The sequence below is a fragment of the Quercus suber genome, unplaced genomic scaffold, assembly GCF_002906115.3.
Source record: "Quercus suber isolate HL8 unplaced genomic scaffold, Cork oak 2.0 scaffold_751, whole genome shotgun sequence".
In the NCBI taxonomy this organism is placed as follows: Eukaryota; Viridiplantae; Streptophyta; class Magnoliopsida; order Fagales; family Fagaceae; genus Quercus; species Quercus suber.
The window spans coordinates 859-72,947 of NW_027070187.1; the positions used below are offsets into that span (position 1 = coordinate 859).

Sequence of the window (72,089 nt, forward strand, 5' to 3'; positions counted from 1 at the left end):
CTCTCTCGAATCGTTTCAAAGGAAAGATTGCAGCCAGTGCCACCACCACCGAGCTTTCCAAGGCCAGATTCAGTGTTATTTGGGGTAGCATTCTCGTCTGCCTTTGCAGTCACATTACATTTGTAAAGCTCTTGAAATGAGATGTTCTGAGAGGAGTGTGCAGAGTTGGGTTGAATGGTGGAAGGTGGCAGAGAGGATCGAGTGTGGAACTCAGATAGGTTCTTGCGGATTTCTTCAAGGAAAGTGGCTTTGGAAGGCCTAGAAAAAGATGAGCTTAAAGGGTTTGAAGGTTTGGATGGGTTTGTGGGGTTCCTTGAAGAAAATGGGGAAAGACTTTGTTGTTGTTTGAGACTAGCTTTGACATCAGAGAAATGGGAAGAAAATTAGGATTGGGATTGGGATGAAGTGGATGGGTATTGATCAGTGGTGGGGTCAGGAGGAGTGGTGGACGAGGTGGAGAAGAGGTAGATGAGAGAAGGGTTGTGGAGGGTTCTGTGTTTGGGTCTGAGTTGGAGAAGAGCAGCAGCAGCCATGGGAGCAGCTGAGGAGGACAGGGACTGAGGTGTGTTGGAGATTTATTAGGGTTTGGGAGGTGAAGAAGAAGATTGGAGTGAGGGTTTAGAGTGCGACTGACAAAGTGGGTTTGGTATGTTTAAAGTTAAAGCTTCCACCGTTGATAAAAACCCAAGCTGGTACCTGCACCCAACCAAAACAAGAACTGATAATAAATTTCAAAATTAAAGTGACAACAGCTCAGAGAAAATGCAGCATTAAAGGATTGTAAAACCCAAGGAAAAAAACACTACACAGGGACTTCTACAAAATTTCAAGCGAAACCAATATGCTTACACATATAGTTTAAATTGATCATATACCACACTGAACATCACTTGATGGTGACCTCTTTCAGCTGGTGTAGAACAATGCAGATTCATTTTACTGCTGACAGAAACTGACCAGCTGGCTTTGAAATTGTTATAAGTCTGTATAACACTTGAAACTTTCAGGGAAGGAACTGAACACATGGAACTAGCATTCTGTAAAACTTGATGTGATTCCAAGATCATTTGTAGCATTTAAGAATTTAACTTAGTGGTTAGAACTAGAGGGTGTGGCATAACTAAGCAATAAACTTTGAGTGAGTTGAAACATCAGATAGGAATGAGCCTTTGTGATGAAATTTGGTATGATAGCATCTCTGATGCTGAACTTAAAACATCTAGAAACAGCTTTTTTTTTTCTGCCAAAAATAGAACTTTATCAATCTACAGAAACCAGTAACTGTCACATAAACACCAATGAACCACTATATTGAATAAATCCCTCTAGAATTACAAAACAGCTGACTTCACCATCTGTTGCAAATGCAATTCACAGAGTTCCATCTTTGGGATAGCCCAAGACAACAAAGCCCCACATTCTAATACTGGTTATAACGTATCACACCACTTAATTCCAAGATACATCTTTCAATTTATGATTCAGAAAAGAAAATAAAGCTCAATACAGCAAATTTTATCAATATATACTCAAAAACATTTTGCAAAAAATAGTCAATTGACCCAAAACCACCTACTCAAATCGATAATGCATTAACAAAAGAAAATTCCCAAGCATATGCATAATTACAACAATGATTTCAAACTGTACTCATTTATAAGCCCAAAAATATACCCAAAGTTCTTTTTCTTCTTTTTTTTTAACTATTTTTTCGTCATAATTATCAAACCCTCGACCATTTCATATACACAAAACCAATATAAAACAAAATTATATCAGAAAAATCCGGAGACTACCAATTGTATTGAACCACAAATTCCAATACAAAAATACCAATATGCTACTTCCATTTCATTAAACTGCAAAACCGATAACGGCCTTGTTTATAAATACTTATGAGCTATTTTTTGCACAATGGACTTGTTTGTAATGAGTGTGGAATACCTTAGTTTCTAAGAGAACTTTTCACAAACACCTTTCATAGCCTTTTCACACTGGCCGCAAATCAGTCTACACACACAAACAATATAAGCCCTTCAAATACTCACATCCAAAAACGAGTTTAAAATCCATATTTAGGCATATTAAGCAACAGATACAAGAAATTTTCCAGTTTTCACACAGTTTCTCGGCAACCAAACAGTGTCAAATCAAGAGAAATTAAGAGAGAGAGAGAGAGAGATTTTTCTGGCCTTTGGCTTCGATGGCAGTGTTGTAAGCTTCGGTGGCTGACTACGGAGCTGAGACAAGCAGAGGACTGTGGCTATGGCGGTTTGAAGGTGTGGAGTGAGAGAGAAAGGCCGTCGGAGATTTGTTTTTTTTTTTAAATAATAATAATAATAGTTTTTTTTCTGACAATAAATTTCTGATGATATGGGCTAAGAAATAGTGGCCCAAAGTCACCAATTCTAAGGTGGGCCTAGCTCATATGTTATAGGAGCTCTTATAAAGCCCTATGGGCTGTGATAATCATGTCCCTGCATCATGATCCATCCCAGAACAACAAACTTTGAAGCCTAACCAAATATAGAAAGGAAAATGGTTTCTTTTACATGTCATTTTTAATACAATAAATTTAACCAATTCATGTTAGTAGTTGAACTAGCTTAAAGCGATGTTACTCAATCACAATAAATCATATCAACAATGGTTTAAAAAAAAAATTTATTTTCTTAGCATTATTTTCTTTAATATGACAAGTATGTTATTATACACTCTTATGAAATATTAGGACAATTAAGGGTTTTGCTTTTCTCTTTACAAGTGAGGGATTCAAATGAGATTCTTCTCATGGAAAGAATTGGTTAGTGTCACTGTGATGTACTCACAAAATTTTTGGCTAAATAAATTTGATATATAATATAAAAGAAGATTCTACTTAGTTTAACTAGTAAAAAAATTTTATGTCAAGTAAGAGATTCGGGTTAAATTTTACCTAAAAGACACAAACATGCACACTTTAGTATTTTGACTTGATGGTAAAGAATAATTATATTAAAACGAACACCATAAATTTAAATTTTATCCTAACTACCAAAAAACTGAATTGCATAATAAACTAACAATGTAAGGTCAATATATATATATATATAAATCTATATAATATTCTGTAATAAAAGACAAGATGGATTTAATTGTTTGATTCATGCATTATAATTGGAGATTTGAACGGTCAACTTTTTTATTTACACTTTTACAATAATATTTTTGTTTGGTTTATGATCTCTTTGACTCGAATAATTATTCAATGTAGAGATGGCAATGGGGTAAGGTTAGGCTGGATCATGCATGGGTGCTTCACCTTCACCTTCACCTCTACCCCACATTGTTGTTGTCCTACCCTATCTTTGCTCTACCCTCACAAATTAGGGCAGGAAAGCCTAAATCCATCCCTACCCCATCATTCATGGTGAACCCATTATTCATATGAGAAGAAAGAGTAAATATTTATTGTATTCTTGGACTACTAAATAATTACACCTTTGATCATGGTTCATGACCAAACATTTAAAAGCTAAGTTGTTTCACTTCTAGTTTGAAAATTCTAAAGTAAGATTAAGAGCATTATGTCTTGAAAATATTATTGTTACCATTTTAGGGGTTTTTTTTTTAATGAAAAATTTCATCATGGTAAGATCGCCTTCATTTATCTACTATCTAGAGCTGAATATTTTATCCATTATATATCTTCAAAAATGAAGCTCTTGTTTGGACCCATGTTCAGTAAAAATCATTTGCGAGTCCCTCATCAATTCTTCTGGTCCAGAATCAGACTGAATTTATACTTAATTGCATGTATAGTACAGGAAAAAAAATAAATTATTATAGCATGAAAAGCTGTTAAAAAGTTTTTTAATCCCATTGCTGACATTTCTAATTCAGAAGAATTTGTCAACCCACATCAAATAATTTTATATGTTCTTCAATTTTGCATAGTCATGTTAATCTGCAGGTTCTTTTAAAGTCAGTGTGTAGAGTTTTCCACATTTTTTTGTATTAAGGTGCCAAGTTTAATATTTGCCAAGAGGGATTTCTTGTGATTTTATTTTCCCTATTGAATAATGTAAGTAAGACACTTCCACGAAATATTCCCCACAATTACATCCATTTTTCTCTTGCTCACTCTCTTATCGAGATTCGGGTGCAAACATGTGCCAGGGACAAGGAGAGTGAAATGCCTAGACATTGGTCAACTGGGTGAGTTCTTATTGTAATTTGTAATGTATAAAGAAATTTGTTTATCATAAATTGAACTTGAGTTTTTCATTCTTTATAGGATTAACTGTGGTATGACCTAGTTACATTTAATTTAGAGCATGTTTGATCATTTCAGTTAGAGTTAGAGAGAAAATAAATGATAAATAAGAGAAGCATGTTTGTAGTATTTCATAAATTTAACTAAATCATTTTATTATACACTATGTTTGTTTTGAAGGAAAATGTTAAATCTTTTAATAACTCAATTTTTATAATAATTATCTAAAATCCTAAATAAATAAAAATTAATGTTATTTTTTGAGCCATTTGTAAGCCTCAAATTAGAAAACAAACCCAATATATATCTAAACTTGAGAAGTGATTTTTCTTCCTCCACTTACTTTCTTTCCTTTTATCTATCCACTCAAGATATTAAGGTTTATATTAATAAGAGTGTGCAAATGACCATAAGGAGAATGTGAGTAAGAAATTCATGATGAACCTTTGTTCTGGTAGGTGACTTTATTGGAAGACACGTTTTGGAACTTCAATTAAAAAGAAATAAAAAATAGAAACTAGTTTTATTTTGGAGTCATATTAAACTCAATATTGTAGAAGGTGCTTTATCATCAATTTACTGGTTTAGACTGAAATATCGTGTATTTAAATCCCTAATAAAGTGGCTTCATAAAAAAAATTCCAATCCTACTCTTAATGTCTACATTAGCAATCAATTCTTCTCCACATTCGTTAACTTATAATTATATCAGTGATTCAGTGGATCGTAAATGCAAGTAAATATCAATTTTGCCGACAGCTTCAAGAAGGAGAAAAGAAAAGATTCCTGACCAGGATGGATGGTGAAATTACATGACAATTTGAAACTTAAATTGACACGCCGATTGCGAGGTTTTCTTCATTGTCACTAACTTTATATATTGTACTTTCTTTGTTTTTATTTTTTATTTTTAATGAGCACTAACTTTAATACTTAGTTTCTTAATCAATGAATTAAACAAAAGAATTGCCTAATCCTAATTTCATATTCTAGGCATAATCCATTTTTAGTGATGCTAACACCAATACAAATTTTACTCTATAAACTTTACAAATTAATTTATCATCAAAAAACTTTTTTTCTTTTTTAGTAAAATTAATAATAGCTTTAGCATTATTTATCTATTTTTTCTTACAGTAAAAGTTGTCTATTAGGTCATTAATCATTTTTGGTAATTAAATAAATTGATTAATATAGAGGTTTACTAGAGTTATGTGTGTGTGTTTCTTATTAATATTGTTGGTGGTTATTAACTCGGATGTTTGCAAGAATTTGAGTAATCTAAACATGCATGCTTGCTGAATAGGGAAGATCTTGGAAATCTTCCCTTCACATGCAACGACAAGATCGAGACTCGAAATAAATGAAGTTTGTGTTAATGATATAAACAAACTTAACACAGTGTCAGCTTGGCTTAATTTCACTAATTAACTAAGCCAGCCTCCAAGTACATATTAAAATAATTTGTTTGCATTTATCAATCATGAACATAAATTTTAAATGTTAATCACCTTTATTTTAGAATAATTAACAATCTCTTGTTGAATTAACATAAAGAAGGCCACATGATCTTTAGGTAACAAAGAGAAGGAAGATCAAAATTCTATGAATGATTTTAAAAAAGAGGGAAAACAAGTGGAGTTGTACAAAGACTAGGAGAGATGCCACTATATTAAGCAACCATGACACAAGACCAAATTCCATCACATCTATGGTTTCTAGAGACTAGAATGACAGGGAGATAGATTTAATTAAAAAAATAAGTATACAAATAAAATAAGAAGATGTATATTAGTGAAGGCAATGAAGGTCCCCATAGCTTTCTTCCTTAATTAATTATATATAATTTAGATTTCCTCTTTCCTCCTTCCCACTCAGGTCGAAATCTACACGCCAAGGAAACCCAACATTGAGAAAACAATCTATAGCTGGCAAGACCATTGACTATCCAACAAATACATACATCTACTTCATAAAATGCTGTAGCTAGCTTCAATAAGTAGGAAGATATATATACATTATACTTACGAAAACTCCCCTTACTTAAGGGAAACACTAATCCAATGACCATTGTTACTTGTCAAAATTTTCTTATATCATCCCAAATATAGTCAATATTTTCATCATACTAAGAAACAATTCATCCGGATATGGATTCTAATCTTTTGATAGGTTTACATAAAGTGCCAAATTATATTTAACATTCTTAAATATTTGAACTAATTCCTAAACAAGCAAGTGGTCCTTTCTTCTAGTGCCTTAACAATGTCAAAGATCTACTGCATTATATTTGATAACTATTTTAAATTAATAACTGTAGATGACTTCTTGGAGTTTCGAGATTTTGAGTTGAAATTTACACGCAAGGAACAAATCTTGGATATTGCTACAAGAGTTTAAAATATAAGAAAAGGGAATAAAACCTTCTTCTTTTTTTGAGAATCAAAAAAAACCTTTAGTTAAGAAGGTTAATTAACAAGGATTATATCAAAAGTTGTTACTTGTTAGTTTGTTACAATTGAACTGAAAAAAAATATATAATGTTGATAGAATAAGCATAGAAAGTATTTAATTAATCGAACTAATCCTTTTTCAGGCCTATAAACTCATTGACAGCACTCCATAAACGAATGAGATCTAGTTTTAGATTGATATGATATCAACCTTTTTTTTCTTTAGTCTTCTTTCCATTTAAATTTTCGTGTCTCAACAAAATTTTTATTTATATTTTTCTTGCTCTCACCACGTACGTGTTAAAACACATGCCTAAAGAAAATTTTTCTTTCTTTATTATTATTATTTTTTTATATTTATTGTTTTCCCCCTTCAAGAATCAAACTTTTTTTTCCTCGCAGAAAGGCTGAGTTTCACCACATATGGTACTAGAGGGTTTTTTGTTTTCTTTTGTTTTAAGTTTGGGGTCCTTTTAGCGGTATCAATTAAACTCCTTACACTTTATCATCTTCGCGATCAAATTGAACAAAATGTCATTACATTTAAAAGTACAATGAACTATATAGCAATAAGGTAAATGAAGTGAAAGGTCAAGAGTGCATACAATTTTTCAGGTTCGAAATTAATAAGAAGTGTTGGGCCATTGTTATTACTATTTTTGGTGTTGTTATGTAGCTGTATATGAGAGATGACCATACTTAATCAGTAAAAATGAGTCTGTGATCATAATGGATTAGTTGCCATTTGGAATGGATAATTATGGTAATTGTTGTTAGCTTGAGTTGGCAAGGATTGATATTGCAAAGTTGTAAATGACATACAGGTGTAGAAATTACGTGATAATACCTCACAAGGCTATATATATGTGTGTGTGTGTATATATATATATATATTCCTTATCATTAGTTTAAATACTAAATTTAGGAAGGAAAAAAAAAACAATAATGAAAAACGTGGTTTTGTGAAGACTTTTTGTCAGCTATTGGCAAGAACAATTACAGTACTTTACAGACAAACCATCAATTAAAATTATATAACTAAGTGTGACAAAAAAGAATCTGTACATATATACTAGCTAGTAGGGGTGCTAAATAGTTGAACTAGGGTTTGAAAAAGGTTAAATGGAAAAAGTTAGAAATAAAGGTCTAAAAACAGAAAATTTATTAGTATTAAACTATAGGGTATATTCCATTCATTCCTCCTAAGATTTGGGCTAATGTTATCTAGGTCACTCCAACAATTTCACTATCAAAATCTGAAAGTTTTGGTTCATATATTCTTTACCTTTCTAAGGGTTTCAAGAAGGGCGTGACATTAACACAAAATTGAGTAATCCAAGGCACTACTTTCTTATTCTTTCTCCAATTTTCTAAAGAACGAATCAGAGAACTATAATATTTCAACACCAACCAACCAAAACAATTTTCCATTATTTTTTATACTCAATTCCAAATGCCAACAAAATTTTCCTAAATTTCTTAGCAACTAAAACAGAAAGTACATAATCCAATCATCTGCCATCCAAATTAACAAAACATGCTTTAAGAAAACTAGCAATTCAAAAAATATCACTTTGAAACCATGATACTTAACCCGAATTTTTCTCCCCTTCTCAAGTTCCAGCTGCCTCATCCAATCCAAGCTCTCCCTCAAGTCCTTAAATGAAATTCCGCCAATCCTTGACTCGGTATCCTTCTCCTCCATCTCCCTCAACTTCATAAGCCTCTCATTCAACTCTGAGAGAGAACACCACAAAGTCTCCCCTTCCTTCTTCCCCTCCTCCACAGAAGGCCTAAGCTTCCTCAGCTTTTCCCCCAACTCCCCATAGCTATAGATCTTCACAAAATCTGTCTTCATCGCCATTGTCTCCCTCTCCCCTTCCTTTCTCTCCCTCCCCTTCCCGGACACCGAAAGTGGCAGTGTATCAGTCCCACCAATCACTGGGCCCGAATTTGATGTTGGCTTCAATTTCAAACTATTCTTAAATGCTGATAAGGTCATGGGGTCCCCACTCCTCCTCTGATTTTGGGGCAGCTCAGTTTTCAAATGAATCTGCCTCAAGCTCTCTCGAATCGTTTCAAAGGAAAGATTGCAGCCAGTGCCACCACCACCGAGCTTTCCAAGGCCAGATTCAGTGTTATTTGGGGTAGCATTCTCGTCTGCCTTTGCAGTCACATTACATTTGTAAAGCTCTTGAAATGAGATGTTCTGAGAGGAGTGTGCAGAGTTGGGTTGAATGGTGGAAGGTGGCAGAGAGGATCGAGTGTGGAACTCAGATAGGTTCTTGCGGATTTCTTCAAGGAAAGTGGCTTTGGAAGGCCTAGAAAAAGATGAGCTTAAAGGGTTTGAAGGTTTGGATGGGTTTGTGGGGTTCCTTGAAGAAAATGGGGAAAGACTTTGTTGTTGTTTGAGACTAGCTTTGACATCAGAGAAATGGGAAGAAAATTAGGATTGGGATTGGGATGAAGTGGATGGGTATTGATCAGTGGTGGGGTCAGGAGGAGTGGTGGACGAGGTGGAGAAGAGGTAGATGAGAGAAGGGTTGTGGAGGGTTCTGTGTTTGGGTCTGAGTTGGAGAAGAGCAGCAGCAGCCATGGGAGCAGCTGAGGAGGACAGGGACTGAGGTGTGTTGGAGATTTATTAGGGTTTGGGAGGTGAAGAAGAAGATTGGAGTGAGGGTTTAGAGTGCGACTGACAAAGTGGGTTTGGTATGTTTAAAGTTAAAGCTTCCACCGTTGATAAAAACCCAAGCTGGTACCTGCACCCAACCAAAACAAGAACTGATAATAAATTTCAAAATTAAAGTGACAACAGCTCAGAGAAAATGCAGCATTAAAGGATTGTAAAACCCAAGGAAAAAAACACTACACAGGGACTTCTACAAAATTTCAAGCGAAACCAATATGCTTACACATATAGTTTAAATTGATCATATACCACACTGAACATCACTTGATGGTGACCTCTTTCAGCTGGTGTAGAACAATGCAGATTCATTTTACTGCTGACAGAAACTGACCAGCTGGCTTTGAAATTGTTATAAGTCTGTATAACACTTGAAACTTTCAGGGAAGGAACTGAACACATGGAACTAGCATTCTGTAAAACTTGATGTGATTCCAAGATCATTTGTAGCATTTAAGAATTTAACTTAGTGGTTAGAACTAGAGGGTGTGGCATAACTAAGCAATAAACTTTGAGTGAGTTGAAACATCAGATAGGAATGAGCCTTTGTGATGAAATTTGGTATGATAGCATCTCTGATGCTGAACTTAAAACATCTAGAAACAGCTTTTTTTTTTCTGCCAAAAATAGAACTTTATCAATCTACAGAAACCAGTAACTGTCACATAAACACCAATGAACCACTATATTGAATAAATCCCTCTAGAATTACAAAACAGCTGACTTCACCATCTGTTGCAAATGCAATTCACAGAGTTCCATCTTTGGGATAGCCCAAGACAACAAAGCCCCACATTCTAATACTGGTTATAACGTATCACACCACTTAATTCCAAGATACATCTTTCAATTTATGATTCAGAAAAGAAAATAAAGCTCAATACAGCAAATTTTATCAATATATACTCAAAAACATTTTGCAAAAAATAGTCAATTGACCCAAAACCACCTACTCAAATCGATAATGCATTAACAAAAGAAAATTCCCAAGCATATGCATAATTACAACAATGATTTCAAACTGTACTCATTTATAAGCCCAAAAATATACCCAAAGTTCTTTTTCTTCTTTTTTTTTAACTATTTTTTCGTCATAATTATCAAACCCTCGACCATTTCATATACACAAAACCAATATAAAACAAAATTATATCAGAAAAATCCGGAGACTACCAATTGTATTGAACCACAAATTCCAATACAAAAATACCAATATGCTACTTCCATTTCATTAAACTGCAAAACCGATAACGGCCTTGTTTATAAATACTTATGAGCTATTTTTTGCACAATGGACTTGTTTGTAATGAGTGTGGAATACCTTAGTTTCTAAGAGAACTTTTCACAAACACCTTTCATAGCCTTTTCACACTGGCCGCAAATCAGTCTACACACACAAACAATATAAGCCCTTCAAATACTCACATCCAAAAACGAGTTTAAAATCCATATTTAGGCATATTAAGCAACAGATACAAGAAATTTTCCAGTTTTCACACAGTTTCTCGGCAACCAAACAGTGTCAAATCAAGAGAAATTAAGAGAGAGAGAGAGAGAGATTTTTCTGGCCTTTGGCTTCGATGGCAGTGTTGTAAGCTTCGGTGGCTGACTACGGAGCTGAGACAAGCAGAGGACTGTGGCTATGGCGGTTTGAAGGTGTGGAGTGAGAGAGAAAGGCCGTCGGAGATTTGTTTTTTTTTTTAAATAATAATAATAATAGTTTTTTTTCTGACAATAAATTTCTGATGATATGGGCTAAGAAATAGTGGCCCAAAGTCACCAATTCTAAGGTGGGCCTAGCTCATATGTTATAGGAGCTCTTATAAAGCCCTATGGGCTGTGATAATCATGTCCCTGCATCATGATCCATCCCAGAACAACAAACTTTGAAGCCTAACCAAATATAGAAAGGAAAATGGTTTCTTTTACATGTCATTTTTAATACAATAAATTTAACCAATTCATGTTAGTAGTTGAACTAGCTTAAAGCGATGTTACTCAATCACAATAAATCATATCAACAATGGTTTAAAAAAAAAATTTATTTTCTTAGCATTATTTTCTTTAATATGACAAGTATGTTATTATACACTCTTATGAAATATTAGGACAATTAAGGGTTTTGCTTTTCTCTTTACAAGTGAGGGATTCAAATGAGATTCTTCTCATGGAAAGAATTGGTTAGTGTCACTGTGATGTACTCACAAAATTTTTGGCTAAATAAATTTGATATATAATATAAAAGAAGATTCTACTTAGTTTAACTAGTAAAAAAATTTTATGTCAAGTAAGAGATTCGGGTTAAATTTTACCTAAAAGACACAAACATGCACACTTTAGTATTTTGACTTGATGGTAAAGAATAATTATATTAAAACGAACACCATAAATTTAAATTTTATCCTAACTACCAAAAAACTGAATTGCATAATAAACTAACAATGTAAGGTCAATATATATATATATATAAATCTATATAATATTCTGTAATAAAAGACAAGATGGATTTAATTGTTTGATTCATGCATTATAATTGGAGATTTGAACGGTCAACTTTTTTATTTACACTTTTACAATAATATTTTTGTTTGGTTTATGATCTCTTTGACTCGAATAATTATTCAATGTAGAGATGGCAATGGGGTAAGGTTAGGCTGGATCATGCATGGGTGCTTCACCTTCACCTTCACCTCTACCCCCACATTGTTGTTGTCCTACCCTATCTTTGCTCTACCCTCACAAATTAGGGCAGGAAAGCCTAAATCCATCCCTACCCCATCATTCATGGTGAACCCATTATTCATATGAGAAGAAAGAGTAAATATTTATTGTATTCTTGGACTACTAAATAATTACACCTTTGATCATGGTTCATGACCAAACATTTAAAAGCTAAGTTGTTTCACTTCTAGTTTGAAAATTCTAAAGTAAGATTAAGAGCATTATGTCTTGAAAATATTATTGTTACCATTTTAGGGGTTTTTTTTTTAATGAAAAATTTCATCATGGTAAGATCGCCTTCATTTATCTACTATCTAGAGCTGAATATTTTATCCATTATATATCTTCAAAAATGAAGCTCTTGTTTGGACCCATGTTCAGTAAAAATCATTTGCGAGTCCCTCATCAATTCTTCTGGTCCAGAATCAGACTGAATTTATACTTAATTGCATGTATAGTACAGGAAAAAAAATAAATTATTATAGCATGAAAAGCTGTTAAAAAGTTTTTTAATCCCATTGCTGACATTTCTAATTCAGAAGAATTTGTCAACCCACATCAAATAATTTTATATGTTCTTCAATTTTGCATAGTCATGTTAATCTGCAGGTTCTTTTAAAGTCAGTGTGTAGAGTTTTCCACATTTTTTTGTATTAAGGTGCCAAGTTTAATATTTGCCAAGAGGGATTTCTTGTGATTTTATTTTCCCTATTGAATAATGTAAGTAAGACACTTCCACGAAATATTCCCCACAATTACATCCATTTTTCTCTTGCTCACTCTCTTATCGAGATTCGGGTGCAAACATGTGCCAGGGACAAGGAGAGTGAAATGCCTAGACATTGGTCAACTGGGTGAGTTCTTATTGTAATTTGTAATGTATAAAGAAATTTGTTTATCATAAATTGAACTTGAGTTTTTCATTCTTTATAGGATTAACTGTGGTATGACCTAGTTACATTTAATTTAGAGCATGTTTGATCATTTCAGTTAGAGTTAGAGAGAAAATAAATGATAAATAAGAGAAGCATGTTTGTAGTATTTCATAAATTTAACTAAATCATTTTATTATACACTATGTTTGTTTTGAAGGAAAATGTTAAATCTTTTAATAACTCAATTTTTATAATAATTATCTAAAATCCTAAATAAATAAAAATTAATGTTATTTTTTGAGCCATTTGTAAGCCTCAAATTAGAAAACAAACCCAATATATATCTAAACTTGAGAAGTGATTTTTCTTCCTCCACTTACTTTCTTTCCTTTTATCTATCCACTCAAGATATTAAGGTTTATATTAATAAGAGTGTGCAAATGACCATAAGGAGAATGTGAGTAAGAAATTCATGATGAACCTTTGTTCTGGTAGGTGACTTTATTGGAAGACACGTTTTGGAACTTCAATTAAAAAGAAATAAAAAATAGAAACTAGTTTTATTTTGGAGTCATATTAAACTCAATATTGTAGAAGGTGCTTTATCATCAATTTACTGGTTTAGACTGAAATATCGTGTATTTAAATCCCTAATAAAGTGGCTTCATAAAAAAAATTCCAATCCTACTCTTAATGTCTACATTAGCAATCAATTCTTCTCCACATTCGTTAACTTATAATTATATCAGTGATTCAGTGGATCGTAAATGCAAGTAAATATCAATTTTGCCGACAGCTTCAAGAAGGAGAAAAGAAAAGATTCCTGACCAGGATGGATGGTGAAATTACATGACAATTTGAAACTTAAATTGACACGCCGATTGCGAGGTTTTCTTCATTGTCACTAACTTTATATATTGTACTTTCTTTGTTTTTATTTTTTATTTTTAATGAGCACTAACTTTAATACTTAGTTTCTTAATCAATGAATTAAACAAAAGAATTGCCTAATCCTAATTTCATATTCTAGGCATAATCCATTTTTAGTGATGCTAACACCAATACAAATTTTACTCTATAAACTTTACAAATTAATTTATCATCAAAAAACTTTTTTTCTTTTTTAGTAAAATTAATAATAGCTTTAGCATTATTTATCTATTTTTTCTTACAGTAAAAGTTGTCTATTAGGTCATTAATCATTTTTGGTAATTAAATAAATTGATTAATATAGAGGTTTACTAGAGTTATGTGTGTGTGTTTCTTATTAATATTGTTGGTGGTTATTAACTCGGATGTTTGCAAGAATTTGAGTAATCTAAACATGCATGCTTGCTGAATAGGGAAGATCTTGGAAATCTTCCCTTCACATGCAACGACAAGATCGAGACTCGAAATAAATGAAGTTTGTGTTAATGATATAAACAAACTTAACACAGTGTCAGCTTGGCTTAATTTCACTAATTAACTAAGCCAGCCTCCAAGTACATATTAAAATAATTTGTTTGCATTTATCAATCATGAACATAAATTTTAAATGTTAATCACCTTTATTTTAGAATAATTAACAATCTCTTGTTGAATTAACATAAAGAAGGCCACATGATCTTTAGGGAACAAAGAGAAGGAAGATCAAAATTCTATGAATGATTTTAAAAAAGAGGGAAAACAAGTGGAGTTGTACAAAGACTAGGAGAGATGCCACTATATTAAGCAACCATGACACAAGACCAAATTCCATCACATCTATGGTTTCTAGAGACTAGAATGACAGTGAGATAGATTTAATTAAAAAAATAAGTATACAAATAAAATAAGAAGATGTATATTAGTGAAGGCAATGAAGGTCCCCATAGCTTTCTTCCTTAATTAATTATATATAATTTAGATTTCCTCTTTCCTCCTTCCCACTCAGGTCGAAATCTACACGCCAAGGAAACCCAACATTGAGAAAACAATCTATAGCTGGCAAGACCATTGACTATCCAACAAATACATACATCTACTTCATAAAATGCTGTAGCTAGCTTCAATAAGTAGGAAGATATATATACATTATACTTACGAAAACTCCCCTTACTTAAGGGAAACACTAATCCAATGACCATTGTTACTTGTCAAAATTTTCTTATATCATCCCAAATATAGTCAATATTTTCATCATACTAAGAAACAATTCATCCGGATATGGATTCTAATCTTTTGATAGGTTTACATAAAGTGCCAAATTATATTTAACATTCTTAAATATTTGAACTAATTCCTAAACAAGCAAGTGGTCCTTTCTTCTAGTGCCTTAACAATGTCAAAGATCTACTGCATTATATTTGATAACTATTTTAAATTAATAACTGTAGATGACTTCTTGGAGTTTCGAGATTTTGAGTTGAAATTTACACGCAAGGAACAAATCTTGGATATTGCTACAAGAGTTTAAAATATAAGAAAAGGGAATAAAACCTTCTTCTTTTTTTGAGAATCAAAAAAAACCTTTAGTTAAGAAGGTTAATTAACAAGGATTATATCAAAAGTTGTTACTTGTTAGTTTGTTACAATTGAACTGAAAAAAAATATATAATGTTGATAGAATAAGCATAGAAAGTATTTAATTAATCGAACTAATCCTTTTTCAGGCCTATAAACTCATTGACAGCACTCCATAAACGAATGAGATCTAGTTTTAGATTGATATGATATCAACCTTTTTTTTCTTTAGTCTTCTTTCCATTTAAATTTTCGTGTCTCAACAAAATTTTTATTTATATTTTTCTTGCTCTCACCACGTACGTGTTAAAACACATGCCTAAAGAAAATTTTTCTTTCTTTATTATTATTATTTTTTTATATTTATTGTTTTCCCCCTTCAAGAATCAAACTTTTTTTTCCTCGCAGAAAGGCTGAGTTTCACCACATATGGTACTAGAGGGTTTTTTGTTTTCTTTTGTTTTAAGTTTGGGGTCCTTTTAGCGGTATCAATTAAACTCCTTACACTTTATCATCTTTGCGATCAAATTGAACAAAATGTCATTACATTTAAAAGTACAATGAACTATATAGCAATAAGGTAAATGAAGTGAAAGGTCAAGAGTGCATACAATTTTTCAGGTTCGAAATTAATAAGAAGTGTTGGGCGATTGTTATTACTATTTTTGGTGTTGTTATGTAGCTGTATATGAGAGATGACCATACTTAATCAGTAAAAATGAGTCTGTGATCATAATGGATTAGTTGCCATTTGGAATGGATAATTATGGTAATTGTTGTTAGCTTGAGTTGGCAAGGATTGATATTGCAAAGTTGTAAATGACATACAGGTGTAGAAATTACGTGATAATACCTCACAAGGCTATATATATGTGTGTGTGTGTATATATATATATATATTCCTTATCATTAGTTTAAATACTAAATTTAGGAAGGAAAAAAAAAACAATAATGAAAAACGTGGTTTTGTGAAGACTTTTTGTCAGCTATTGGCAAGAACAATTACAGTACTTTACAGACAAACCATCAATTAAAATTATATAACTAAGTGTGACAAAAAAGAATCTGTACATATATACTAGCTAGTAGGGGTGCTAAATAGTTGAACTAGGGTTTGAAAAAGGTTAAATGGAAAAAGTTAGAAATAAAGGTCTAAAAACAGAAAATTTATTAGTATTAAACTATAGGGTATATTCCATTCATTCCTCCTAAGATTTGGGCTAATGTTATCTAGGTCCAAGACTTTTCAAAACTAACCAATTTGATCCCTAAAGTTAATTTAATCTCTAAAACAATTAAGAAAAAATAACTAACTGTTTAGGGACTAAGTAGAATTTAAGAATCAAATTAACTAATTTTAAAAAGTCTTAGACCTAATTGGCATTAATCAAAACTTCAAGATATGTTAGTGGAATTTACCCTAAACTATGTAACATACTTTAACAAGAAAAGAATGTCAAAATAATTTTAGACACAACAAAATAGAAGAATGAAAATGTCTAACCTAAGAGTTACAAATACCAACAAACCATTATCATCTAAGCCCCCAAATATGGTTTTCAATTAGTAAAGATGACTATGATCACACCTATGTAAAATGTTCATAACTAACTATAATATTTTCTATTAAATGATATTACGTTATCCGAACCATTTAAAAACAAAAAAACAAAAGAATTCTAACAAACCATTATTAATTATACAGTGTAGTTAAATCGTGAAGAGTGGAACAATTGGCATAATATATTTGTTGCATTTATGATTTTCAAGCATGAAACAGAAGTTTCTAACCTACATTGGGAAGATCACAACCATGCCTTCTGTCTCCCCCAACATCAAAACAACAGCTCAGATCCTTCAATGTCACGCACTAACATGTGCATACTATTTATGTAGTCAACTTGTCCTGCATGTGCGATTACTCTACATTTTAATCCATTCCCAACACAATACAGAACTCACCAGAGCTACGTACGTCGTCGTCCAGCCCACAATTTTTTCCCCGATCCAATAAAGCCATATAAGAGAGAGAGAGAGAGAGAGAGATTTTTCTATGCCTTTCTTCAGCTTCTATTTATAAAAATTATAATAAATTTTTTTTAATTAAATAATTTGATAATTATAATGGAAGAATAAATTTAAATTCTAAATATCTTAAAAACAAAAATAAATGCCAACCAATTAAGTTACAAAAATATATAGCTATATGGTGCAATAGGTAACCAATGCTCCTAAATATTCCCATGTAGTTGTGGCTTTAATGATAGGGATATGAAAAATGAAAGGGATATGGGAAGAAAGAAACACATTAACCAACAATACCTATGGAACCATTTGGATTTATATCATAGATTAGGACAATAATAAACTACTAAGTAAGAAACCCATTAAGAACCATGCATTCAATATTAAAATTCTCTTACTCATTTATTCAAGTTGATTGATCATAGTAAGGAAAAATAAATGGGATTCTTTTCTTTTCAGTCTAGAAATTAAATTAACCAAAATAGGAAACATTATCACTTGATGAAATGGTGCTATAATCGGCAGCACTAGTAATGGTTTGGTTGTACATAGAAGAAGAAGAGGAATTAGGAGGAAAAGGAGGAGGAGGTGGTGGTGTTGTTGGTGGCGGTGTTGGTGGAGGTGCAGCAATCGAAACGCCCCCAGAAGAAGTAAGCAAAGCCAAATGATGATGAGAGGAGGGTATGATATTTGCTTCCCTATATTTGTACTTAAGTATCTCAGTTCTTACTGCATTGAGTTCAGCTTGTAATGATTGAACTTGTTGTTGCAAAGCCGAGATTGCACCCATGCATCCATACACCGGGTCTCTTAGCCTCACATTGGCCTCATAAACAAGACTATTTGCAGCATCAGCTCGTTGACTCTCTGGTACCTCCTGAGTTACCATTACAAAAAACAAAAACAAAAAAATTGTCAACAACCATTACCTAATGATTTTACTAAGGAAGAAGATCATTGGAAATATAATAAATAAAAATTATTTGTCCCACTTTGAGATCAAAACACATTATATACTACAGTACACTAATTGATGGAGTATAAATTAAAGTAAAATACAAGGATGAGACACAGTGCTTTGATTCGGCATATAGTGAGGTTGTTACCATTAGCATCTTTGAGACGTTGCTGGCACCAAAGACTTTGTGAACAGAAGCAAACTTCTGGGGTTCATGAGGAGAGAAATATGGAGAAAATGGACATTCTTGTGCACACCTTCGTCTCAATAGCTTACAAGCAGCGCATGGTGTAATGGTGTTTAGGGTTCCAGGAGGACCTAACATGTGTCTTCTTCCCATTTGAGAAGAAGCATCGGTTTCTCTCTTGATCCTCTTGCCTACCTCATCATCAAATCTTTCCCTAGTAAGAAAAATTAAGCAAAAACACAAATCATAGTTACAAAAATATCAAAAACTTGGGGGGTGTAATAGCATGTTAACAACTGCCTACTAATCATCTCTCTGAGATTTTGCAGAAGAGGAAATTTGTGTACTAAGACGACCTTTTAGTTTTTATTATCTACTATTTAGATAGAGAGTGACACATGTACTTTCTTACCTTTCTCTGGACATTCAGGCATGCTCTCTGGGAATGGAGGTGGACTTGCTCAGAGAGAGAGAGAGAGAGAGAGAAAGGGTATGAAGGGAAGAAGAGAGGAAAATGAGGAAAGAATTGAGTGTGCTTAAAAGGCAAGGTATGGAGAGAAAGTGGTACGGTGTTGTTTGCAAAAGAAATAGACAAAAGGGGTATAATTAAGTATGAGGTTGAAATAAATAAGAAGGTAAAATTTTTTGTTTTTGTTTATTGGTGATGTTATAGTTATGGAGCTCTCTCCTATATATGTACGAGGATTTCAGAAATTATGGTTTATCAGAACACACTGAGATAGAGATCATCAAACATCAATGGAGAGAGAGAGAGTTGTATAAATGCCAGCTCAATGTATACTTGCTCACGTGTGAGTCCTTAAATGTGCTTTGACTTTTTTGAATCAACCATCTGAATCCATTGCTACATGTGGGTCTTGCTTCTTTCTCAGGGGAGACCTTTAGTAGTCTTTTATATTATCATATAGGAGTAATAGATAAACTGGTGTGAACATGTTTATGTTAACACCTTAAACAAACCATTAATGGTGTGAAGGAGAAAAAAGATTTTATGTTCATAATTAACTGTACTTTACTTGGCATGTTAGTTTCTTGTCAAAATCAAGACCCACCTTGATTAAAAAGACCATATCTGGATCACAGTCACGAAAATGAAATTTAATATCAGCATCATTTCGCCGTGTAGAAACGGCAATCTGTTCTTTGAATTAGGTTAAGACTAAATGCAGACTCAGTGTGGTGACTATGAGCACTCAAGCATGCACCATCTTAAAGATAATGGATTTCCTTTTTCAATTAGTACTTATTGAAATGTTCTATTGTGGTTTTTGTCTTTTGTTTTCAATTGGGAGGCATTACTGTGGCAAGAAAAGCAAAACTGAATTTATCAGAACTATGTTTTTGTCTATTTTTTAGTATAGTATCAGAGTTTTGTTTTTATATTTTGTAATATGAGTAATAATAATTGAGACTAGTCATATTCTTAAATCCGAAGTTAATTCTCATTATTTTGTTTTGTTCATATTTTTTAATAATTGAATATTGTTCCTGACTGATACTTACTGTCAATAACTCCATCAAATAGATTGAAAGTTAACTAGCGCCACTTGAAAGAGCTTACTCTATAAATTACACTACATTTTCACGTGACGTTTAGAGAAAAAGATTGAACACCCTTCAAGATAAATTGATTATCTTTTGTGAAAGTGAGTTTTATGAGGGATAATCTGATAGATACAGCTGCTGATTTTTAAGACACATCTCACCCATATTATCATGTAAGGAAAGCGTTGTGGTTATTACAAAATCTTGATTGGTTGTTTGATTTCAACAAAGTAAAAATTTCCCACTTCTATATCTATAGTGCTGTTGCCTTTTTTTGGGAAATCTTTTGGTGTTGTCAATGCCTAAGTGTGTTTGCTTTTCATTTACTAATCAAGTTTTGCTTTTGTTACTTTAATAAGTTTAGTCACGCAACATTTTTTTTATATAACGGCCGATATAATCTCTTATAATTGGTATATAATAAAATTAATGTTAATGACAGATTTAAGTGAAAGTAATATTCCAATAATAACAAGTTATATCAACAATTATAAATATATATATATATATAATATCATCTTGAGTCACTTAATTACTAACATGTATGTTAAATTACTAATTGTTTTAAAAGTTTATACTACACGTGAGAATTTAAATAGAGAGTATAGTGGAAGAAACAATGATCGAACATAAAACTTTTTATTCTAATACCATGTTAAATTAAGAATTGTCTCAAAAACTTAAATTATTGGAATATGATAAATTTAATTATTAAATCACATAATTCTAACACTAAATAAGTTCTTTAATTAATGCACTATCCTACAAAAGATGCATGGATTAGCAACAATATATTGTAACCTTCTTCATTAAAAGAAAATTCCAATACATAAGCTAAGTTGCAATGAAAAATTGCACATTAACATTACAATAAATTATCAGTCGATCAAGAAATTATAAATTTTAGTATCATTTAACTACTAACAAGCAAGGCAGAAAGAATCTAGTGCTTGATGGGATTTTTCCTTTTTTTTTCATGGATAATAAAGGTCATTGCTTGGCTGTGATTTTGAGGAGTGTTATATCAAAGTTGGTGGTGAAAAGGAGGGAAAAGGAGGAGAAGGGTATATTTGGAGGTGATTAAATAATGCGATAAATTTGCTTAGATTGTAAGGAAATGGCACCATCCATTCTTGTTTGACCCGTAATTTAAGGCTAACAAGTCGCCTCTTTGTTATTTCGACCTCAACCTAACTTTCTCACCTCTCTGCCATTTTGCACCAAAACCAAAACCACCACCCACCCACTTCCACTGCTACTGCTAGTACATGCAGTCAATTCCTTGACCTTCTTTTAAACCCTAAATAAACCCTCCAAAAAAAAAAAAAAAAAAAAAAAACCCATGAACCAAACCTCTCTCTCTCTCTCTCTCTCTCTCTCTCTCTCTCTTCATTTGGGGAAGCGGGGTTTAGGACAAATTAGGACTATTACGGCTCCATTTAATTATTGGTACAATAATTCTATTTGATTGTTCTTTATATCCAGGTTTAGTAGTAGTGTTTTTTCAAAGTGTAGCATATATTTAGTAACACTAATGTATTCTGTTGGGTTTTCTAAAGAATTGTTTTCTAGCTAGGGACCACGAAGCCACCAACAATATTTGTCTCTGTGATACTTCTTAAGTTCGTATAGTACCAAGTCTACTTGAGTCTAATTAAGAATTACCCCAACCTGTATTTGTGATTAATTATGAGTCCACATTTTAAGTAAATCGCCCCCATACCTCTACAATGAGTGAAATATTCTCGTAATCATCTCATAGTAAAAGCCTTCAAACCTCTCAAAAGAGTGAATTATTACGGACCAAGTATCATAGCATTTAAGCATTTGGAACGTTTACTTCTTTTTTCAAGCAACTCACTCTTTCTTTCAATGTTCGTAGTTCTCTCATTTTACACGTATTAGATAATTACAAGAAAAAATTCTTTAGGAATGGGCTCAAGATGAATGCTAGTTAATTAGAAGTTTCATGAAGCCTTGGAAAACACTACTTGATAGTACTATCAAGTATCAAGCCATGGATTTAGATCAGGTGCAATACCTATCAGGTGCAATACCCTAGGTATTGCACCTAATATAATTGCAATAAATAGTTGAGATTGAAAGTTGTATTTTTCAAATTTCAATCTCAACTATTGAAATAAAAAAGTTTAAAATTTTTTGAAAAAAATTAAAAAGTTAAAGTTTAAAAATGAGAATGGTAAAAATTGATGTGTGTGAAAATTGGGTAATTGCACCCGGTGCAATACCCTAAGTATTGCACCGGATCCAAATCCATCAACCCATTAGGTTAGATAATTAATCACTCATTTTGTAATCAGTGAAAGGAAATTGATAGCTTATGTAATAGTGAAGAGTTGTTTCGAAGATGATGCATATTCTTCTACAATTATAGGAAATATATTGCATTTTTGTGAGGTACTATTTTAAGTATTAAAACCTACCTAACTTAGACCCCATGCTATCAAGCTAATATGCCAAATTGTTGACTCTTTCACCATTAAAGTGAGCTTTTTCTCCTTTTGGCTAGACATCACTAAAGTGAGCTGTAAACATGAGCATTCATATTAATTCACAAAGTGTTTAGTACGTTCTATCGTTCTCTTTTAAGGATTGAATGTTACAAGATTAGTTGTAACAGTGACAAACCCAGATTAGAGGAACATGCACATTTCTTTTTTCTTTTCTTTTCTTTTCTTTTTTTCTTTTTTTTGGTTCTATTTTCCTTTTCAATTTATTTTAGAGGATTGTGCAAGAAGTGATCAATTTTTGATAAAATATTTAATAAAAAAATACATTTTTTATAGAAAAAATGCATATTATATATACGTGCTTAGAATGGGCAATATGAGTTCCTCAAAAAACGAAAAAGAAAAAAAAGAATAGGCAATATGAATGAGTACTTGAATTGAGCTATAGTTTAGATGTAATAGAATATGATCCAACCAAATTTATCTTGAGAAACATCTTCTTCTTTTTTTCTTTTTTTGAAACATATTTAATTTTTTATCCTAATCATGAGAAGCATCATGATAAAGAGTTCCAAGTTAAGTGATAGAATTTTTCTTTAAATCGGTTTGGGAGAAAATTCATTCAATCCTCTCCATAACTATTAAAATGACCATCTACGTATATTTATAATTACATAATGTACTTGATAGTTATATAACCAATTTAATTACTTTACTGATTCATGTGATAAAAATCACATGTAAATAAAAATTTTAACATATGAAGCAGTTTTTATATTTTTTTTTTTTAAGCATGAATGGTTTATTAATAACCACATAGTGAGTTGAAGGACCAAATCAATAGGGGACAACCTTGACCAACAATGACAGACCCTAGATTTTATAATCAAATGGGCCTGCACACATTTACCGGTGTCCCAGTTGTGCACTTGTTTGACCAGAAAGCACGCATAAAAAAATTATTAAAAAAATAAATAAATAATGGGCCTATTTTAGTCCAAAATATGATGGGCCTAGTTTCAGCGTAAGCTCTTATGTGGGGTATGGTTCTTTATAACATAATCATTAGGCAGTTGGGCTCGAATCAGGTCATGCGAGGCAGAGAGCTCAGATCAGGTAAGAAGAGATGTCATATAACTCAAAATGCATTTTTTCTTTTTTACAATAAGTTAGGGAGGGGGCTTCCAACACCGATTATCTTCATAAAAGAGACTAAATAATGTCACTACACTACGAGCTCATAAATTTTTTTTTTTTTTTTTTGTTAGTTACTATCGAAGATTCAAAGTAATACAACTACTACTTAGAATCACACTTCTCTCTCTTTTCTTTTGCATAATTCAATAGTTATACTAATGATGATGGTGGATTTGAACCCAATTCTCCAAATAAAGAAAAGTAATTTATATTACTAAGTTACAAGACTCTCGAATAAAATCACATTTCTATAAAAGCAATAAAAGTGATAGTTGTATTTTTTTTTTTTTTACTCTCCATGGGTGTTTTAATCATTTTACAGTCACAGATTTGTGAGTTCAAATCTTATATCAAAAGCTTTGTAGCTCAGTCAGGTTTTCTTAGTATTTCCGATAAAGATGTCTAATGTTCAAATCTCTTTCTCATTGTAATTATTGAATTATTTATTTAAAAATATCCTATGCTCTAGATAGGAGAGGTTTTTTTAAAAAAAAAATTTATTAAGTGAATGATAGAAAATTGTATTAGATAAGAGCTCTAGCATTACGGGTGTAAACACCCCCATGGCCAGTTGCTTTTTTTGCAACCAATAAGCCAAAACCCACCCACGTACATCCAGGGGTGGGTTTTTACTTCTTCTTTTTTTTACCAACTGTTCACAAGGATGTAAATAAAAAAATTTATTTTAATGAGGAAAGAGAGATGAGAGAGAAATAGAATTTTTTATATTATTTGTTGGTATAGTTTATACTAATATTTTAATGGGTTGTATGTAAATAAAAATCGAAATGTTGAGTGAGTTGTAAAATAGTATTGTAAAATAGATAAAGCAAGTTTTGAGGATGTAAAATAGAAACTTTTTTGCATTCTTGGATGCTAGTGCTCTAAGTAACTGAAAATTACAACATATCACCAATCATGGGGAGTATTTCATCCCTCCATGTTCGGGCAAGGTTACAAAAGGCATATATTGAGCTAGGAGCTTTGCTTGAGCATTAATATTATTCTTTGCAGATATTGTGTATGTGTGTTATTTTCATTTCAATACTCCTTATATGTTCATCTGCTATAAAAAAATTCCTTATATGTTCATCTGCTATAAAAACTCAATACACATTGTTAGACATATTATGGCTCAAAAGACCCAAACAAAAAGTTAACATTCATATGTAGCATCAAAGACTTTTCAAAATGGACACAATTTGTCAGGTTGAACTACGTAAACTTTTGTGTTTACACTTTCTTTCATCCTTCTACTCATTATTTAATCACTTACAATTACACAACTTTAACGCACACGTAGATGTCCCCTTTAGAGTTTAGACTATTTCAACTTTTCTGAACCCTCCGGGCAGTATCGAATTTATTGGTTTGAATTTGTTTAAATAAACTTTAAAAACACTGCATATGAACAAATGAGTTATAAAAAAAAAAATGTAAATGCACATTTAATTCCCAACTCTGTCATTTGACTATGGACTAATCAAAGCTGACTGATCCAAGCTGACATTAATCTGAAATTGGTCTATCTCGATCCATAAATTTCTTGGCTTTGATAGTTGTTATTGGATTATATAGCAATTGAGTATGAATTCTGGAAATCATGTACAGAATGAAACGCAGAATTATTAGACATGTACTTTGAGCTAGCTACCCTGAAATGGTTAGGTGGTAACAAACATGAATGGCATATAAATAGCACGTACGCCAAAAAATAAATTTCATTCCATAATCGCTCAGGCAACTCCCAGTAGATCAAATTCAAATTTGGATCAGTTTTATTCCTTAAAAAAAACACATTATTGGATCAGTTTCAGAGCCCCACGCTTGAGTCTCGACCGTAGTAATGGTCCTAATGGACAGTGAAAATTAATGGCAACACATGGTCATTAAATGAAAAAGGATATGTATAATAAATGAATCTGGGTATTATTAATTTCCTTGTGATTTACAACCCTAACTTGAATGTCAACGAAATCAAAGTCTTTACGCCACCACCATAAACGAATGCTAGTTTTTCCCCTACAAACATTATTAATAAATGCTGTGGGAAAAGTCCATCTTTAAAGCATGAGTACTTGGTAGTTGGTACTGGTAGGTTAGAGATACATGGGATTCTGAACAATGTTCAAATTATTGTTAATTTTACTACAAAATGGTTATGATTCAATTTGAAAAATGATAAGCTTAATGACCTTAAAGAATATGCCGTAAATTTGAAAGTCTTAAATTCCATTTACCATACTATATATTTGGTCTACAATGTTTTCAAAGTATCTTATGGGTATAGAATAGAATATGGCAAATTACAATTTACCCATTTATGGTTTGACTGAAATTTAAGTTGTTTACATATAATTTAAAATTTGACGTTTTACCCATCTGAGGATCGATTGAAATTTGTCTGCTTGTAGTTTGAAATCTCATGATGCAAGTGTCCTGCTGGATTCTTTTTGATCTTATTTAATCTTGTATTTTTATGTTTTTAGTGTTTTTGGAGGAGATGAATACAAAAGTGGAGCAAAATTACATAGTTAACCCTATTTTTAATAGAGTTGGGTTAAGAAAATTTAACCGAGCTAACATCAAGTAGGTAAAGTGTTAAATTTCAAACCACATGTGCTTAAATTTCGGCCAAACCACAGGTGAATAAATTGTAATTTTTCCAATAGAATAATTTAACCAAAGTTAGGACATCGTTTTCTTTCATATATATAGTATTATTAGAGATATTTCAAATTTTACTGCTCTCTTCTCTCACAAACTTACGTATCAATTTTTAAACATAACACAAAAAAATAATTAATAGATTTATTCGGTATGATATGGTATATATCAATTATCAAACTTATGTATCAATTTTTAAACACAACACAAATAATAATTAGGTGAAAACATCATTTTGGTCCCTACATTTTGAGGTTACGGTCAATTTGGTCCCTACATTTTGGTAGCAGTCAATATGGTCCTTGTTATTTTCAACTTCCAGTCAATTTGGTCCTTACCGTTAACTCACTAACGAAAAATGCTTATGTGGCAAACAGTTTATATGATTGGGGCCCTTGTTGCTAACATAATAATATAAAATTAAATAATTCAACATCAAAAATCCGCATAAGCATTTTATTGAAAAAAAAAAAAAAAAAAAGGCCATGTCAGATAAACAAAATCTAAAAAATAATAATAATAATTGAAAGAAAAAAAAGAATTCAAAACAAAATTTCTCAGTTTTTTTTTTTTTTTTAAATTTTCTTTTGTACTCTTCAAGTTTCTTAGCTACCAAACGCTTACCCAGAAACACAACAATCTAGAAAAACAATAATATTAGGCTGCACAAATTTGCCCCGACCCCTTACCATTCACCCAAATTCTTAATTACAGCCTAACAAAACAAAATCCACATCCCTTGCACAAACCCTCACCCTAAAGTCAAAGAGAGAAAGGGCAACTTTAGATTGCTGCGGCCACAAACGACGTCAAGAAAACCCAATAGTTGAATGACGCTAAACTGCAGCAGGCGACATGCTTGGGCTGAGGACAAAGGCAAATCAGCCTCCACTCCATAGTGGATTTTGTTGATGCAAAGTATTTGAAGAAAAAAGCCGTTTGAATTTGATTTGGGTTGTCTGTTGGTGTGAATTGACTAATCGAAGTGCAAGGCATTGGGAATCTCAAGAAAAGCCTTTTGGCCTTTGATTCTGTGACTTTTGTTATTCGGAGAGAGACCAATCACGTTACAAAAATTGAGACTTTTCTCCAATTGTTTCAATATGATGCTTTAGGATTTGGGTCACTTCAGAATGTTCAATAATGTACTATTCAATAATGTACTATATAGTTTGCATTGAATCTTTTTAGTGCTTGGGTTTTCAGAGATGAGTCTTTTCTTGGCTTGGACAATTTTATTGAATTATTTCTTGTCCAAGTTTTTTGCAGTTTCTTTATGTTTTATGTGTTTGGTATTTGTTTAAGATATAGAGGAACTTTTTTTTATTGTTGTGTTGCTGGGTACTTATGTTTGGTACCTAAGAAAGTGCAAGAATACATAAGAAAATAAAAGAAATTGAGGATTTACAACCAAAAAAAAAAAATCTTTTTCTTTAATTTTTTTTTTTTTAGATTTTGTTTATCTGACATGGCCTTTTTTTTCTTCATTAAAATGCTTATGTGAATTTTTGATGTTTAATTATTTAATTTTATATTATTATGTTAGTCACATGGGCGCCAATCATACAAACCGTTTGCCACCTAAGCATTTTTCTTTAATGAGTTAATGGTAAGGACCAAATTGACTGGAAGTTAAAAATAACAAGGATCATATTGACTACTACCAAAATGTAGGGATCAAATGAACCGTGACCTCAAAATGTATGGACCAAAATAGTGTTTTCGTCTAATAATGAATAGATTTGTTCATTATAATATGGTATATATCAATTATCAACAACATTCACTGTTATGCAATATGTAAATTTTTAATAGTAAAATTTATAATTCAATTCGCATAAAAGTAAGACTTGTAACAACATCTGCTTCCTAGGTTTATATCTGTCCGGTTGTCACAGCTGGACGCATGCAACCAAAATAGGCCACTGGGATGCATGCACTCTTCTTATTTACAGTTCCAAGCCGATCAATGACAACTTAATTTGTCGATAATTCATGCATAAAATAAATAGTTATGTGGGTCACTCATATATACTCATATCGCATTGTATATATGAGAGAGAAAGAGAGAAGATAAAGTTCTTAATAAAATTAGGCAGACTATATTCTATATCTTTGTGAGCCTCACCTTATCTTCACAAACTCACAGGACTCTTATCACTTTAGCAAGAGTGGAGCGTGCCTCTTAATTTCTAGGCTATATGATATATCTACTTGAGCCTCACTTCTTATCGTCTTTTCACTTTAGCAAGAATTGAAGTATTGAATTAACCCTCTTAATTTCTCATCCTAAGCAATAATTCTGCAACCATTTGGCTAAGTAATCTTGAAGTTATATTTGCTAAACAATTGAAAGTTTCTTTGTTTTGGTGTTTTTGCAATCAGCTCGACATTTTCTATATCTTTTGTAACTCTTCCCATAAAAATCAAGGATCAATGGTGATAACAAAGATTCGTCTCCCTTTGGGATGAGACTATTTTTATTAATTTATTAAACTTAAAAAATAAGCTGGAAAACATACAGTTGTACATCAAAAAAGAAATAATAAAGCTCTAAAAAATTGTACATAAGCTAAATAAGCTAAAAAAAACTCAAACAAACGAGCTTAGAAAATTTGGAAAAATGAAATATCAAGGAGACATCGTTCGCAAGATCATGAGAGATGACATTGAACACGACGAAGCTAAACATGTAACACTAAGACCCCTATACTATAGATCAAAGTTTCTACATGATGCCAAACAAGATTAACATCCAACATGCGTATTCTAAGCAGTACCTTGGCCTGATCCATGGCCTACAATGGACACGAACGCGTTCTTCATGTTCCAAATTGGATAGCACCCTCGAAACACCTTTGATCTTTTATGCTTTTTTGCACTAAACCACAATGTTGAAGTAGGTGATGATGAAGAATAAGTTGATGATGACCATGATGATAGCGATGATGATGACACAGATGACAATGATGATGAAGGTGACACAAGGGCTTTCCTTGGAGTTACCTTAGGGAAAAGGGTGTACAAAAGGTTTGGCTTTGGGTTCTTTTTCATTGTTTTCGATGTGGGAGAGGAATAATAAGAAGGTGGTGGTGTTAGTGGAGGAATAGAGGCCTCAGAAAAGGTGTGCTTTGGAGTACCTGGTTGTGACTCCCACATGAATGGAATTGCACCTGAATTTCCTCCATAGTAAACCCTGAAAGAAGGGTTGGCCACAGAGTTTTCCTTGGACAAAAGCCTAGAGAAGAGCTTGCTGCCATTGTCCTTGATGTGGAGCTGGTGGGACTGTTCAGCAAGGTCATGGCTGTGATCACTCAGCATTTTGGACTGAGGGAGTAGTTTCTTGGGTCAGTGTGTATGCCTCACTTCTTGCAGATCTGAAAGGTTCAAGATCCGAAGATGAAGCTGCGAAAGAATAGAATATTATAACTAGTAAGTAGGTCTTCGGTAGTAGTTGTCTACTTTTCCAAGAACTAGTGGTTCCACACCACGAAATTTCATTAAAATATAAGAATGTGGCATACACAATATTAAATGGCAGTAAAGGGTATCAATTTAATTAAGATTAAAGTTAATGAAGTAGGGCTTCCTCAATTAGTATCTTTCGATGGTACTTTGACACTGTCAATATATTAATTGTGATGAGATTATTAGATTTGCACTAAATTTTGTGATATTAAACTTTACTTAATTTCTTTGTATTTTTTCTATTAAAAAAATAATAATAATGTGAAGTTGTTGCAAACCAATAAATTATTTACAAGTATTTTTTTTTTTAAATGGTCATGCTAATGAGTGCCTTTAGAGCATTTATTAATAATTTATTTTAAGAAAGTTTTGACATTCTTTTATGGGAAATGAAAAAAAACTATTAAAATATTAATTTTTTTTCTTTCCTCATAAAAATTTTCTTTAAATGAATTACTATTGACTAATAGTACCTTAAAGAGCATTTATTAACATTTCCATTTTTTTAAGTGTTTTACAGTTCAAAATTGAATATTTATTGGTATTCTTAAACTTATGCCCTTGAGTGTATATAAGAATAAAGCATGCACAATATTCGATAGCAAAGAGGATTTGAATTTAATTAAGCTTAAAATGAATTTAAGTAAGGCTTCTTCAATTAAAATCTAGGAATTATTTTGATCTTATATCATTTAATTGTGATGAAATTATTAGCCATGCATGCGCTACATTTTGCGATAATTTTACACTAATCTTTAAAGAGAAATGTTAACAAGTGTCGTTGGAGCATTGGTTAAAAATCTATTTTAAAAAATTTTTGATATCACTTTTATAGGAAATGGAAAAAGCTGTTAAAAAATTAATTGTTTTTTTTCCCATAAAAACTTTCTTTAATTGAGTTGTTAACCAATACGTTACGGTACTCGTTAACATGACCCATCTTTAAATATGGTAGATGCATATAATAAATAATATTGGGAAGAATGTGGGACCCTGATGAGTGTGGATTTGATTTGGACCGTGAATGATAACAGCAATGACGACGAGAAACAGTAGAGAGCGTTGAGGGGATTTGGTTAGGGGAAGAGGCAATGTTTAATAAATGAGAACTTGTCGTACGTGCGGTCCATGACTAAGTGTAAAAGCAGTATTAATTGGTGGGGTTGTGGGGAAGTTGGATTGATATCCTAGTCCCTAGATCTTGCATATGCTTTGTTAAATATATTATTAGTTCTGATACCATGTTGAATAACATTATTATTAGCAAACGTGATGTGTTATACCATATTGTAATAGGCTAATATATCTAATATATATCTCTAACACGCTTTCTCAAATTCTTGTCTCGTTGCACCTCCATGAGTCCCTTTTTTTGGTCTCGCTTGTATGAGCAATTCGGACCCCATTATTGCCTTTTGGATTATCTTATTAGGGTAGTACAAACATAGTTTATATGCTGAGAGTCTTATAATTCAATTGCTCTTCAATCAACTTGATTTTGATGCTATATCTCTCACAAATGATGTGATTAGTCATAGCTAACAATTTGAGCTCATTAAAAGCCTAGACAAATACAAAACAAATCTTTATGTCAACAATTAATTAATCGAGTGTCGCCATAAGCTGGTAAGTGTAACAAGCTCATTAAGAGATATAGCAAAACTTAGGTATATAATAATTCCTTTGATGTTGTGACCTTAAATCTTTAATCAAATTTAAATACATAACTATATTAGAGGCGATCAGAGAACTAAGATGTTTCCGTTAGAAATATCAAAAAGTATCAACCAGTTGAGTTACAAAGCTTTTAGTATATATCAACATATTAATTAAAAATAATTAAATTCAACTATGTAATTTATTGGCTAATGTAATTGCATGCAATGCACAAATATAGGCATGTATCACATTTCAAAAATCACAATCAAATAAAAGTGTGTGTAAAGAGTAAGAGCATCTTATGGTCGACCCCAACACCATAAAATTTGTCACTAAAAATCTGCAACCACCTCTACGAGTTACTGTGTACTAAATGAGTAAAAGCTAATGGACCACGCCTTTAAAAGAGCCAGCGTCACTAAAACTTTGCCATTTGCCTAATTGCCAGGGCACAACGACGTATATTTAATGCGTGAATTCTTTGTTCTTTAATGCTGTATATATAGGATGGCGTGCACAATTATTCTCAGTTTCTACATATTACTATTAAACTGAAGCAATATTTATTAATTAATTAAAACAATATTCCAAAGTAGTTTTTGATAATCAAGTTCAAGTGTGAGTGAGCATTTGAGTGTGGATTAATCCAGTGACCGTGTCTTAGTGCGGATTCCACGGGAGCAGAGACAATTATCATGTGCTCAAACCTCGAATCACGTGTTTTTTAGTCATGAATTTCATTTGGATCTTGCACTTTCTGCTTCTATTGTATCTATTTCTTTTTATATTTTTTTTTAATAGTCTCTCTATTGAATCTACTTCCTCAATCCAGAAAGTAAGAAACTTGTACTGCCCAAAAGATTTTATTTTTAAAAAAAGTTGGTCAAGGTAGAGAAGAAAAATCTATGTAGTTGCTAATTAATTAGTGTTAAATTGACCCATTTATTTAATACTATTATTATTATTATGAAGTTTGAAAGGAACTGCATCATGTGCTTAAAGAAATATATCGTGCTAATAATAATTAATAAAACTAGTTTACCAAATACCAATACCAATACCAATCCGCGTTAAAGAGAATTCTACGGTGCATATCTTTCTTTTTTATTTATTATTATATGTATCAAAGTATCATTCACATATTTTTACCGTTAATATAAGATAAGATATTGCTTTAATAATAATAATAATAATAATAATAATAATATACCCTCTCATGACCCACTAACCCAAGTTAATAATATGATGCATTTATGTATTGATGAGCTGCACAGACATAAGTATCTTGACCCATAGAGGTATTTTTCTGTGCACGCAGGGGTGAGAGGGTGAGTGAGTTTTAAAGGAATGTCGGAGGATTTACATACACTTTCAATGTTAAGAAGGCCTATAAGATTATATGATCCATAAAATCATGTGTTTTAGCAGTCTTATTAGAACATCAACATTTGGAATTGCAAATGCCATATCTAAGCTTCATTTAGCATTTTTTCCTTGAAAACCTCCCCCATCCAGAATTGTAAACACCAACTATTGCAAAAAAATTTGCAATAGTGCTACAGTGCAATTCTAAAGATAGAATTGCACTGTAGCACAATTTTTTTAAAAAAAACTAATATTTTATTGTGATGGTGATTGAGAGAAAGAAAGAATAAATGATGGTAATTGGAGAAAATATTATTTTATTGTGTAGATATATTATTTTAATGAGTGGAATAGGAAAATAAAAGTTTAGGATGCTAGAAGTATTGTATAATGAGATGGTAATAGTATAATTGATAAAGTAGCTTTTTGAGATGGTAAAATAGAATAGAGTAACATTTCTTAATGTTAATGCTCTTATAGACTCAAAATTTGAAACTCCTATAGGCTATAGCTTCTTAAATAAATGAAAGCATAGCACTACTCTTCTGGTGTTTTCTTTTTTATTATTGAACTGAATTCATTTGGTCCGAACGCCAAGGCTCTTCCTCTGCAAAAGGCACATTAATAAGTCAGTATACTTGTACAAGCTTCTTTTACCACATGTTAAGGCTTAGTTCCAGTGCACTAGAGCTAACATGATGTGGACATGTTGCAAAATTTAGACACATGTCCGTATTGTGTCAGCTTTTACAACAAGATAAGGCTTAGTTCTAGTGCACTGGAACCAACACAATGTGAACAGTGTCCGTGTTGACTCTAAGCCATGTCCTTTACAACAATGCTCTCAATCACTAAAAAGTTTGGAGACGAGAGTACCTTGCTGCTGCCACAAATTTGGAAATTTGAGAATATTCTAAATTGAGCAGATAGTAATTCGACTGTTGCTTAGGATTTAAAACCTGTAAAGAAAAGTTACGATACCCTATGCCATGACCACATTTAAAGGCTGTGTGTTTGAAATTCTATTTATTCACCATGTAATACAAATAAGTTAACAGTATTATGAACGAATTCCCAAAACAATTCCAAAGGGAAATGGTTACAAACAAATTTTGCTTGACAGCCTTTAACAAAACAGGTTTAAACAAAGTCACCAAGAGCCAAACCAGTTCCACTATTGGTTAATGGCCTACAACATGAAAGTGAATATGAACAGACTGGGCAGCCTACACAGCCCATGCCTAGCCCTGTGATACTCGACTTTTCTTTTCCTCAATACCTGACTTTGAAAATCTCTGCCGGAGAACTTGCATAACATCTTCTATCTTCACATCTCTAAGTGCCAAAAGAACCATAGCATGGTAGAGGACATCTGCCATCTCTGAGGCAGTACGTGACTTATCCTCATTCTCCTCCAGTGTTCGACACAGCTCATCTGCCTCCTCCCTGCACAGGAAAGTTCAGACTCATAAAAATCTTAAGTTGAAGTATGTAAACACACACAAAAATAGTCAAAATGTTCCAAAAGGATGATAACATGGATAGTCCAAATAATCAAGAACCTTATTTTTGAGCACAGAAGGTGATTGTCCAGTAACAATCGTTTTGTCCATGAAGGTTTTCCATTTTGTTCTGCTTCTACTTCAGATTTGCGTTGCCAGATTGTTGACTCTAATGAGTACAAAGTGGTTAATGCCAACTCATTTCCTTCAACCTGACAAGAATGATCTATATCACCTCAAAACTAGCTGAAGTTTGTCTACAGTGATGCCGGCAATGGATATGTTAGCAACTTAGCATTGCTTATCAAATGGTTGAGTGTGCAAACCTGTTGGTGTTCTTTTAAATCAAAAACTGATGTATAATAACAAGTTTCTGATCCTGTGTGACATGTAGGCCCATCAGGCTTCCCAAGGTATATTATCTGATAAAAAGCTGTGAGTTAGTTGAACCAAATCTAAGAAAACTAAATAGCTGCAATATTTTTAAACTAAGAGCCTTCAGTAACATACAGAGTCACGATCACAATCAAAAAATATATCATGAATATTGATGAAATTGTTTGAGGTCTCCCCCTTGGTCCACAACATCGATCGTGACCTGCTATAGAATGTTGCCTTCCGAGAGGAAATTGCTTTAACAACCGCATCTCGGTTTGCAAAGCCTTGCATTAGTATGGCTCCTGTATCAACATTTTGAGCTATTGCCACCGCCAAACCTTTGTCATCCCATTTTACATTGTCTAACAATGTCTGAACCTGAAATTATACTTATTGATTAATGATTACCCTCCAATTACTTGTAAATGCTAAACTTCGGTCATCTATAATATATATATATATATATATAACCAAAGCATCATAATTGACCTCATAATATTGTGTTGCTTAAACTTTTGAGGTCTCACAATTTTACACATCGTTCTTTTAAATATATAATTAAATTTAGATTCTATTCTAATTTATTTTACTTTTGAGGTCTCATAACTTTACATTTATTTTCTTTAAATGGTAGAATGTATGCTAAGAGCCTTGTAGCTCAATTGCTACCTCCTAGAGTTTACAATTGAGATTCCAGAGTTCAAAACCCCTATCCCCCAACTATCAAATAAATACATATTAATAACTATCATAATTATCCAATTTCATATTTGGACAAAAATTAGAAGAGAGAAAAAGTAATATTATGTAAAACTCTCCTTTGGCAAGGGTTACCGACTAGTTAAAATAGAAATAAGAATCAATGAAATTAAAACAGAATCAAGAAGGAAAAAAAAAAACCATTCAGATGGACAAGGATGACCTTTCATATTTTAGTGTTATAAACTACTTTAAAGACTTCCTTCACTGTCTTTTATTAAACTGCAACTACGGGGATGGTCTTATAGGCTCTAACTATCACCAATATAATGAATTTTTTAGTTGAAATCACAAAACTCAACCTTAAGCCGTTGGTCTCTGTACCAAACTGCTACCTCTCCCACTTTATATCAATCAATTGAATAGAAAAGAAGGGAGGGGGTGGGGGCTTTGACATATCATCTCAATAGTTTATTTATTAACAAACCATCCCAACAATTGTTTAAACCCAATATGCCTAGATGAAGAAAAGATTGTGGCACTAATCCCAAATCAAACATATAATGCTTGTAGAGTTGAAATAAAGGAATTAAGAAAAAAGGAAAGAGGACCATAGGATTCAGTTTATAAATTATGCATTCAGCACAAAAGGAGCAGTCAAATTTGTACAACTTCATCAAAAGATGAAATCGTATAATGCATAGAGGTGAATTAGATGAAAACTATGATAACTTTTCAAAAAGGCTTAATTAAAAAACAAAAGGACAATAACATACGATTGAATATACAATTATACATAGGATTCCTTTGTTATAAATTATTGCCAAACTTCCTCTTCTAACAATAGAGATAGAGGTGATGCACAATTTAAGACTGCTGTAACTTCACTCTAACGCAAAACAACAATTGTGACACAAATTTAATCTAATGAACCTGATGCAGGACAGAAGCTTTAATGGTTCCTGGTACAAATTTTGATGCAGGATTTTTTAAAACTCAGCATTCAGTTAAGGTTCTTGAGTAGGGTTTTGATGTTAAAGGGATTGGGTAGGTTAGGTAATAAAATATTGGATCTTGAATGAGTTCGATGATTGTTTGCCTGTTTGGTGTTAAAGCGGTGAATAGAACAAGAAACAATAAAGATAAACTCTAGGCAATCGCACCTAGGTTCCCTAAGCAGTTAGGCTTAGGAATGAGAAGGGAATCACATCCATAAAGCTTAAAAATACGCTACTGGAATTTTATTAAATTCAATGTCTCTATCTCCTTTATTCAATTCATAAAGATTGTTTTACAGATTATTACCAAATACCAATACTATTGCTGCAAGGACTAGGACTCCTAAATAACCTTTTCCTTTAATCTTGTTTTCCATCTAACTGTTCATTGTTTGCATCAAAACTTCACCTACAAATGCTAAGTGACAAGTCCTTCATTGAACGCTCATCATGCCTTAGCCATTTGCAAATATCACTTTGAAGTATGAACCCTGATTTACAAATAGAAAAATATCACTTTGAAGATGAAAACAGTCATATTAGCTTACCCACAGAAACAATTCTTTAACCTGACACCCCTCCTTTTAATACAACTCTTCTTGATGATAATCTAATAAGTTCAGCTAGAAAGGGTTGACGGCACTCCTCAATGCCAAGAGGCTCTTGCAATGCTCATCTTTTGTTGTCTTTTGAATTGTAAATTTGAAATCCTACTTAGGCAATATAACCTTGCAAATCCTATGAGTAGAAGTTTGATATATTAATAATTTCTTTATTTTTTTGTAGTTGTAAAATTTAAAAAACATAGTTAAGCTATATCTCTCTATAACCATTAGGGTTATAAGCTTGATTTCAAAAACAATTGGATGGTCAATAACAATTTATTATCAAAAAGGATAATATTGTAAATGCACATTCTGAAGGAAACCAATGAGAGCTCGTTGGCGTTGGGACTGTTGCGAACCCCTTCAAGCTAGACTTATTAGATGCCAGACGAGTTAGGTCAAAAGGAGGGGACAATAGAGTGTTGGCAGGCTAAAGATGTGGACCAATAAAACTTTTTTGACATTTCCTGTTAGTTTTGGACCAGTAAGGTATGGATCACTAAAGATCATTTACAGGTCACATTGTTTCCATAGGTAAAGTATGATTATCCTCCTCTACTTCTTCTTTTCTTGCTCTTCTATTTATGCTGTTAAAAAGTCAAACAAGTCCTTATTGTTTTCTTTCAGGCAGCTATATAAGTACTAATGCTGAAGAGTAGCTCCTATTTTGGTTAGGCAACATAAGCAATAAAGGGTGGAGGTAAAAGTTGAGGAGAATTCCCTTTCAATTCCTATCTAGGGGGAACCTCATGTGTTCGGAGTCTTCAGACAACCTTACATACATGAATTCCCTGAGATAAACAAAACATTGGTATTTGTTGATGTCACCACTCACACTACCAACTCCAATTGTGTCGCAATTTGCACCTTTTGTTGATGAAGAAGTTACATCATCTATCAACTTTCAACTTTGTCATATTCTTTAGGTGAGAAGGTTGGAAGTGAATCCACCTGGGACCACCCAAAGTTTACCTAAAGGAGAACTCTTTGGTAGATGTTCTAGATGTGAATACCATGATTACCACCCCTTTGGTTCTCGTCTAGACAAACCTTGGGTGGTGACAAGTGGGGATCAACCTCCACCCTTCTCACCCAAAGAAGAAGAAGGTGAAGAAGCTAAAAGATAAGCTAAATGTCACTTCATAAGAAAATCGTGTAAATTATGACACAACCCAAACTAGTAGTATGAGTGGCAACAACACCAACATTACATATACCAATACTGTGTTTGTATCAAGCAGTTCTGGTGGGGAAGGTCATTGTTTAGGAAAATGAGGTTCCATCCAAATAGAAATTGGAAGGGAATTTGACCTCCTCAACGTATAGTTCTACTTCCATCACCTATATTCCTAACCAAAACAATAGCTACTTATCTATATAAGAACCAATAGCTACAACTGCAAAAGAAGAAAAAGAACAAAAAGATGGACTTGTTCAAACCTTCAAATAGAAGAAGTGGAGGATATTATTACTTTACCCACGTAAACTATAGGACTTGTAAATAATTTTTTGCAATTCTTACCTCTGGTCCAAGACCAACAGAATAGGCCAAAGAAGTAAAATTTCATTAGAAAAGGCTAAAAGGGCACCAACCGTACACAGGGAGTCTACAATGAGAGCCCAAAATTGAACACTAAAAGTACATTGATCAAGCAAATCATGTTGGCCATGTTTCACTCTAATAGCCCCTCCTTTTAACCTAAATCTTCTGGTTATTTATAATATAATTAGTCTAACTCAAAGCACTTTCCATTAGATGTGATAGAGTTGTTTTGCCCCCATCAACAACATAAACTTAAGATTACCATTATTTAGAGATTGGTTGGGGACTGCGACTACTACTAATCCATTCTAGTAGACAATTTATGCCAGGGGTCTCAATAAGAAATATATAAAAAATAAAATTAAAAAACTGTGTCATAGTGAACAAATCTTCCTGCAATTTTATCCTAGCTCACTTATCAACTCCACTGGCTAATCTATGTAGCTTAGGCTGCAAAGACTTACATACTCCTTAGTCCATTTTCTCTCCTTTTTATGGCCTATTCCGAATTTGGTATGATGCATCTTCTTCCTGTAATGCTAAAAACATGCTTTTTTAACTAGTTTATGTTGGTACTTACAAGATCACAACTCAGTTCTTAATGTATTACTTAAATGCACACAATACATAATCACACCAATAAACCATCCAGATGAATGGGCATAACCAATTTAGGTAAACTAATAGCAAACAATGAACAAGTATATTCAGGTCACACATGCTGCAAAACCAAATTTTATCAACTCCTATTTTAACACTAAGGAGGAGGGTAATTAGAAACATAAATATATTATGAATGCACAATGACAAGCACAGAAGAGACAAAAACTTACATTAAGTAGTAAAATACCTTGGATTCAAGACAAAGGTCTTTCTCTGGTTGCCTGGCGGAAGCACAAACAAGATGATGGATCCTCTTCTTATGGTTGTCCCAACTGTAGCCACTATTGGAAATAAATAGACGGGACCCAGAGGACACTCTCAGAGATTGAGGACAGAAATAATAGGAAACTGCCATCCTGAAAAAAAAAAAAAAAAAACCAAAAATAAATAAAACCACATATCCACCATGTCTCTCCAAATATCCATTTATATTTATAAGATTCCTAAAAATAAAACAGAAAGCTAAATTTCAGAAATTAATAAAATAGAGTCTTAGAGCGAAGATTAGAATTGGGACTGATATGAGTTGCAGAAGCAAAACTTTTAAAGCCAAGACATATCTTTATGCTTAACTGAGAGCAATGCATGCAATTCATTAAGACAACCTGCTATGACCATTAGCACCCTTGCTTTTCATGAACTTGACAAAATATACAAATATCTTTGATCCCCTATTGGGTTGACTTTACACAAAGCAAAAATATCAATTCCCATTAACATCAGCTTTGAAGATAATGAGATTTCTCCGCCTGATATTAAGTTATTCTTTATCAAAACCTTAATGGACTGGTTGTCAGTGTGGAGAAATCAATCCATATCTTCAATTTTTAATTTACTTGATTTATGTAATTTCTGTATTTGATTTGTACACCCCATTATACTCCTTGTGTACTTGGGTGTCTCCTTTTTTATATCAATAAATATTTATTTCTTATAAAATAAAAAAATAAAAAAATCAAATGAGCAATCACAACCCATATTAATAGATCCAACTGAGTCCTTTCCCATGAAACACAATAGAAAGCATCAAATTCTATCACATACACCTATAGGTAGCTGATGCCAATGAACAGCATTAAAAAGATAATAGAGACACATTGTAAATTTCAAAATGAAATGCTTACCCTTGAAAGTTGAAATATTTCTCGGTATTTGAAGCAACAACAATGAAGTGTCCTAGATAATTTTTTATAGAAATCCTTATCTGTATTGCTTAACGATTGACAATCTACGGAAAAGGAAGGTTTGGATATTGGATTGGTGCTACATGTGCAAGTGTAATGGTGAATCGGTTGATCATCTTTTTTTTCATTGTCCGGTTGCAATGGATCTGTGGGCTATGGTGTTCAGTTTGTTTGGAGTGAGTTGGATTATGCCGTAATCTGTAATGGGGCTTCTAGCATGTTGGCAAGGCAATTTTGGTCGTTATCGAAATGGGTATATACGGTTGATGGTTCCCCATTGCTTATTGTGGTGCCTTTGGAAGGAGAGAAATAGTCAGTACTTTGAAGATAAGAAGAGATCCATATCTGACTTGAAACTATTTTTCTTTAGAACTTTAATGGATTGGTTGGCTGCATTGCGGAACCAATTCTTTTTATCTTTTCTTGATTTCTTAGATTCTTGTAATTTTTGTTCTTGATTGTTTCAACCCTTGTACACTACCTGTGTACAAGGGTGTTTCCCTTTTTTTGACATCAATAAACTTATTACTTATCAAAAAAAAAAAAAATCCTTATCTGTATTGCTCTCTAAATATAGTATATGATATCAAAAGATTTCTAAGCGAGCCCCTACCCTTGACAGATTTCTCAGAAGTTGAAGTAATTATTAGACTTAAGGGTCCCAAAATATTTTTATAGAAATCCTCATTTATCTGAAATGCAGTACATCCATCCCTTACAAAAAAAAAAAAAAATTTCTTTTTGATTACAACACCCATATAAGTATATAGACCTATGATAACAATTTAACAACGGCAAAATATCATAACCACAAAACAACTATGCTATCACAAACAGAATATTAAAAACACAAACTAAATGCCCAGTAATTCTATTCAATATAACTTTGCCCAGACATTGTTCCTTGTATAACAAATTATCGAATTTATTTTGACACATTACTTATTTACAAAAAAAAAAAATGCATTAGACCCTATAATGGGATAAAGAACTATACCCAAAACACTTACACTACCAGCCGTAAAAAAGAGTAAAGACACTACAAATTAAAACATAACAACAGACTCTATCCACATAAATACACCAACTAATGTCAATCAATTCTATTCCTTAGACTAAAACTAGAGCAAACTAACGCCGAAGCATTCCTGCAGACAGTAGCCAAGCATTGAACATAGGCAAAGGAAGGACTCTAGCCTTCCCTTAGGCGAGTTAGGCAATTGCCTAAGGCCCCCAAGTGGAAGTGGGCCCCAAAATTTTAGAAAAGAATCGGGTAGTAGAGGAAAAAAAAAATTTAGTTTCAAATGAATAACAAAAATAATCTGGCACATCCTTTTAACCAAAAAAACAAAAATTTTGGTAAATCCTATTAAACATTGGTTCTAAACAAAATCATTGACCAAAAAACAAACCAGATAAACTACAAATCCGGTCTAAGAGATTAACCACAAATCAAAACAAATAAATCCACTCAAAACCCTAAAACTTTTACCTTTCTCTCTAGTCTCCACTGTTCAGTCTGTTCTCATCTGCTCAACAGACAACAGCTCAAGGCTCAAGCAAGGCAGCAAGTTTGAAGCTCCTCCGCCTGGACGGCTCTCTCTGATTCTCTGCTCTCCGCCTCTCTCAAGTCTCAACTGCTCACCTCACCTCAGGAATCAGGTATAAAATTATAAATATTTGGGCACAGGGCACTCCATTTTATTTGTTAAGAACTTAAGATAACTTTGTTTATTTGGGCCCTCCCTGGCAGGTTTTGTAACTTTATCATTATGGCTGCCTGGACCCTCCCTGGACTGGGTGTTAAGTTTGGGCCTTCAAGGCTTTTTTTTTTTTTTTTTTTTTTTTTTTTTGGTGGGACTTATTGATAAGTCTTCTGTGAGTGTTATAGCTGTGCTTAAATTTTTGTTATGCTTATACTTAATTTTTTTAATTTATGCAGGTTGGAATTGCTAAAAATTTGTTATTGTTCAGTGAAATTACAATAATATTTTTATATAAATCAAGTTCTATTTCTCATTTGCTCTACACTTGAAAGTTATTTTTCATTTTAATCTTTATAAATATATTATTTAATTAGAAATATCTACTAGAAAATATGCATATGGATATTAAAAACTTTAAAAAAAAATTAATTGAGTCTAAAAAAGGATCAATGAATAAATTTATTATTAGTAATAAACAAAATATAACACAAAATTTAGATGAAAATATCACAAATGAGTAAGAAATTCACCAAAATAATTTAGAAGAAAATGATGTTCAATTTTGCAATACAACAAATCTTGATAATGAACTTCAAAATAATTTAGAAGAAAATGAAAATAATGATGAAAAATATAATATAAAAATATTAAATAAACATTAATTTAATTAATATATAAGTATAAAAAATGCCCCATTTTTAGTTCTCGCCTTAGGCCCCAATATGTCTAGGGCCGCCTCTGTTTCCCTCTCATCCTCTCTTTACCTCAACCAACGTCACACCATGCTCCATGGCTGACCACCAAGCTCTCCTTCTAAACTTCCATGGTCGGAGCTTTTCAAGCTCATCACCTCCAACCATGCACCACTGACGAAACCCAACCAAAATCAAATCATGACCACCACCACGGCCAAAACCTAACCAAAATCAAATCGCAACAAAAACCCAGAAGCCCACCAAATTACAAATCAAATCACACCCACCGAAATCAAAGCACAAAACCCACAAAACAACTAAAATCACAAAATGAAAACACTGGAAGTGAACCCACCGTTAAAAAAACATATATTGGTTTTGTTACTATATTTTAGAAGAAGAATCATCTTGTTGAACTAGTTTTAGATCCAAATTAATCAAACACATACCACAAGCAAGAATGATACACTGAAAGCAAAGTAAAAAAAAAATGGTATTTCCCAAAAAAGAGTTTTCAGAAAATAGAAAGGGTAAGCAAAATATAAAAACTATTTGCTTCATAATCTCAAATAAATAAATAAATAACCAAAAATCACACACCATAATTCGGTAAAGCCTCATGAGCCACAATTTCACCTAAGAGGATTGTTGAGTTGAGAGGAAGAGATTTTTATAGTCTTTGGCTCGGTAGCATGATCTTCGATTTCCTTTCTTGACGTGGCTTTCGCCCGCTCCTCTCCTGTCAGCCTAGGCAACGTATAAAGAGAAATAAAAGGAAGAAGAACAAATCACCGCATAAAAAAGAAGAAAATAAAAATGGTGAGAGAATAAATACGGACTGAGATCAGGTGCACTGTCGTAAGTATTTTTTTACATTTTTTACTCTTTTTTTTTTTTTTTACTTTTTAACTCTCCTTTAATATATTTTATTTAATGGTTGAGATTGAAAGTTGTTTTTTCAACTTTTAATCTCAGCCATTAATTACAATTGCATCAAGGTATTACACCTGAATCTGAAAAAGACAAAGGGACCTACACATACACATACACATACAAATACACATACACATACATAAGCACGCATAAACACATACACATACACATAAATATAAGCATACATAAACACATACATGTACACATATGCATACATAAGCGCGCACACACACACATACACATACGCATACACACATACAAATACACATAAATATACATACACATATACATACACATAAATATACATATACATAAACATAAATATAAACACACATGCACATAAACACATATAAACTCACATAAACGTAAACATATACATACATAAAACTTAAATATAAACATAAACACACATAAAGGCTTGATTTAGCACACCAAAGTAACTAATGAAATTGTTTGAGAATTTGTGTTAATTTGCAATTTTTTCCAATTTATATGAAAGTTTAATTTTTCTCTGTCTATGTGTGTGTTTATATCTATGTATGTTTATATTTATGTGTGTGTGATTATGTGTATGTGTGTTTATGTTTGTTTGTTTTTGTTTATGTTTGTTTATTCGTGTTTATGTGTATGTGTATTTATGTTTATTTGTTTTTTGTGTGTTTGTTTGCGTTTGTGTTCATGTATGTTTATGTGTTCATGTATGTATGTTTATGTATGTGCGTATATTTATGTATATTTATATCTATAAACATAAACACGCCACACACACACTGCAGCAATCACTTTGAACAGAATTATTAAGGAAATTCGCACACACAGTATTTACAGGGCACCAACCCCAACCTTTATTACTCAAATATTAAGTATAAAGGAAGCCTGGAGAATACACACGAAATTCTCTAAGCAAAATATACACTCTCTCTACTATTGACAGCCCCAATAGCCTGGGATAAATATACAAAATAAATTGTCACAGCAGTTACTTCCAAGTAACTACCCATATCCAGGACTTGCTGCCACATGTGGTCTGACTTATGACACCTCTGTTTGATGCTGTCTTGGTTTGCTTTCCACGTTTCCAGCCCCTACACAGCAGGTCTGATCATGCAAAGCCAGGAACTGCTTGATAACTGCCAAGAACTGCTGCTGCACACTCTGCACATGCCAGCCCATGTATCAACACATCATCATAGGGCTTTTGCCTATGCTTCAACAACCCAAACCAATTGTTCCATCGCGTTTTAGAAGGCTTGGCCCCCTGCCCAAGCCCTTCTCATCAGCATCACAACCCACATCACATGTCCATATGCAGCATACTAAGTTACTGCCATCAGCCCACTCACTCAAGTCCATGCATCCTGCTAGCACCAACCAGCCCAATGCCTTGCACAACATATCATAATCACAACAGTCCAGCACTGCCTTGCATTCAAACCACCAAGCCCACACACAAAGCAACCATCAACCAAGCCACTAATGTCATGCATCATCATGTAGGGTCAGCACCACCTGCTGCTGCCCAACATCAAAATCTGTCTCTGCCCACCATAGTCCTCCTCCACCATGGCCTTGGGGCATTATACGGAGCAAAGTGCCTCCATATGCTGCCCCTCATCATGCTCTTCATTATGAATCCAGCAGAGAGACTGGGCTTGTCCCCCTCAATAAGCAGTTAAGAGCTTCACTAGATAGGCATGAGGAGCTATTGATGTCTTGAGAAAACATTGAGTCATGTGATTGGCCTGATGTTGTCCAAGCACTCCAATTCCTCATGCCATCATCAGTAACGTGTAAAGCTCCTAATAAACCACTCCCACCAGAAGAAGCCGACATCCTTGTCGGTAGGGTATCCTCAAATTCCTTTACCTGTTTCTCAAACTGCCACAACGTAGATGCTTTCTCCCAACTTGCTTCCGATTCAGACGCCCCTTTCCACTTTACTAAGTAGAAAGTTATCATATTTCTTCCCTTTCGATAACCTGTCACCTTCTTGTCAATAATTATGTCCACTTCTCTATCAAACTGAACCATGACAGTAGGCGGGGCACGCCTTGCCTCATTCCTTGTAGGCTCATTTGCATCTCCATGATAAGGCTTTAAGAAGCTTACATGGATCGTTGGGTGAATCTGCAATCTTTCTGGCAGCTTCAATTTGTAAGCTACAACACCAACTCTCTTTACAATCTCGAATGGACCATCATATTTAGGAATTAAACTTCTGTGAATTGCCTCACTTCTAAACTTTCTCCAAATCTGTGGAGTCAGTTTCAACAGCACCTTGTCCCCCACTTAGAACTCATGAGGCCTCCTCCCTTTATCAGCATACTTCTTCATTCTCCTCTATGCTTTCAACAAGCTATCTTGTGCCTTCTGCATCAACTCTTGCTTGTTGATAGCAAATCTGTATGCTGCAGGACACCTACCTCCTACACGCTGTTTAGCAATCTCATGAGGTGTGAGAGGTTGCTGCTCTATGGCCAACTCGAATGGACTCATTCTAGTTGATGAGGACTTATGCAAATTGTAGACAAACTGCGCAGAATCCAATAAGTCAATCCAATTCTTCTGGCTAGCAGTCACATAATGCCTCAAATAATCCTCCAACACAGCATTAATTCTTTTTGTTTGTCCATCTGTTTGTGAGTGATTAGCAGTCAAAAACTTCAACTCTGAACCCATCAAACCAAACAGAACAGTCCAAAACTGACCAGTAAATCTTAAGTCTCTATTGCTTACAATATCCTCAGGTAACCCAAAGTATTTCACTACATTCTTATAGAACAAATCAGCAGCCACCTCTGCTGTACATGTACTCAGGGCAACCATAAAAACTGCATACTTTGAGAATCGATCAACCACCACAAATACTGAACCCATCCTCTTAACTTTTGGCAAACCAGTAATGAAATCCATGGAAATCGAAACCCAAAGACCTTCTGGTATAGGAAGAGGCTGCAGCAAACCTGCTTCCTTTTGAGTTAATCCCTTGTCTTGCTCGCAAACTAGACAAGTCTTCACAAACAACTCAATATCCAACTCCATTTTAGGCCAATAATAAGAACGAGACAGTAATGCATACATTCTATCCTTACCAGGATGTCCTACCCATTGTGGATCATGAGTTTCTTTCAGCAACTCTCTTCGAATCTTCCCACTTGGTATAAACAGCTTGCCACCCTTGGCATAAAGCAACCCATCCTTAAGCCAGTAACACCTTACAAGGCCTGCATTAACATCCTGTACCAGCTTTTGATAGGTAGCATCAAGCTTAGCGCACTCTTTGATCCGATCCACAAAATCTGACTCCACTTTAGTCAAGGCAGCCACATATTATTGTACCTGTTTGTGGCTAAGTGCATCAGCTACTTTATTGTGCTTGCCTAGTTTGTGCTTCCACACAAAATCATACTCTTGCAGCAATTCCTGCCACTTAGCTTGCTTGGGTGACAGCTTCTTTTGTGTGCTAAAGAAGGTGTTCGCCACATTATCTGTTCTCACCATGAACTTTGGCCCAAACAGATACACACGCCATGCCAACAAACAATGTACCACTGCAATCATCTCTTTCTCATGAGCTGAACATTTCTGCTCTGCCTCATTCAACTTCCGGCTCTCATAAGCAACAGGATGTTTCTCTTGCACCAGCACACCACCGATTGCTTTGTCTGAAGCATCTGTATGGACTTCAAAGGGCAATGCAAAATCTGACAGACGCAGTACAGGCTCACTCGATACAGCAACCTTTAGCTTCTCAAAAGCTTCTTGACATGCAGCTGTCCACACCCATTTTCTGTCCTTTTTCAGCAAATCTGTGAGAGGAGTCACCTTCTTTGAATACCCTTGAATAAACTTCCTGTAATAGTTAGCTAATCCAAGAAAAGACCGCAATTCAGCAACTTTACTTGGTGGAGGCCAATCAAGGATAGCCTACACCTTCCTCTCATCCATCATAACCACACCTTTGTTGACCTTATGCCTTAGAAACAAAATCTCTTGTTGGGTAAACTCACACTTCTCTTTCTTAACAAACAATTGATGTTCTCTCAATTTGGACAGCACCTTCCTAAGGTGTTCCAAGTGATCCTCCAAGGACTCACTATATATCACTATGTCATCCAAATACATAACAACAAAGCAATCCACATACTCATAAAAGACATCATTTATCAAATTACAGAATGTAGTAGGGGCATTCGTTAAACCAAAAGGCATAACTTAAAACTCATAAGAACCATACCGGGTCACACAAGTAGTCTTAGGCTCATCCCCTTCAGCAATCCTCACTTGCCAATAGCCTGATCTCAAGTCCAGCTTTGTGAAGTAAACAGCTTTGCTCAATCTGTCAAAGAGGTCTTGAATCAAAAGGACTAGATATTTATTTTTCACAGTCACTTTGTTCAAGGCTCTATAATCAACGCACATCCGCAATGAACCATCTTGCTTTTTCTAGAACAGAACAGGAGCAACATAAAGGGCCTTGAATGGCTGAATATAGCCTGCATCTAGCAATTCTGTCAACTGCCTCCTCATTTCAGCCAACTCCATTGGGGACATTCTGTACGGAGCCTTAGAAGGAGGCTTTGATCTCGGAACCAATTCGATCCTATGATCAATAGCACGCCTTGGTGGAAGGGTCTTAGGCAGTTCTGAAGGCATCACATCAGCAAACTCCCCCAAAAGTCCAGCCACAACATCTAGAACTTCGACATACTTGTCTTGTTTCACTTCAATCAATGTAGCCAAGTAAGTTGTCTCACCCCTCTTCAGCCCATGCTCAACCTGCATGGCTGAAACCATTGGTTCTTTCCCCTTGCTTGTCTTGCTATTTCCTACCCCACACCTCACAGGAATATAGCATGGCTGCTTCTCATCAAGTATTCACAATACTCCAAGGAATGGCAGCAATGCAGCCTTGGCAGCCACTAGAAACTCATCATCCAGAATTACATCGAAATCATCTAATTCCATAATTAGGAAATTCACCTTTCCTGTCCACTTGCCTACCTTAAACTTCACTCCATAAGCAATTCCCAACACAGGTTTTGCTTCTGAGTTTACAACCTTGATCTTACTTGGACACTTACTCACTTTCAGACTAAGCCTTTGAACCATCCGATCAGCAACAAAATTGTGGGTAGCACCAGAATCAAGCATACCTTCAGCCCCATTCTCGTTCATCTCGACTTGAACATAAGACAAACCCCTAGAAGTATCTCCTGCGCGTAGTGCATTCAGCAATTGCAAAGGGTTCACTCTGCTGGGAACTTCTTCATCGGACTGCCCATTACCATCTTCAGCAACCATGGCATTAAGCTTCTCACGCTTTAGACAGTCTCTTGCACGATGAGGGCCATTGCAAATGAAGCAGCCAGTATTAAGCTTGGGCTGTTCTTTGCTTGGTTGAGAGGTAGAACTTTCTCCCTTGTTCTTGTTACCCTACGTTTTCTTCTGCTTATCCTTCTTCTTGCCATCTTTCTTCTGCTTGTCTCTTCCTTTGTCCTTGGACTTACGTTTTTCCTCTTCCCCACTGAGCTTACTGAACTTATAGTCCACTAAGGCATCTGCAACAGACATAGCAGAAGGCAGATCATGCACTGTCTGCCTCTTTAATTCCAATTGTGCCCAAGGCTACAAGCCAGACATGAAGTTGAATAGTTTGTCCTCCTTTGACATGTTTTTGATATCCAGCATCAAAGAACTGAACGTCTTGACATATTCTCTCACTGTACCAGTCTGTTTCAACTTTTTCAAGGCGTCTCTTGCAACCCAAGCAACGTTGGTTGGCAAGAACTGGTCCTTCAATTCCTTCTTTAAGGCTTCCCACGAGTCAATTTTCCCTCTACCAGCATCTGCATCATCTTTCACATGGTTCTCCACCATAACTTGGCATCCCCTGAAAGATACATGCTAGTAATCGTTACCATCTCTTAACTAGGCACCCTAGCAGCCTTGAAATATTGCTTCATATCCCATAGGAAATTCTCCAAATCCTTGGCATTCCTGGCACCATTAAAGGGCTTTGGTTCAGGCACCTTTACTTTGGTGGCCACTTCTCCGTCCCTAGGCAGGCCACTCACAACTTTCTTCAACAGAGCAATTTCTGTTTCAAGTTGGCGTTGGGTCTCCCTTGCTGCCTGGTTCTGGGCGTCCATTACAGCAGCCAACTCTTTAACATGATTTAACACCAATTCCCTCTGTTCTGCAAGATCATTCCGCATTGTAGTTGTTTCTGCAGAGACAGTATTAAGTCTGTCACACACAGAAAGTTGTTCCCCCTCTGCAGGAACTCCAACTATGGTCTCCAAGACAGTTACCCTTGCCTTGGTGTCTGAAGACATTGCAACCTGGCTCTGATACCAATTATCACAGGGTCAAGTTTTTCTTTTAAATTTTCTGCCTGTGATGGCACTAAGCCCCTGACTTAGTCTCAGCCAACACTCTACACACACACACACTGCAGCAATCACTTAGAACATAATTATTAAGAAAATTCGCACACACAGCACACACAATATTTACAGGGCACCAATCCCAACCTTTATTACTCAAATATCAAGTACAAAGGAAGCCAGGAGAATACACACGAAATTCTCTAAGCAAAATATACACTCTCTCTGCTATTGACAACCCCAATAGCCTAGGATAAATATACAGAATAAACTGTCACAGCAGTTACTTCCAAGTAACTACCCTTATCCAGGACTTGCTACCACATGTGATCTGACTTAGGACACCTCTGTCTGATGCTGTCTTGGTTTGCTTTCCACGTTTCCAGCCCCTACACAACAGGTCTGATCATGCAGAAAGCCAGGAACTGCTTGATAATTGCCAACAACTGCTGCTGCACACTCTGCACATGCCAGCCCATGTATCAGCACATCATCATAGGGCCTCTGCCTATACTTCAGCAACCCAAACCAATTGTTCCATCACATTTTAGAAGGCTTAGCCCCCTGCCCAAGCCCTTCTCATCAGCATCACAGCCCACATCACATGTCCATATGCAGCACACCAAGTTACTGCCATCAGCCTACTCACTCAAGTCCATGCATCCTGCTAGCACCAACCAGTCCAATGCCTTGCACAACATATCATAATCACAGCAGCCCAGCACTGCCTTGCATTCAAGCCACCAAGCCCACACACAAAGCAACCATCAACCAAGCCATTAATGTCATGCATCATCACGTAGGGTCAACACCACCTGCTGCTACCCAACATCAAAATCCATCTCTGCCCACCATGGTCCTCCTTCACCATGGCCTTGGGGCATCATATGGAGCAAAGTGCCTCCACATGCTGCCCCTCATCATGCTCTTCATTATGAATCCAGCAGGGAGACTAGGCTTGTCCCCCTCAATGGGCAGTTAGAAGCTTCACTAGATAGGCATGAGGAGCCATTGGTGTGTTGAGAAAACATTAAGCCATGTGACTAGCTTGATATTGTCCAAGCACTCCAATTCCTCATGCCATCATCTGCAACGAGTAAAGCTCTTAACAAACACATACATAAATATACATAAACATACACACATACATAAACATAAATGAATATAAATATAAACACACATGCACATAAACATAAACATATACATACACACACATAAACATACACATACACATATACAAACACACATACACATACACATACACATACATTTTTAGTTCTTACCTTAAGCCCCAAAATGTCTAGGGCCGTCCCTGACTTTAGCGCATCTTGTTCGAAATCCCAAAGATTTTCCATTAACAAGTGCAAGATGTTCAAATACTGCTCCAAACTCAGCTTTTCAACCCTCAAAGCATCCATCTCCTTCTCCACGACAGACTGGTATTTCTCAAACTTCATTAACTCTAAATTTTTGTCCTTCATATCCTCTAAGAGCTCCAGCTCTTTTCATTGGCCAATTTCTCATTCTTATTTTGCAGATTCTCTGTTTGCTAGCATAATACTTTTTTTCTCTCTCTCATCTATGAATGAATCAAATTTAAACCCTGAACTCACTCGTTATGTGGCTGATATTTTTGTTTTTTGGGTATCTCCATCTGACTGAACTATCTACTATGGGCTCAAATTTTTTTACTTAAAGAAAACTGAGAAACAATGCAATAAGACAATGATACAAAATATTAACGTTATTCATAATATGATATAAAAAGTAACTTTGAATTCCCCAAAACGCAAAATAACAAGTAGTTAAGCTCAAGCAGTAGTTATAGCAAAAATAAGAAGTGGGTCAGAGAGATCACCTTATAAATCAGAATGGCTTCAGAGGATGGATTAGATTTGCTTGCGTTTGCACAAATGAAACAATATATGTTTGGTGATTTGTGTCTTTGTGTCTTTGTAATTCAATCAAGCTCAACTCCGAAATAGAGTTGGTGGTGCCACGCCCAAAAAGTAAAATCCCTTGGGGCTTGGGCAATGGGCACACGAAAATTATTGTATACCACAACGTGTGACAACATTTTTTTTTTAAGTGAAAAATGAAAATGTGCTTTTGGACTATTAAAGATAATTTAGACTTTTTTTTTTTATAACACACAAGCATACAATAACAAAAGATAATTTAGATAAACGAATTTTTTTCTAAAAATAACACTGATTTTCAAACAATTTTGTTAGTTAGCACATGTTCAAAACAATTTAGGAAACTAACATCTCCAGTTCAATAAACTCAATTTCGTTGAAATTTCAGAGGAATTCTTACCTTCAACAAACTCCAGCAAAACCCAAGTCCAATCCGATCCGAGCGAAACCCAAGTGAGTTTCGGTGTCCTCACAGTTCTGATTCGATCCCAGCAACTCCAGTAAAACTTGTCTGATCCGATCCGAGCAAAACCCCAAGTGGGTCTTGGGTTTGTTGATTTATTTGTTTCTCTTTGGCTGTTGTGTTTGATTGTTGGAGAAGAAGAGTTTTGGAAATGGGTTGTTGTGTTTGATTGTTTGAGAAGAAGATTTTTTGGTTTTTCTCTTCTTTTTTTTTTTTTTTTTTTGAGAGTACAGAAATCAAGTCTGTAAGGCTCGATTTCAATTTGCCAAAAACGAGTTTGGTGGACTCGAGTTTAGCATTCCAAAGTTGAGTTTGTTACACTCGAGATGTTAGTTTCCTAAATAGTTTTGAAAACATGCTAACTAATGAAATTGTTTGAAAATCAGTGTTATTTTGAAAAAAAAAAACCCGTAGATAAACCTATCAAATATATATATATATATATAATTTTGATAAATAATGTGTTTAGTTATTGATATTTTCTAAATGTCATTCAATACAAATTAGATAATTGACCTATTTTCATTTTACTTTTGATATTTTAAGAATTACAAAATATATTAATTTGTTATTTAATAAACTTACCATTCAAACCATTGAATCACTAGTTGATCAATGAACTAATGAACCAGTCTTTCTATGGGGTCAATCTCTATTTTGGTTTTGATAACTCCTGACACTTGTAAGTAAAATAGTCTCAAACCTAACTCATAAAAATGTGATAATATTGTAATCTCTATATATTAAGAGGATTCATAAAGTTAGTTATAACTTCAAAAAATGTCAAAAATGCCCTTAATTTAATTAGATAATCTTTATTTTTAAAAAAACTTAAAAAAATGAGGTTAAAATTGTAATTCAACAAAATTAAAAAAAAAAAAAAAACTATCAGATAAATTTTTTTCTTAAAAATTAGAACACTCTCTATTTAAATATATTCCATACTAAAAATAAATAATTAACAAATTAAAAATTAAAAATTTTCAAATTAAAAAAATTATATTAAACTCAAAATAGAAAAAGTGATAAGGCTAATATATATTATGTAAGCAAAGAGAACGAAGTCTATATCTTGTTTTTTTGTAAGGTTTTTTTTTTTTTTTTTTTTTTTCCTTGGCAAGAAAACCAATTGTACTTTACTTTCAATTATAATATATGACAGATATTTTGCAATATATTATAATATAATGAGATAATGCATCAAAATGCAACACAATAAAAAATTAGAGAGTATAATTTTGATTGGAACATGAAAATGAATCTTGATTATTCCAAATGAAAATTAACATTATTTTGAATTTTTTAAGAAGTTAATGAGCAATTATAAAAACTTTGTTTCCATTTTATCACAAAATACCACTATTAAACAATGCTATAACAATTTATATTTTGATAATCACTAAACTCATGTATGATAATCAACTATTACATAATTTTTTCTCCCCAAAACATATAACTTTGCAATCTTCATATATTAACCTTCACCATTATAATCAAATCAAGAACTTTTAGGCCTTGTAAAAACCTTATCCATTATAATCAATTCTTTAACTTGTACAAAGCTTATGTAGGTGAATATAAGGCACAAAATAAATATACATTACACTTAACCAAATTAGGTCGAACTGGGTCAAATTGGCAAAATGAACTGAAGTAGATTGAATGGACTGAAATGCTACGTTGAAATAGATATAAATTCATGTTAAGACTAACATTTCATGTAAGAAAAAAAAGTATTGAATGACTTTTTCTTCCATTAGATGTAGAAAAAATGTTCTATTAGAACAATTATTTAAGGGCACTTTTGTTATGGGATAGTTTATAATTTTTGTTTTGTTAGTTTTTATTTTAATAAGTAATATTTTTAAAAATAAAATTGAGTCTTATAATTTAATTAACACTTAGAGCATCCACAGCAGATGTGATATTTGTGCTAAATGTTATAATATTTGGCATTTGGCACACTAAACATAAAAAACGGAGCTTTATCAAATGTGTTAAATGTGTCAAATTTTTGCAATATGCTACAGTACCATGATAAATTTGGCACGGTACGGAGCAATATAGCACACGGGTTTATTATTTTTTTTATTCATCTCTCTGTTAATCTCTTCCTCTCTTTTTTTTTTTCAAACCCAAATCCTCTCCTCTCTCTCTCAACCTCTCATCTTTTGTTCTCTCACCCTCACTGCTCTTCCACGCCGACGCTGACGCTGACACTAATGATCACTTCCATGCCGATCTCTCTCTAGCAATGGTTTTTCTGTTGTTGTTATTTTTTATTTTTTTTTGGCCGTGGTTTGATGGGTGGGTTTAGACAGTGATGTGTGGGTTCTGATTATGTTGGCTGGGTTCGATTCCGACGGAGGTGGGTGGGTTCGCATGGGTTAGGCTATAGGTTCCGATGGATGGGTCAGCGGGGGGTGGGTATAGGTCTGAGGTCTTGGTCGTTGAAGCTTTTATGGTTAGGAGTAATGTTGGTGTCGATGAAGGCAATGACGAGGTCGAAGCCAAAGTCGGACTCTTTGAGGAGGCCGAAGTTGCCGATGGTTTTGAGGCCAAGGAATTGAGGGGAGCGAGTGGCGTGGAAGTAGTAGAGAGTGTGGAGGGAAGATGGTGGGTTTAGAGTCTGGGTTGACTTGGATTATGAAGGTTTTGGGTATGGAAGTGGGTGTGGGTGAGGGTGTGGAGGCAGTGGGCTTGTTAAGGTTTGTGGTTGAGGTGGTGGTGGTGGTGGGGCTTCCGATTTGGTGTTGGTGGGCTATGGGTTTGTTTTGAATTGTGTTTTGGGTTGTGGAGGATGTGGTGGTTGTATGGTGGTGGCTGTTGGTTGTTGGCAGCAGTGTGTTGGCTGTTGATTGTGTTTGATGAATTGTAAATATTATTTTAATATGTTGTATATATTATTATTATTTTTTGTATACAAAGTTTTGAATTGTATTCAACCAAACAAACAAAATTGGATTACAACAGAGAAGACAGAAAAAACGAGCAAGAACTACCAATTACAATCAGCCTGAATCAACTCAAGCAAAGCTGGAGGAGAAACCCCCACTCACACCTGGGAAGCTTCACTAACTCTAGGTAGATGAGCTAGCATGGGCAGCTCTGTTGTACTTCCTTTTCATATGTTTGATTTTCCAACTAGAAAATGAGCTCAGCAAAGCAAAACTTCCTTGATACAAATGGCCGAGACTACCATCCACAAAATTCTTATTAATATCGCTAACAGTAGATGCAACATTTGACTCAATTATAACTTGAGATATCTTCATGTCATGAGTAAGTAGAATCCTAGCCTCCACAGCAAGAGCTTCCATTTCAGCTACTGGAAAATGGCTTTGGTAATATTTATAGCAAGCAGCTGTGACAACGCCACAAGAATCTCTAATGATAGCCCCAACACTTGAGTTTCTCCCATCCACTGATGTCGCCCCATCTACATTTACCTTGAAAACTCCAGAAGGCGGAGGAATCCACCCATCATTTTCAATACCTTGACTCTTATTCAACGCCACCCTTGTCGTCCTATACTCATGAAGATATCTATTGGCAAAACCCCAAATATGGCTCGGCAATCTACAAGTTGACTAAAAAAAAAACTAAGTTCCTGTTATACCATATCGACCAAGCAACTCCAAAAAACATTTCAAGATCTCGAATTGTTCTTTTATCAAGGATTTCTAGTGCAACATCAGAAACATCATACAGCTCCTACCTAATCTCAACAAAATGGATATCCCAGTAGTCCCAAACCCTCTTCGCCACTTCACAACGAAAGATAGAGTGAACAATTGGCTCCACCTCTCTTCCACAACAAGGACAAAAATCATTCTATCCAATACCTCTCTTCTTCAAATTCACCATAGTTGGAATGGCATCTACACACACTCTCCATGCAAAGATTTTGATCTTTGATGGAATATTTAGGTGCCAAACCTTCTTCCACAACCGCTCCCTAGGATCCCCACAAGAGCTTTCTCATTTTTCAGATGAATCCACCATATTGAGAGCTATATAGTAGGCAATTTAACGGTAAAAACACCCTTCTCATTTCCAGCCCAAATAATTTTGTCCTTAGGAAGATTATAACTGATTAGGATGTTTAGAATCGTTTTTGCTTCAAAGGGCAAGAATATGGACTTAACAAGGTTAGCCCTTGATCTTCTAATGTCATAATTAATTAGAGCCGAGACCATGGAATAATCACCAAAACCACAAGGCTGAAAGACCACTTTGTATGTTGTGGGGGTAGGCAGCCACTTGTCATTCCATATATGGATCAACCTTCCATTGTCAACTCTCCATCGCATACCTCCTTTAATAACCTCAAGCCCCTACATTATGCTCCTCAAAGCATAGGATGGTCTAGATCCCAAACTAGCATTGAGGACATCTCCGTGGGGATAGTATTTAGCCTTATATACTCGAGCTACTAAAGAGTTTGGGTTCGTGAGAAGCCTCCAACATTGCTTTGCTAGCATGGCAAGATTGAAAGCCTAAAGTTTTCTAAAGCCCATCCCACCCCTAAGCTTAGATTTGCACAAACACTTCCAACTCACCCAAGCAATTCTTGACTCCTGACCACACTGCCCCCACCAAAACCTTCTCATCATACCTTCTATATTATCGTACAATCCCTTTGGTAATTGAAAACAACTCATAGTATATATAGGGATAGCTTGGGCCATCGCCTTTATAAGGATCTCTCTACCCCCTATAGAAAAAAGTTTTTCCTTCTACCCAGACAACTTCCTTCCCACCCTTTCTTTAATCTCTACAAAAACTTCATTCTTTGATTTGCTAATGATAGAGGGGAGACCCAGATACTTACTATGCCGAAAGTCCTACATAGGCCCCAAAATCTCATTTTTCTTTTCCTCCTTCGTGTTGGCACTAAAGAAAACCAAGGACTTATCTGTATTGATTTTTTGACCAGAGGCAGCTTTATACAAACGAAGAATTTTAATTAACTGTTGACATTCCTGGCCATTAGCTTTACAAAAAAGTAAACTATCATCTGTAAAGAAGATGTGTAATCTTAGGGCAGCCTCTGCAAATGGATAAGCCACTCATCAACTGATTTCTTACAGCTTTACTAATGAGAGAGGAAAAGCCATCTGCACATAGTAAGAACAAATAAGATGATAAGGGATCTCCTTGACGAAGACCCCTCGAAGGTATAATGTTACCATAAGCTACACCATTAATAAGCACAAAGTAGGAAATAGAAGTTATGCAACACATTATCATACAAATCCAACTATCATGAAAGTCCAATTTTTTCATAACCAGTTCAATGAAGCCCTATTCCACCCTATCATAAGCCTTGCTCATGTCCAATTTAATTGCCATATAACAATCCTTACCATCTCTTTTGTGGTACATATAGTGCATGAGCTCAAAGGCTATAAGAACATTATCAGTTATTAGCCTCTCAGAAAGAAAGACACTTTGATTTTCAGATATTATTTGAGAGAGGACTAATTTGAGGCGATTAGCTAAGACTTTAGAGATAAGTTTATAAATCACATTGCTTAGACTAATCAGTCTAAAATTTGTAATTTTAGCTAGATTGTTAGTTTTTGGGATAAGCGTAATGAAAGTTTTATTTATATCAGCCATAGAAATATTGGAATTTAAAACCATGCTCACAACATCATTACCCACAATATCCCAATAATTTTGATAAAAGATAGCTGGCATACCATCTGGGCTGGGAGACTTGGTCGGATGCATCTGCTTTAGGGCAGCTTCAATTTCATCTCTTGTGAACTGCTTGATGAAAATTTGATTCATTTCAACTGAAACTTTAGGATCAACAATTTCAACAACCTCCAAAATCTTATCAGGATGGGAAGTCATATAAAACTTCTCAAAATATGAAACAGCCACTTCAGCCACCTCCAAAGCAGACTCTCTCCAATTCCCCCTTTCATCCATAAGCTTAGAGATGGTATTTTTCTTTTTTCTCCTGGAGGCCTCTGTGTGAAAATATTTTGTATTGCGATCCCCAATACCCATCCACTGAACCTTAGACCTTTGTTGCCACATGATCTCCTCACAATCCAACAAGTCATTAATCTCCTTCTTGAGCTTATTAATTTCACGACCATTACTTCCATCTTGATCTCTCAACACTAACTCATTAAGGGCTTTCCTTTTATTCTGAATCTGTCTTGGGACAAGGCCAAACACTGACCTGTTCCACCTCGATAATTCATCAGCACACTGCTTAACTCTTGCCACCATGCCATTCGGATTATATAAATTTACACTATCATTCCCAGCTGCCCTAATAATATCTTTGCATTCATCTATTCTTGTCCACATTGCTTCAAACTGAAACCTTCTTTTCCGGGGCTTTGCGGTACAATGGAATCAGTGATCAAGAGTGCACAATGGTCACTAGCAGATTCCACAAGATGATGTACTCTCGTATCCTTGTAGTGATCAATCCATTCCTGTGTAACCAGAGCATGATCCAACCGTAGATACATTCTATGCCTACCTTCTTGCATATTGCACCAAGTGAACTCCGGACCACAAAACCCAAGATCCATGAACCTACAACAATCAATTGCTTCCCTAAAATCGTCCATCTGCCTTTGAGATCTTCGAGCTCCCCCTATTTTCTTTGCAGCTGAAACGATTTCATTAAAATCCCCAAAACACAGCCAGGGAAGCTGAAATTTTTTACTAAGAACTTCTAATAAATCCTATGACTCCTTCCTTCTATGGACCTCAGGATTTCCATAAAACCCAGTAATTCGCCATTTAAACCTCAACTTTTCAGTAACAATGGCATCAATGTGCCTATATATATTATTTTCATGTATAGAATTGAATGATAAAATATCTGATAAATGAGATGTTATAAAATGATGTGATAAAATAATAAAGTAAACTTTTGATATGTCAAAATGACATTTTTTTATAGAACATCTATTATGGATGATCTTATAGTGTTTCCAAAGAGGTAAAGAGTTCAAAATTCAAATCCTTCCTCCCGATATTCAACTATGGAATTATTATAATTATTATTATTTAAAAAAAGGCAACGAGGTTGGGCTCTGGGTTAATGGGCTCGGTTGGATTCGGCAGCTTCTAAAGTCACAAACCCAAACACTAATTTGGGTAACTTTGCCCGGTATGTTGTATCACTTTCAAGTTTCTGAGCTCAAACTCTCCTCTCCTCTCATCTTCATAGCTATACACAGAGTTTAATAACTGCCCTTCGTCTCAACAATGGCAGTGTCCACTATACTATCTATTACCGGCACCGGAGCCGGAATCCCGTTTACCGGCGAGTTCCGGCCACTGGGTCTCTTTGAATCGAAGTTCTACGAAAGACCCAGAAAGCCTTATGGTTCCTCATGCATGAATGGGCATCATTTTGCACACCACAAGTGCATTTGGAGAATACCCAGTAACAGAAACCTCAATTCCAAGTCAAAGGACTCGTCTTTAGTTCTGGCTATTGGCAAAGAGGTAAAATATAGCTTTATTGTTATAATTCTTTTGGTTCTTCTTTCTTTTAGTTCGTTTTGGTTTTGCTTAGTTTGATTCAGACTGTGGAATATGAAGGAAAATGAGTTGGTTGTAGCTGATAACGTTTTTTATTGTTTTAAATTTAAGTATATGGGAGGTCAACTGAGTTAAACTTAATTAGTAGTAGTTCTGTTTCCATTATGTTAGCTAGTTTAATTTCATAGGAAAATTTAAGGTTGTCTTGTGTGGTAGTGAATAGAAAGACAACTTTACCATGGAGTTTGAACGGTTTAAAGTCTTGTGTGGTAGTGAATAGAAATACAAATTTACCATTGAGTTTGAACGGTTTAAAGCTAATGTTTTCTTCAAAGATGTGTTCCTTTTCACACCGGTTATTCATTTTCTTTGTTAGATTCTTATATTATACTCTATTTTTATCCTAATATGTAAGTCAAGGGTTCATGTATTCATCAAAAGATTTTCTAATTGTGGTTCAGCACCTGGAAACACTTCCCTCAGTTGATTGTCTTTATCAGCTGATTTGAGACCAATGATAGAGTAAGCTAATAAATTAGAAGTTTTTCTTTTTGTTGGTCATATTTTAGTTTAGCCACAGCATAACGTTTACAAATAGATGGCAACACTTTCACCTTATCCTGGTCAGGCTCTCAGCGGCTATGTCACTGTAGCCAGCGTATCTTTCTTCTATTAAGCCTCTGTTCAGTTAAGGTAAATTATAGATGTATCCTACGAGGGAGATGCATCAGAAGCTTCAGATACTCTCCTCTCAGTTATCTACATTCTATGATAATAAGGAACCTTGAAAAGGCAAGCCTTCTATTGTAGCCTATGTGTCTTGGGGGGGGGAGGGGGGGGGGGGGGGGGGGGGGGTAACATTTTAGCTCAATAATACTTGGTTGGGACTAAGGGATTAGTGAGTGCATCATCAGTAGCATATACACCTCGAGGAAGGTGGAGAGATGGGAAAGTGAGGCTGTTCCCATGAGTGTTCAGGCTGGTAGTTATAATCTAAGGTCTCCACAAAGATGCCTTATTCAGGTCTATGTAGACCTATTTTCTAAGAGGGTAAGCACAAAATGGGTTTATTATTTGAGTGGTGGTCATGGTCTACTATTTAGGTTTAGGGAGATGTTGGAATTCGTAGGGCCATGAAAATGAGGATAACCAAGCAATGATTGATTAGCATTGAATACTATGCCTAGGTATTTATAGAGGTGAACATTTGTCCTTTAGCTAATTATGTTTTGTGACTGTTGTATAGGGTTCAAGTCAGAGTTTCAGAGATTGTGTCAATTGTCACACATCCTGACGAGAAAGGTAGACCACCTGGAGAAACATCATTATGGAATAAGTTCTTAAGCGAAGCCCCTCATTCTTTGCCCTCAATTAATTCCGAATATTTAATGGTTAAGGGATGCATGTGCTAATGGTCTGTTCTACTGTAAGGTCTTACTTGACAATGCCAATTTGCCAATTCTCAATGAACTGTTTAGTCCTTGCTTCTAAACCCCAAGATAGTAGTATGGGCCATAGTTACGAATATTGTCTTCTTTCGGTCAAAATGGGTAACATGTGTCATACCAATCAGGAAAATGGTATGTAATTTGTAAACCCCTTGTATAGTTTCTTGGTCTAAATATTGGCCTACGTCAGCATTTTTTTCGTCTGGAATAGCTCTTTCCAACTGAAATAGGAACCACCATGAGTTTGGTTGGAATTGCTTCTAACAAGAATTTTGGCTTGAGCAAAAGTAGTACGTTTAATTTTGGTGGAAACCAACATGATGAACATGCCAACATTGATAATTATCTTTGGGTGTTGTTACTTTCATTTCTCTTCTTGATGTGCTTGGTTTTTGTACTTTCATTTCTGTTTAGTTTCTTTTTCTTTGTTGCCTTTTAGCACGCTGCCTATGTGCCTTTTTTTTTTTTTTCCTTTTCTTATATCGATTTTCAATGAAATTTATTACTTATTAAAAAAAATTATCTTCCTCCAGTATGGGAGAATATTGTTATCAATTTTGGCCATAGCTCCTTCCTTCAACTTCAAAACAGAGCAAAGGGGAGAAAGAACCAATCTAATTTTTGTGGAATTATTGATATAATCATAAATTCATTTTGCAAGAGATGATATTTAAAGAGTAACATAGTATTTAAGCCTTACAAATTTGACCTTGTGCTGTTATTATTATTTTTATTAGTAAGTTACACCCAGACCAAGTGAGTTTTGAACCCGCAATCTCACTCTTTATCCACTCTTGTTGGACGAGGAACTGCCATTTGAGCACAAGCTCATTAGCTCCTACTTGTGGTTCAGTATGTGATATCTAATACACTAGGTTGGATTCTGTTGGTTAAATGAAGTCAGAGGGTAGATTTGATCCAATGATGTTTGCTTAATTTGCTGTGTTACCAAGCTAAGTGTGCTATCCCTAGGTGTTGAGTATTGACTTGTTTATGAGATGGAGCTGAGCATATACACCTTGCAGAGGTACTGATGGCTTCTGCCTTGGCTAAGGTGCCTTAACTACCATCTTTTTATTTTTATTTTTTGTCATACATTAACTATAATCCTTAATTGTCTGTTATGCAAGGCATGGCTACCTAGTTAATGACCATGTAGAAACCATGAGATATTGATCTTTGTTATTTAGGCTATGTTCTGATATGGATCAGATCATTTGGGTTTTCTTCTACTATATTCTTGTATGGTGGGGTTAACACAATGGAGGTTCCAGGAAAATTTTATTGAAGACAATGATGAGATTCAATTTGTATGATATATTTAAGTACTCCCTTGATTCAATTCATGGCCTTTTAGCTGTGAGCTATGCAATTACATACTACATGAACAAAACCTATTTAAGAACATTCAGTAAGTAGGAAGCTAATTGATTTAAACACTGTTTGAACAATTATTGTACTGAAAACTTATTGCTGAAGTGGATAATTCCCTTTGTATTTTCTTTTTCCTGTATTTGTCCCTAAAACTTGAAATTCCTCACATTTCCCTCTTATTTATATATTTATTTATTTTTGTTAGGGGGGGATACAGGAGAATTATGTTTGAATAAAATGTTTTCGTGTCATATTGAATCTTATTTATATATGCATCTGTGTTTGTGCTGCTCTTATCCCCTGGAAAGATATCTATTTTCTGTACCTGTACATCTATCAACACATTCATTTACCTTGAGGCTGCAGAATTGACGTGAAATAATTATTTTGCAGAATGTAAGCAAAGATACAGATGATATGTATGATGAATTGTTTAATAAATATGGAAAGGTGGTATTCAGAAGAAAGGACCAAAAGCCTCAGAGTGCAGAGGTTGATGATGATGCTGAAAGCTTATCATGTAAGCTCGTTTTTCAACCATTTGAAAGCAAGATAACTTGAATCAACTCACCCTTTCTTATCAGTGCGTTTTAGAAAATTATGTAGTGACTTTTGATTGTATAAAACTTAATCACAAGGATTGTACTAGAATGTAGTATTCTCTGATAACAATTTGTGATCAGCTATTGGAGACAGGAATGAATTTGTTCCTCAAAACTCCTGATATCGCTTTATGTCAAAAGTTCTTTGAAATACAAGTAGTCTCTTTTGGAATGATATGGCAAAGAGAAATGTTAAAATACTTCAGATGCTATTTACTTGATCGAGCAAGCTGAATTTTGATTATGCATGGTTTTAGCATATTGCCTTTCTGCAATAGTAGTAGTAGTTGTACCCTGTGCCCAGATTGTTTACTGAAAGTTCGATCGTAAGTTCTAACCTGGAAACTGGGATATACCCACACACACACACATGCATATACATATTTCTTTTTTCAAATTGTCTCTCCTTGTCATGTCTCTGCTGATGTAAAATTTCAGATAGTATTTCGATTCTGTTACCCTCTTCTCTTCCTTACTGAAAGCTGAAATATACCTCAAACGGTGCCAATTTAAACCTACTTCCTGACTCTCTGTAGTTGCTGTGGAATTGGCGAACGTTGCAAGTCAGGTGAAGGCAGCTGATATAAAAGTGTTATTTGTGAAGCCTCTTGTGTATTGGACTCGATTTTTTATCATTACCACTGCATTCTCTCGCCCTCAGATTGATGCTATTGGGTATGGCTCCAACTTTGATGATGGTCTTCATATTTTTGGTTGGGAGAGTGTAATCATAGCCATATTGATCAGTCTGTAGCAATCCTTAAACTGATCATTTTGTCTCACACTACAATGCAGGTCAAAGATAAGAGATCTAGCTGAGAAGAAGTATGGGAGAGTTCCATCTGGGGACACAAAACCCAACTCTTGGACGTTGTTGGACTTTGGTAAGTGATCTTGCATTATAATCCAGCAGTCCTTGTCTATTCCATTGTTAAGTTAAAATGACAGAAAATTTTCCTGTTACCATTGGTTGGTGACCATCAGCCCTAGCAACTTTTTGGTTTGAGAGGAGGATGTCATGTGCAGTCTCATTTCATTTGACCTTTACTACCTTGAGGTTTTATTTTTCTTCTTTTTCTTCTTCTGGCGACATTTTTCACTGGTGAACACAGCCAATTCATTTGAGTTTCCAACCATAATAATGCTAATAATAAATATTTTGTTGATGTGGAACTATTACTTTCTTGAAGTTTGCTACCTGTCCACTGGTGAACACAGCCATTTCTTCTGGTGCCTATTTTTTATGCTCCATGAATGCCAGTTTTCCACTCTAAACTGTTTCAAAATTATTAACTATAAAATTTTTTAGTTCTTTTTGAATTTTCCTTGTGAAGATAAGAAATCCTATTCATTTCATTAATGAGCTGGATTCAGGATGTGATCTGTTGGTTGTTATAGTGCACATAAACCAACTTTTGATATCCTTTTCTCTTTCCTTTCAAAAGAAAAAATGATATATGTTTTATTTGGGAATGTGTACATCTATCATGTTCTATTACTGTATTTCTCTTGCTGTCAGTTTTTGTGTTTAAGATCAACAGGGTTATAAGTAGAATGGCTTTAATTGGATCATGAACATATGCACATGTATGTGTTCATGCGTTATTAATGAACATGATTTATGCAATATTTACTTTGTTCACCAGTGAATTGTATATTTATAGCCAGATTTCAAACTATTAAATGCAAATGTTTCAATTGACAAGGTACACACCTATTAATAATTTATAGGGGATACTGATGGGTCATTGCAAGAATTGTAAAAATAGATCTCCCCCGTGTATATGTAGCACACCTTTTTGCTTTTCTAATATACTTTTAATTACTTATAAGAACAAACAAAAGAGAATTGGAAAATAGACCTACCATGGAAGTGGCTTCTTTATAAATGTCTGAAGACTGTCATTTTTTTCTTGGAGTGGACCATCTATTGGTTCAATTTCTATTGTGTGTCCTGCATATATAAATAAAATGATGGCCCCACAAGAGGGACCCTTTTATTCACATAATTATGAGATCCTTGTTCTCGCCACAATTGATTTAGTAGCCTGGAATTTTTGGTCTGGAGTTGTTTAACCAGGTAACTGTTGTCTTGTCTTCATGTCAGGTGATGTAGTTGTCCATATATTTCTTCCTCAACAGAGAGCTTTCTACAACTTGGAAGAATTTTATGCTAATGCAACACCCATTGAGCTGCCTTTTGAAAACCAACCACCATTTCGCGGATGAAAAGGCTCTTGATTTGTTCAGTGGAAGACTTATGCCAATGGCTACAGTTGTTGACAAGCTTATCAAGGAGCAATTTCCTTGCTGCAATTCAGTTTGCTTGATATATACATTCACCACAAAGCTTATGACAACACTGAACATTGTTGACTGAATTACCGTGCTCAGGTTGCTAGCATGATGGTCAATAATTAATCAGTAATGGCAGGATTGGTTTCAGCTTTGTTGTAAATTTATCTTCCTGGCTACAGCCCTTGTAAAGATTCCCCCTTGGTATTCTTAAGAGTAAAAGTTAGCATTGTTTGTAGAAATGCCACTCATTTGAATGATTGTTGTGTATTTTGCCTCTTTATTTGGAATTTCTTGTGAATTTTGTTCCATTTTGAAGAGTTCAAATCCTATGCTTTGAGAGAGAAACATTTTCAGTATGCATTTTGGGTGAGGGGTGTGGGAAGTTTTCCAGGCTTGGCATCCTCCCATTAAAGCCTTTGCCCATGGCCTCTCTCCAATCAAAAGGGGAATGGTCAAAAGTGAGGCTTTAGAAAAAAATAAAAATAAAAAACAATTTTTTATTTTATTTTTTTTATTACCAAACAAGTTTTCAATTTTCAATTTTCCAAAAACTAGTTTTAAGTTACTTATTTCCAAAAGCATTTTTATCTTGATAACAACAAAAATAAATTTTTAGTCTCATTCTTAAAATGAATTCCTTAGAGAGTTTTTAAGAACATTTTTCAAAAGACTCCAACTAGTCAACAGTCCCTTAACATTTCATGAGTAAGACTTTTTTTTTTTTTTTTTGTCCAACAGAGGAAAGCAAGAATTAATGTAATCATGGCTAGTTGTTATAAAGGCATGCACACATCGTAATCATGACCACTCACTTTAATTTTGGTCCAAATGCAGCTCTTTCGATAAAAGTTCTATTGTGTGTAAAGCATGTAACCCCATTTACTTTTTAGCTTTCTTTGCTAGCTATCTTAAACATAGTAAAAAGTAAAAAAATATCTTCCCTACTTTGACACGTTTGTTTCAATTTCCTAGCCTACAGCCTGCAGGCTTACAGCTTACAGCCATTTGGGGAAAAAATTCCATTTGTATTCACACTTTGATTTTAAATTTATTTAATGTTGTACATCAATTATATATTTTTTTCACTTGATTTGACTTTATTATTATTTATTACTATTTTTTCTACTATATCTATATTTAAACAAATAAATATTTAATTTTAAAAGAATTAGGTCTATTTAGATTGAGAGGGAGAGAGATGCAGAGGTCGCAGAGCAAAGAAAGTAGAGTAGAGTAGACTTGAACAAAAATTAAGCTAATTTTCTGTTAACTCTATTCAAGATATAAGAAAAAACATATTATTAAAGATATAAGAAGAAATGAGTAATTCTTAGATATTTTCAAAACACTAAAAATGATTTTTTCTCTTATATTATTTATGATAAGGTCTAATAATTAAATTTACAATAAATCTACCATAAATATAAGAAAAAAAAAAACTATTCCTTCGTACTATAGGAGTACCTAAGAAGGAAAAAATCCCATCTACAATCAACAGCTTTACCAACTGTAACGTCGAATAGTCGACGTAATAATGTATAATAAAAAAAAGTTGGCACAATAACAGTACTCTCTCCCAAGAAAAACACTCAATCATATCTCGTAACTACCGCGCGCTTTTCCGGTACCGCGATTTACGCACAAAATCACACACTCCTCAACAACCAAGCACAGCTCAATCTGACCTACACTCGCCACGTTGCCAATCCTGATTGGCTATACGTTTCTCTCACCAACCAAATCCATCCACGTAATCAAGCTCACCACTCTGCAAATCCACAGGATCTCATCCCAAGAAATCCAAAAGACCCGAGAAAATAAAAAGGTGCAGTCTTTACCAACATAATCATAACACACAAACTCTCTCAATAAACGCCTTTTCCTTTTTTTCCGAATTGATGGTGGTGTTTCGTTTCGGTTGGTCCCGATCGAAAGTGAAAAAGTCTTACTCCAAACCCTGTCAAATGCCTTTATAAAACGCGTCGTTTTTGGAACACTTTTGTATTATTATAAGTATTAGTAAACTAAACGCAACACTCAACACTCTGTTTTTTTTTTTTTGTTTTGGTCGGGAAAATGGCTGAAGAAGAAACAACGTTGGACTCCGCCACCGAGGCGGTTCCTGGGACTCCGGGGATAAAGGAGATAAGGTCTGACGTGGCGGGTCATGATGGTGGAGCTCCGAGTTCGGGGATTCGGAGGTTTGGTTTGAGAGCTGAAATCGATACCTCGCCTCCGTTCGGGTCTGTCAAGGAGGCTGTGACCCGGTTTGGTGGGAGCGGGCCCTGGATGCCACTTTGCAAGCTCGGAGAAAACTATGTAAGTACTACTCTACTCTACTAAGTAGTTGCTTTGTTAGTTTTTCATAGATTCTCAAAAAAAATATATATATATATATATATTTTTTTTTTTTCACTTGATTTGACTTTATTATTATTTATTACTATTTTCTCTACAATATCTATATTTCAACAAATAAATATTTAATTTTAAAAGAATTAGGGTCTATTTAGAGTTTGGGGGAGAGAGATGCAGAGGCTGCAGAGCAAAGGAAAGTAAAAGAGAGTAGACTTGAACAAAGATGAAGCTAATTTTTTGTTTACTTTATTAAAGATATAAGAAGAAACGGATCACTAAAAATATAAAAAGAAATGAGTAATTTTTAGATATTTTCAGAATACGAAAAATAATTTTATCTTCTATATTATTTATAGTGGAGTCTAATAATTAAATTTATGGTAAGTCTACTATAAATATAAGAAGAGAAAACACTGCTAGTGCTAGTTCGTACCCTAGGGTACCTAAGAAGGAAAATATCCCATCTATAATCAACAGCTTTACCAACTGTAACGTCGAATAGTCGACGTAATAATGTACAGTATAATGAAAAAAGTTGGCACAAGTAATCTCTCCCAAGAAAAACACTCCAATCATATCTCGTAACTACCGCGCGCTTTTCCGGTACCGCGATTTACGCACAAAATCACACACTCCTCAACAACCAAGCACAGCTCAATCTGACCTACACGCGCCACGTTGCCAATCCTGATTGGCTACACGTTTCTCTGACCAACCAAATCCATCCACGTAATCAAGCTCACCACTCTGCAAATCCACAGGATCCCATCCCAAGAAATCCAAAAGACCCGAGAAAATAAAAAGGTGCATTCTTTACCAACATAATCATAACACACAAACTCTCTCAATAAACGCCTTTTCCTTTTTTTCCGAATTGATGGTGGTGTTTCGTTTCGGTTGGTCCCGATCGAAAGTGAAAAAGTCTTACTCCAAACCCTGTCAAATGCCTTTATAAAACGCGTCGTTTTTGGAACACTTTTGTATTATTATAAGTATTAGTAAACTAAACGCAACACTCAACACTCTGTTTTTTTTTTTTGTTTTGGTCGGGAAAATGGCTGAAGAAGAAACAACGTTGGACTCCGCCACCGAGGCGGTTCCTGGGACTCCGGGGATAAAGGAGATAAGGTCTGACGTGGCGGGTCATGATGGTGGAGCTCCGAGTTCGGGGATTCGGAGGTTTGGTTTGAGAGCTGAAATCGATACCTCGCCTCCGTTCGGGTCTGTCAAGGAGGCTGTGACCCGGTTTGGTGGGAGCGGGCCCTGGATGCCACTTTGCAAGCTCGGAGAAAACTATGTAAGTACTACTCTACTCTACTAAGTAGTTGCTTTGTTAGTTTTTCTGTTAGAAACAAATAACTGTTTTTTTTTTTTTTTAGTACATTACATTCATGCATTTTCGAGTTGTTTTTATATGTGCCTAATTATTTGACAGTATTAATATTCATGAACTGTGTTATATACTTTAGCTTTGCTGTCAAGTAAGGTTGAATTTTCATTCAACAGTGAAAAAAATATTGGAGTTTTGTATTTGAAAGTTTACGAGTGTACGAGACTTATGTAATAAAATTAATATAATTTCTAACATCAATAGTATGTTTTTTGTTAAATTTATTATGGACTACATCAACTTTTAATATATGGTATTGGCATTTTGATTGCTACATTTGCAATTGGGAATGGCGGAATTGATTTTTTTTTTTTTCCTTAGCATTTTAAAACAGAGGGGCAAAAAAATAAAAAACTTGAAATAAATTTTGGGGACAAAAAGTGTACAACCATTGAAATTTTTCTTTGTTGTCAAGCACTATTGGATTTATTTTTGCTGTTAGTTTTTTAGTTCACTTAGTTTTGAGTGTAGATAATGTGTTAGTCATGCTGAGAGAACATAGTGGTAAATGTTACCGCAAAGTAATACTATTACTTTTGTTAAAAAAATTCAATTTTTCTTTTTGTTACATTTTTGTACATTTGCTCATGTTTGTTCTATGGACTTACCATAATATTCTCTGCCCTGACAATTTCCAAACTGAAAGTTGCATTATCATATTGTGCCATAGAGAAAGACGTACATTAGCTAGGATGTCTTCTGCCAAAAACTTGTAGATCCAAATGACAGTGAATGAGTGAAATGAAGTTAAGGAAGTAATTCTTACAACTGTTGGTTTTTATAAGACTTTAAAGTTTCCATTTTGTCTGTACAATTTGATTGCCAAAGAGATCTTTGGAATTTTTTTTATTTACATTTTTTCTTGTTCAACAATTACTTCTTTTGACTTTACCACTGGGTCATGATTATTTCCTAAACTATTTAAATAGCAAAAACATTCTCATTGAAAATATTTTCAAGTTTAAATTTGGATTCTTTTACATGCTTTGGAGGCTTTTGATGTCACTTGTTGGTTAGTATTCTTACTTTCATTGGTATCAATTACTTATGTTTCCTACATTTTTTGCGAAACTAAATATTGAAGATGTAAAACCAAAAGGTGAGGCAACAGGTCAAGAGCCAACATTGCTTAGTTCTCTCCATGTGGAGAACTTGAATTTGAATCTTCCTCCCTCCCTTTGAAGGGGGCGGGGGGAAGCAAGTCAATTGGTTTTCCTGTACAAAGCTCCCCCCCCCCCCCCCCCCCCCCCCCCCCCCCCATTCTCTTGTTAGTTCACAATGTGATTTAAAATAGGATTTTCATAAGCAGAATGGCATTGAGGAATTTGACATAAAGAAAGTGGAAGAACAGGCAGCAGAGTTGGAGAAGGATCTGATTGTGAAGGAACTGGAAACACTTGATGTCCTCGAAGAACTGGGGACAACGAAAAGAATTGTTGAAGACTTAAAGCGGCAGCTACAGAAAGAAGCATTGAAATGCTTGACGGGCCAAGACTTTCACTCAGATGAACCAATGTCAACTCCTGTAATTAAGGAAATGAACAAAGAAAATTATAGAAATATTTTCAACATCAACTACGAGCAAATGGTGGGATGTTCAAGTCCGTGCCCTACATCAGCTCCTGATTTGATCTTAATGGAGTTGAAGCAAGCAAAACTTAACCTTGGCAAAACTATAAGTGATCTTGGGGTGATTCAAAATTCTGTTGAATGTCTAAATAAGAAAATGATGAAAGAGAAAATTTTACTCGAGAAGACTCATGAAAGGCTAACATCAAAGTTTGCAGGGGTGTCATCTCTGGAGGAGGATCTAAGACAAATAAGAGTAAAGCCACAAATAGCGGATGAAAAAGAAATTTATAGTGCTTTTGAGAACCCTCCAAATATCTCAAGGGACTTTCAATTTATGGCTGGGCAATGTAAGAGAATGAATGAAGCTGCAAGATTTGATGTTTCACACCCAATGTCTGTGAATGAGCAGACCAAGGCTAGCATGAAGACTGCTGAGATGAGGTGGGTTGCAGCTAAAAAGATGGAGGAAGCAGCTAAGGCGGCAGAAGCTGTTGCCCTTGCTGAAATCAAGGCTCTTTCAAGCAGTGAGAGATTGCCAGAGTTCATACTGCCTGAGCCGGAGAAAATCACTTTTTCTTTTGAAGAGAGATCTCCTTTAATCTCCAAAGCTCAAAATGTTGATGGGCTGTCTAAGAAGAATGTAGTAGATGCCAAGCTCCAAACTGATGATGGTAATATCTCTAAAATGTCTGTATTGAAGAAGTTGAAGGAAGCAACAGAAGAAGTTAAACACAGTAAGCAAGCCTTGGAGGAGGCTTTGAGCAGAGTACAAGCTGCAAATAAAAAGCAAATTGCTGTTGGAGAGG

The 72,089-nt window shown here is 34.4% G+C and overlaps 5 protein-coding genes across 6 annotated transcripts in view; 2 read left to right on the forward strand and 3 right to left on the reverse strand.

The window, feature by feature from the left end:
* Positions 1–17,875: 17,875 nt before the first annotated feature.
* LOC112036590 (LOB domain-containing protein 15) lies at positions 17,876–19,634 on the reverse strand. The gene is made up of 3 exons (XM_024069430.2): positions 19,057–19,634; positions 18,606–18,858; positions 17,876–18,376 (listed from the first exon to the last, which is right to left on the reverse strand). Exons 1-3 carry the CDS (start codon positions 19,068–19,070, stop codon positions 17,972–17,974), a joined length of 672 nt encoding a protein of 223 aa, XP_023925198.1. The 5' UTR covers positions 19,071–19,634; the 3' UTR covers positions 17,876–17,971.
* Positions 19,635–29,314: 9,680 nt separating this feature from the next.
* Positions 29,315–29,866, reverse strand: LOC112036596 (uncharacterized). The gene has a single exon (XM_024069435.2). It carries the CDS (start codon positions 29,864–29,866, stop codon positions 29,315–29,317), a length of 552 nt encoding a protein of 183 aa, XP_023925203.1.
* A 4,161-nt stretch (positions 29,867–34,027) lies between these two features.
* On the reverse strand, positions 34,028–42,328 carry LOC112036579 (histidine biosynthesis bifunctional protein hisIE, chloroplastic). The gene is made up of 6 exons (XM_065766846.1): positions 42,102–42,328; positions 39,613–39,781; positions 35,050–35,295; positions 34,866–34,961; positions 34,600–34,751; positions 34,028–34,483 (listed from the first exon to the last, which is right to left on the reverse strand). Exons 2-6 carry the CDS (start codon positions 39,778–39,780, stop codon positions 34,279–34,281), a joined length of 867 nt encoding a protein of 288 aa, XP_065622918.1. The 5' UTR covers position 39,781; positions 42,102–42,328; the 3' UTR covers positions 34,028–34,278.
* Positions 42,329–59,845: 17,517 nt separating this feature from the next.
* LOC112004582 (protein Iojap, chloroplastic) lies at positions 59,846–66,310 on the forward strand. Its single transcript, XM_065766853.1, has 5 exons — positions 59,846–60,205; positions 63,457–63,583; positions 64,202–64,340; positions 64,461–64,549; positions 65,773–66,310. Exons 1-5 carry the CDS (start codon positions 59,963–59,965, stop codon positions 65,892–65,894), a joined length of 720 nt encoding a protein of 239 aa, XP_065622925.1. The 5' UTR covers positions 59,846–59,962; the 3' UTR covers positions 65,895–66,310.
* A 2,852-nt stretch (positions 66,311–69,162) lies between these two features.
* The window catches only part of LOC112024151 (WEB family protein At2g40480), a 3,625-nt gene continuing 698 nt past the window's right edge, over positions 69,163–72,089 (forward strand). Inside the window, exons 1-2 of one of the 2 annotated variants that reach the window (XM_024056787.2) lie at positions 69,163–69,618; positions 71,006–72,089. The exon at positions 71,006–72,089 is cut by the window's right edge and continues 698 nt beyond it. In XM_024056787.2, the coding sequence (XP_023912555.1) occupies positions 69,376–69,618; positions 71,006–72,089 (1,327 nt within the window). In that variant the 5' untranslated portion in view covers positions 69,163–69,375. The remainder of the gene's footprint in view (positions 69,619–71,005) is intronic. The other variant, XM_024056788.2, reaches the window with a different exon arrangement.

What these genes read in the sequence shown, in the direction of transcription:
- LOC112036596 (XM_024069435.2), bottom strand. Translation starts at nt 29,866, where the DNA reads ATGCTGAGTGATCACAGCCATGACCTTGCTGAACAGTCCCACCAGCTC.
- LOC112036579 (XM_065766846.1), bottom strand. Translation starts at nt 39,780, where the DNA reads ATGGCAGTTTCCTATTATTTCTGTCCTCAATCTCTGAGAGTGTCCTCT. An exon ending in ATTTAAAAGAACACCAACAG is followed by an intron (nt 34,752 to 34,865) that starts GTTTGCACACTC and finishes CATTCTTGTCAG; the next exon opens with GTTGAAGGAAATGAGTTGGC. An exon ending in CTTCTGTGCTCAAAAATAAG is followed by an intron (nt 34,484 to 34,599) that starts GTTCTTGATTAT and finishes TTTCCTGTGCAG; the next exon opens with GGAGGAGGCAGATGAGCTGT.
- LOC112004582 (XM_065766853.1), top strand. Translation starts at nt 59,963, where the DNA reads ATGGCAGTGTCCACTATACTATCTATTACCGGCACCGGAGCCGGAATC. An exon ending in CCTCAGATTGATGCTATTGG is followed by an intron (nt 64,341 to 64,460) that starts GTATGGCTCCAA and finishes ACTACAATGCAG; the next exon opens with GTCAAAGATAAGAGATCTAG. An exon ending in TTGGACGTTGTTGGACTTTG is followed by an intron (nt 64,550 to 65,772) that starts GTAAGTGATCTT and finishes TCTTCATGTCAG; the next exon opens with GTGATGTAGTTGTCCATATA.
- LOC112036590 (XM_024069430.2), bottom strand. An exon ending in ACGTCTCAAAGATGCTAATG is followed by an intron (nt 18,377 to 18,605) that starts GTAACAACCTCA and finishes ATGGTAACTCAG; the next exon opens with GAGGTACCAGAGAGTCAACG.